This window comes from Lichenostomus cassidix, chromosome 1 (assembly GCF_008360975.1).
Source record: "Lichenostomus cassidix isolate B80296 chromosome 1, HeHo_3.0, whole genome shotgun sequence".
In the NCBI taxonomy this organism is placed as follows: domain Eukaryota; kingdom Metazoa; phylum Chordata; class Aves; order Passeriformes; family Meliphagidae; genus Lichenostomus; species Lichenostomus cassidix.
The window spans coordinates 64,849,349-64,910,296 of NC_139479.1; the positions used below are offsets into that span (position 1 = coordinate 64,849,349).

General features: G+C 38.7%; 2 long non-coding RNA genes across 2 annotated transcripts; one reads left to right on the plus strand and one right to left on the minus strand.

The window, feature by feature from the left end:
- Positions 1-27,180: 27,180 nt before the first annotated feature.
- LOC146444793 (uncharacterized) lies at positions 27,181-48,899 on the minus strand. The gene is made up of 3 exons (XR_014852402.1): positions 48,645-48,899; positions 30,063-30,092; positions 27,181-29,868 (listed from the first exon to the last, which is right to left on the minus strand). It is a non-coding gene; the product is annotated as an uncharacterized LOC146444793 (long non-coding RNA).
- Positions 31,558-56,925, plus strand: LOC146444794 (uncharacterized). The gene is made up of 3 exons (XR_014852404.1): positions 31,558-33,653; positions 53,107-53,286; positions 56,345-56,925. It is a non-coding gene; the product is annotated as an uncharacterized LOC146444794 (long non-coding RNA).
- The last annotated feature ends 4,023 nt before the right edge of the window (positions 56,926-60,948 follow it).

Below are 60,948 nucleotides of genomic sequence, written 5' to 3' on the forward strand. Positions count from 1 at the left end.
AAAAAATAATGCAATCAAAGGTGACCCAGACCAGTTGATATTTGACTTGCTTCAAGAAAGAGGACAGTTACCAGCTGGGTGCACATTCCAAAGTGGAGAAACTTGAGCAAACATGGCAGAAGTCCAGTCTGGGTGAATGGGCAATTCCTGATGGAGCTCATACACTAAAGGAAAAACCACAGAAGCTGGTCATACCTAGGAGAAATGTAGAAGCATTGCTCAAGTGAGCAAAGAAGGAATCAGGGAAGTCAAAATTCAGTTGGAGCTAAAACTAGACAGGGAGGTGAACTGCAAGGAAATGTTTCTGTAGGGACACTGGCAGTAGACGGAAGGTATGGGAATATCTGGTCATTGGGACACAGGACCCAGTGGCCAAAGGAACTGAAAAAGACTGTTTTCACTGATTGACTTGCCCTCTGGCATCCCAGTTCCCCATGGCTACTAGCAGAATCTGTTATAGAGAAGTAATACCCATGTGAGAGGAAGACATACTCAAGGATACTGCAGTAGCTGGCTAATGTCACTACAAAGATTCACTCATCATTTATGAAAAGTCATATTGATCATGGGAGTTTTAACATTACTGGAAAAAGGAAAACATTACACTTTTGTTGAAAAAGGGAAGAATCTTGGAAACTACAGGCTTCACTGTCTCAGGGTCCTGGGAAAATTATGGGGCAAATACTCTTCAGAGTAATTTTCAGATACATGACTAAGAAGGTGACTGGGAACAGGCAGCAAGTGATATTTGACCAATCTAATTGCTTTCTCTGATTCAATGGCTAGCTCCACAGACAATGGGGACAGTTGTGGATGCTGTATATCTTGATTTTAGCATGGTCTTCAATGAGGTCCATGGTAATTTTATAGACAAATTGGTGCGACACAAAATGAACAAATGGATAATAAGGACAGCTGTAGTTAAATCATACTATGGAATAAACTGGAAACTCATCTTTGGTAGGTAAGAGATTATTTTTTAATACAAATAAATGGTGTAATACAAAAATAATGAAAAGAGTCAATATACAATAGGAATTAAAGTACAAAGAAAGCTTTGTTTCCAGATGAATATACAGATACTCCCAAAGAAGATTAAGCATTCCTTTATGTTTAGATAAATCCTCTATAAATTAGTAGAGGCAGCCAAGCTTCCAAATGTAAAAATTTCAAGGAAGAGTTTGAAAGAAAAATATTCCCAAGAGAAGAGGGGAGGATCAGAAGAAGAGGGGAGAATCAGAAGAAATGTAGGCTGCCCAAGCAGAGAAAACTGTGTTCCAAATTACTTAGGTAAAACCAGTTTTCTATGTAACGTCTTCACATCCTGGACCCTTTTTTTCAGCCCTTATTCGAATTTTTTCAATTGGTTCAACATCATTAGCATCAGCAGAACATTTGTTGGGGCAGAGCTAAGGCCTTTGTACAACTGCATGTCACTCTTCTCATGAAGATAGTGTAGTTTTCCATCTCTCTGCAGCCATTTCTGAAGGCAGTTAAGTTTCTGTAAGTAATTGTATTACACCAGCACAACGGGCAGTTATGGCAGTGTTTGAATTCATTTATTTCAGCCTCTCTAAAACTTCATTACTCTGACTTCACACCTTCAGGGGTGAACACTTCTGGGGTTAACACTTGTTTTGCTTGAGTCACTGTAAGTCACTAAAGAAACTACAAATGGATGTATCAAATGAAGTATTTTATATTACATTGAATTGATGTTTCACGCTACTATTGATGCTTTTCATTAAATAAGTCCAATGCAAGTTAACAGCTCATTGGCTCTGGTTTCAGTGAACAGACATTTCAAGAAATATAAATCCAACCTCAAAAAATAAAAATCATAGTTTCAATTAGACTTCTACTTGGATGACTCTCTTGCTTCTCACTTCATTTCTTGTAGGGTTAACAGAAAAAGAGGTGAGGAAGGGAAAGAGGTCTATGCTGGAGGAGTTGAGCAAGTTAAAGGTGTCTACAATAAAGAGCAACATTTCCTTGAGCCACAGATCTGCTTCAGATGTGCTTTTTTCAGCCCACATCAGAAAGGCTACATTGAAAGGTGACAGAATGCAGAACAGCATTCATCTGATGGCATTAGCAAATACTGCTGAAGTAAATGGACACACAATACTTTTCAGTATATATTAATGAACACTTATCACTGCCAGCTACCACAGAAACAAGGTCCAAAATAGAATAGTCTAAAATTTCCAGAAGGATCAGCAGTCTGAATAGCTTGAAAACATCCAACTTTAGTTTATAGTCTAATATATAGGGCTATGGTCCTGGGTAACTTTTCAAAAAAGAATACCAGCAGGAAACCCTGAAAATCTATTCCAAATCCTAGAAATTATATTTGAGGGGGAAATTCCCCTTTGGCAAAGATAGGGACTAGGTTACCTAAAGGTGTTTTCCATTTCTGTTTAAGACTTTAAAAAGTACATATATGTTTAATAAATTCTTGAAGCTTTTACAAATGTCCCAAAGCATACCAGCATATCATTTACATTTAACCAAGAGAATCAGCTGTGTCTCACCTTGCAAAACCTTACTTCAGAAGTTGTTACCTATATTAAGAACCCTGAACTCAGTGAACTGTATTCACAACTCCTGAATAAGGTCCAGGGGAGACATTATGAGAGACCAGGCAGCTCTCCTGTTCCCTCTTATCCTCATGGCAGATGTGGAGCAGGCAGAAGAGAATGAATCCTCCTGGCACCTGAGGATCCTGGTACACAGAAAGAAATACTCCAGACAGTAATAAAACTTTCATCTGACAAATTCAGTTGACCCCAATTCTGTTCTACAGTCTGCACATTGGAGACCTAGAAGGCAATATTTTTTGACTAGTCACTTCACAGAATTGGGTGTATCCCACTCTGCTGAGTCATGCATCCTTTTATTTTATTTTTTCACTTGGTCTGTTTTCTGTAGACTGTCATATTTGTCTTGTGACTAAATCCCAGCAGCTCCAGTAGCCTAGTGAGGGATATAACCACAAATCCCAGTTGTGGTTACTTATGTCCTAGTTTCTTCCCAGCTGGCCTTTTAAATTGTTTATTCATTTGAGAAGGATTTGTGTATCTGCATTAGCATCATGTGTCAAGACTAATTAGAGTGCCAGTATCACATCTTACTGCTGCCTATTTCCAAAGAAATTAATCCTTGACCACATCTGGTTTTAGCAATCAGATGTTTAGTCAACAGATTCAAGCCATCAGTATCTACTTTAGGGCGAACCAGATCCTGCTCTCAGTCCCTTTTAATTCTCCACAGAGGCAGATTTTGTCAAAGATGGTACCAATGTCAGGGATGACATTTGCCTCTCACTACTTGACCAAGGGAATTCTTTCCAAATAGACTTCTGCAGCACACACCCTCCTTTATTCCCTAGCGATTATCTATGGCTAGTGAGGGCTGCAGTTGTAAAGACTGGTTTGCAGACAGTTTGCAGCCAGGGCAGTAAAACTCAGCATGTTCACTGGGGCATAGAAGGAAAACTGGGAATGACAACTTTATGGTGACATCTATCAATACTAAGTGAGGAGACACACACATGGTTAGTCAGCATGGACACACATACAGCGTGTAGCTTCTGTAGGCTTCTGTAAGTTTCTGTAACTGGGCATTTCAGTCACATAGCTTAACTCTCAGGACTCCCAGAGGGTTTCCAACTTCAACACAGAGTGTCCTTTGAAACAGCTTGTACTTCCTGACCTTAAAAGCTTAGGTGTGTTTCTAAAAATTGCAGTTGGCAACACCTCCAGTTGAACTATTGCTGAAAAGCGCTTCTAATTTGTGCAACAGGATGCCCATACACTCCTAAAGGATTTGCCTGGAAAGTGTTTTACCAACTCACAAAACTTTGTAAGCTTCAATAAATGTTCCTAGAAAACCTAACAACTTTTTAAGATTTTCACCAGCAGGAAAAAAACAAACAAGCAAACAGAAAAGAAGGCACGAAACTGTCAAGAGGTCAAACTCAGACGCTAGCAGTTGAGGCCATTGCAGACATATTTGTCCTGTTCCCAATCCCCATGTAAATTTATTTCCAAAAAGCAGGGTAATTCTAAGAACTGGAACTTGGAGAGAGAATAAGCAGCATTGACTGTGTTGTGGAAGACAGAAGTTAAGTTGCTGGTATAAGTCCAAGAGAGATAAAATCCAGAAGGATAAACTGGAAACAAGAGAAACAATTATTTAATAATTAAATAGCCATTTATAAAAGTCACATTTGAGATAATGAAAGACTTGCATATCTTCTGATTTCTAGAATAAATCGCACCCAAATTTCACAATTCAAGATAGGCTTGGCTGAACTCTGCCCTCATTAGTGCTTGAATGGACAATGACATACAATTCCTGCCCTCCAAGAGACCAAACTGTAGCTAGGTTTAATGGCAGGACAAAGGACCTAATCTAAAATCCTATTAATAATTGGTAAGCTGGTTCCAATATTTTAACTATAAGCTTTGAAATTTTTCTCAGATCTTATAGCCCAAAGCATATTGTATGCATTTCATTTTACTCTTAATGCAGAAGTTGGAAACAGACTAAAGCTATGGATGCCTGGAAATAAGCATAAATATTTGCTTCAGGCTTTTTCACTTATAATGGCACTTTTCACCTTTCCATGCTGCACAGGCTTTTACTTGCCTGCAGTGTTCTTCCTGACAATTTCATTTGGGTTTTTTGAGTCACAGAGAGTAACTTATTTATGGAAAAAGTTAGGAATACTGAAGGCATATATCTTTACATAGTTGTTTGAATATAAATAAAATTATATCTTCATATCTTTGACAGATATCAGCCCCTAATCATGTGAGTCATACAGAAGTCTTCATCCCTACACTTCAAAACAGTTTGTCTAAAATTATTTCCAGGTATAGTGTAACTGTATCACTGATGCACCTGCTTTTTAGATGTGCCAGAAACACCACAAGTATTTTGCAGCTATAAAATAAATTTAATATCATACATTTGCTAACATCCCATACTGTATCACACCATGTGTCATCAATAGGACTCACTCAGAAATTGAAGGCAAGAGCAAAAGCAAGGATAGAACAGGACAATACAGGATAAGAACCTATTTCCTATTTCTTATCTCTTTAAGTCTTGACACAGCAAAAAAAATTCAAAAGTCTTTGGTTTAATTTTAAAACCCAAGGAGATTGCTAAGTTCTGGTATAATTCCATTTCTCTAAAAATCTATATGTATTTGATCCATTAAATTTAAGGAGTGTCAAGGTTTCCAGAAAACACTCAGACTTCGTGGTTGAACAATCACCATGTAATCCTGCAAAGTCACCTGATTTTCCATCTGGTTGCATAGAAAAACTGGTTTCTTACTAAAGCAGATGATCTTAATAAGATCTTAAGGCATACTTAATATGAATCCCTGTGAGAGAGAACAAAACACCCTTCTTTTTGAATAGCAAATAAATTTGTAGTTTAAAGAACTGAGGAAAAGATCTGCTTGTGAAGCGACTCTGAGATATCATTACAAGGGAGGTTTTGATCTGCATGTTCAGTGTTGTTTGTGGACCGTTGGTGTCAGTTTTTCAGACAGTAGATGAAGATTTGTGAGGGCATGAACAAACAACCTCATAAAAAAAATTGAAAGATCAAATGGGCAGAAATACAAGGGTATACATAAAAGCCTGATAACAGCAGATTAAATAAAGTTCTTTAATAATGGCAGCCAATAATAATTATAGAAAAAGCACAGAGAGTGCAATTGAATTGTAAAAGAAGTAAACAAAACATGGTTCCATATTCACAGAAAATGTGAAATAAACCAGAAGAGGATGCTTAAATTAATGTGAACCTTTGACTTCATCCAAAGTTTAAGTATTCTCAAAGTTCAAATCAGGCTGGTAATAACATGAGGTTTTTTGGAAGCTACATCACACAAAGATAAACACTGAACAAAGCTATGGAAACTGTGAAGCCACTGCACTGCTAAACAATGACTAGAATTAATGAAGTAAGCAAATTCCATCCTAGGTTTAAAGATGTAGGTTCAGCAAGAAGAGCTACATGCTGACATTTTTTCAGAAGAAATGTTCTTCCACAGACACTGCAAAGCTGTTTATGACCATAAAAGACTTTTTCCTTGTCCTCAGTGGTCTTGTTCACCCAAGTGATCTACAAACAATCAGAAGTCTCAAAAGGGTTCCCTAGTGTAAGGGTGTAAAATGTGGATGTGTGCTGAAACCAAAATGAAACATTCAAAGCTGAGTAAATCATCCAGCCAAACAAAAACCATCTGGGTGCAGTCAATCCAACATTCTTTCTCATCAGGATCTCTTGTTTCTTTTCAATGTGTGCTTTTCTCTATGGATCCATCTCCTGTCATCACCATATTGCTTTCTGAACTCCCTCTTTACCAAAATATTTGTCAAGAGCTTCCCTACTCTGCACCAAAAATCTCCTTCCTTTGTTCTTGATTCACTAGGACCTTTCAGGATCCAAGACAGAACCCCCTCTCCCTGGATTTAATGTGACTTGTGGACTTAGTGAATTTTAGTCATATAAACATAGCCTCTAGCGCATATTTTGAACACATATCAATTCAGCATGTGTTCTGAGTTGTTGATCCTGTATTCATGGTACATGAAAGATCCAGGAGCAAGCACAAGAGAAATCAGTGTAGCCTGAAGTCTGTGAACTGTTCATGTGATGCTGGAAAAGAAAGTACTCATCTCAATATTCAAGTTCTACTGCTGTAGAAGGAATTTTTTCCCCCTTTTTAATGAAAGCAAAAAGACATAAAAGCATGCTTTTGATGTCGCAAGGATTTGTCTCTGTTCCCTCCATGTTGATCTTTTTCCTTAATTACTGAGCAATTGCCTTGCATGAGTATCCCATCAGGGACAGATGTTGTCTTTGTTTTGCTGAGCACACAAAACACTCACACATCGGGGGTTTGAGACTTTAGAAATTAGTTGTGTGGGTTTTTTACAGCTTATTAATTAATCACAATAAAAAACATTCCTTGTTTCCTCAGTGGAGTATATATATTTTTGATTCAGCTCAGCTGAAGAGGCAATACTTTCTGGGGATCTTTGCTCCAGAATATTACTGCTGCTTAAAACAATATTATTTGAAATTATTTGAAATTATTATTTGAAACAGGCAATTGCAAGTTAGCCCAGGTTAGGAACCTGACACTGTTTTTCCCATCTGCTTCACCTGTGTTTCATCAGGATCTGTTCCAACAAGCTTTTCAGGTACCTACCCATGTGCCACTCACAGTGCAGTCTGTCAGCTGCCTTTCAGCTCTTACAGTTTGTTTATTGCCAAATAATCAAGAAGGCTACCAAAATTGGTGAGTTTCAAATGTGTGGAAAATCAGTGCTGTAGTCTCAGGATTAATGAAAAATAATCCTCTGAAGACCAAGGAAGTAAACATACTCTGAAAACACTGTTTTCTTTTTTACAGATCTCCCAAATCAGAGGTAGAAAAAATATTCAAATATAGTAATACATTATTGCTTCATCAACTACCCAACTTCACCTCTTGAAAATGGAATAAATATCACTTCACATCCCTAAAAATACAAGAACTAATATTCATGCATTAAAGAGGTTAAATTGTGGCAATTTGATGAAAACTGCTGTTCCTTCTGTCTCCTCCATTATCTAATGACAAAAACGTCTTTCTGTCTAGAGAAACTCATTAAATAGATTTACACTTTTCTTACAGTTAAAGTTTTTTTATAGTTCTTAGATGATGTCCCAAAAGGGATGTCAGCAGGAATGGAAGTAGGATAGGGGTGAAGCGGAGGGAAGCACGCACTTTATCCCAGTGTTACACAGAACACACTCTGCACCGAGCACTGACCTGACAGGCACACACTGCAGCCACAGTAGCCCTTCCTCTCATTTTTCTCCTTTCCCTGTCATTTCTACTCTGTGAAGGAGGCAGGAGTGGAAGACCTGCGGCTGAATCACTTCCTGCTTCCTATGGACTACAATTCTCCACCAGCAGGCTGAAGATTAGTTTAGGCTGTTTGCCTAACCTGTCGAAGACATTTTTTGGTGATTTGCCCACTCATAAGAAGAAAGATTTCTTTTTGTTTCCATTTTCTTTAGTATAAAAATGATGGAGTGCTGAAGACTTCTTTTACAGAGGAAAGAAAGGCACAACCATAGCCCAAAGCTGAATGCTGAGGCCACACCACTGGCAATTCAACATAGATTTGCAGCGATGATGACAATCAATCATCTCAACAGGTTACCAAAGAAAATGAGAGATTCCCCATCTCTTGTGTCTTCAAATCAAGATTAGATGTGCTTTTGAAAGATAAGCTTCAGCCAAACATATTAAGAGAGTAGAAGAGAAATTAATGCATTTTGACCTATTTCACACAGAAAATTAAACTAAATTATCTAACATTTCCTTCTTGTTTCAATGCATGATTCAATTAATTTATTTATTTCTATTTATCTTTGTCAGAGAATCTTAGATAATATATTTTCCAAGACAAAGAAGCTGTTGGCTAGTTTAACCAGTTTAACCAGTGATTTCTATTGTTTGGGAATTGAGGATCTTATTTGATATGACAGTTCTCTGGGTGATTTAATCAAAGTCAGATGGTGGATGGAACATTCATTTTTGTTAAGTCTTTGAAGATATTGTTGAATTTTCTCCCTTAGTTGCTTTGCAAATTAAATTATAATTTCTTTAAGGAAAAACTGGTCCTTAAATTTAAAAAAAAGTAGATTGTTAACTTTGTGCTTTATTTGGTCATTCCAGGTATTGTAGTCTAAACATTTAATCAGAAGAGGGTTGGTTAAACAATTATCTTCTATTTGTGACAGATTCCTGGCTAGAGAGAGCCTGTCATTTGCCAAAACATTTGGTGAGGGGAGAACTGGCGTTAAAGTTACAAGGTTTTTACAGGAGAAATTTGGGAAGAAATAAGTCTGAGTGGCTATTACAGGGATCAGTTTTGCCTTTTCTGCCCCTTCTGCCCACTCTACCTTTCCACTTAAGCAAAAAGATATTTCTAGTATTTATCAATTCTTCCCTACCCATAGCAACCAGAACAGATAAAACTGACAAAGGAAGAACAGAGAAGCTGTTGAGGGGAGGTACCCCAAATGCCAAACTGGTCACCTGTGCTGCTGGAGTGTAATTTCTGGGGATTCAGATGCAACCTGCAGGCTGTGTGCTTGACAAGGCTTCACAGCAATCACACCTTTTAATTTATGATAGATACAATATTGTGACATGTTGAAAATGTTATGATTAATACAGAGACCACTGAAACTCCCAGAAGTGTATTTTCTAGGGAGTATCTGGGACCATGACCTTAGAGAAACTTTTGGGAAGCAGAAGTGTCACCACTGCTGAATTTGGATTCTTCTATTTAGGGAGCAAAGGAGAGTGAGTGTTAATACAGAACTTTCTGCATAAAATCAGAAGCAATGTTGCTGTTGGATGCTTTGATAAGATTAACCTTGCTTTGCTTCATCCACTCCATATTGCAGCTACATTCCAGATGGTATATTCATAGGAAATAATATAGTGGAATAGTGCTGGACATTGTGTCCCAAGTGAAAAATGAAACTGAAGTTTGTATATGTCCCAGGCTGTTTGGACCAAGCCTGGCCTTCAGGAAATGAAAAAGTTTCCATTTAATGACCAAGAGTGTTTTGCTTCCTGGCAGCATACATGTTTATCATGTGTACACACATCTGAGTGTTTGGCCGTTCATTTTCTTTTTTAATGTATGGATACATGCACACCACACTTATTCACACTTAGATACAATTTTTCTTTAAATACAAACCTGTAAGAACCCAGAAACACAAGCTAGCAAGTGACAGAAAGTCTATGGCCTGATGCCATTTTTGGTAGATGGGAGTCTGTCTGTTTTGAACTTTAGAAGACTTTCTATGTATATACTTCTGAAATCAGATCTTGGGCATCTTCCAGATGCTTGAAATGGTCTTAACCAAGAATGCCTCAAGATCTGCCCTCAAATAAATCAGCTGTGAAAGCATTATTTCCAGAAGTGAATGGCTTTCTCTTCTTCATGTGATCTAGTTCCAGGGCTTCTCATGTGATTCCCAAAACTCCACTTTTGCTTCCAGATGTGAACTAAAGGTAATAGGCACACATTTTTGTTGTTGCTTGCTCCTTTATTGAAGGTATTTTTCTGGTACTTTCCCTGGAGTTCCAGAATGCTGGAACAATGGTAGAATGTCACTTGAGGATGACAATTTCAGGTAAAAATAAGAGCTATCGACAAGAAACAGAATGAAGAAATCATATTGGAGACAGAAAAGGCTACTAGACATGATACACATTTCTATATATATAAGGGAGCATATCCCATAAAACCTTAGGGGACAAAATATTTGGGGGAAGTCCTTTTGGATCATATACTTTTATTACGTGTAGATATCTGAGAAGTTCACTTTTTCTCAGTACACATGAAAGTTAGATTCCTCTTCCTGCTATGGGTGGCCAAGGAGAGCTGCTCCAGGGACAGTGGTGCTGGGAACAGCAACTGCAGAGATGTGGTCACCATGTTCTCCCTTGGAACAAATAGTCACCAACACTGCAACCATTTTTTAGAAAAAGATAAAAATGACAGGCGAAGACAGATGTCAATTTACAATTTCTTTTATAAAGCAGCTTTTTTCCGTGCAGCACCAAGCAATCATGAAGCAATCAGATTCTGCTCTGATAGGAACTGGCCAGTCTTGCAGTAGAATTGGAGGATATTTAACATGAAGCCAAGAAGGCAAGGTCAGCCAAAATGTGCACAGATTTTAATAATCCAAACCCAAAAGGCTGTAATTTCATGTTTATCCACCAAGAGTATGACACTATCTGTGAGTTATAACTGGAGAATCCAGGCAGAACTGTGTATAAATCAATAGCTTTGCATGCAAAAGAATTACTTCAAAACCCATCAGTGCCAAAATAAGCAGTAAAAGAGATTTGTAAACATGAATGTGGTATTGTTAATCTTTTAAATACTTGCTGTTGCAGAACTGATATATGTAATTAACAAAATATCTGATACACAACTCTATGTAATTGTGCTTTTTCCCTCCCAGAAGTGTTCTTACAAACAGATGTTAAAAACTCTTATTGTCATAGTAGATTTGAGTGTAAAGACTGATTTTGGTTAATTCTTTGTTCACATCCTCGACTTGTAATACAAAATTAGAAGCACAGATGACTGGGCTGGTAGATTTGACTCAGCGTTCTGTTATCTGGAATAATTCCCAGTACGAAAGTTGATATTAAGTATTATTACAATATTTGTGATCATTGGTGTCTTTGGAAACACAAAAAATATGAAATGTATTTTGAAATTTTGTGACAAATATGACTATTTAAGGAGATTAGACTAACAGAAACAAGAACTATCTGGAGATTAAATATGTTGGTGACAGATGAGGACAACTTGAAGACAGGCTGAAAAAAGCTCTGTACAGTTTTTAAAAAGTGCTTTAGTCTACCCAGAAATTTGGGACAAAATTAGAAAGGAAAGTTGTTTTCTCTTTTATAAACCTGATCTACATTCCTATAGTTCAGTTTTGATTTTTGGCTTCAAATTAATCTCAAAACCTTCAGAGACATTAAAAACCAGGTTCTTGGGTCTCTTTGCTGCTGCTGAGCCCTGACTACTGTGGATTTCTTTCGATTTTTTTCCTTATAATTGAGTGAGTAAATAGCTGCTGCACTATTTTTTCAGTTTTAAAAACTTTATGTGTATGAGTCCTGTATATATTTTAGCCACTCAGAACAAACAGCTCATTTCATACAAACATCTGTGCCTACAGTAATAAAGATTTGGCTTTACTGTAATTACTCTTTAGTCTCTGACCAATTAGCAAAAATATTTTGAGGAAAAAAGTGGGGCTGGTGGGGACAGAATTACACAGCTTTATTTATACATTAGCCAAGTTTAACTGAATAAGGCACAAACACTTACAGGAATGTTATGTCATTCCAGCAACAAACTGCAACTAGACCCCACTGGAGAATTATGTCAAGTATATAGGACTCAAAGGCAAAGTACTTGGAAAAAATGTAGATAGTTTCCTGGCTACAGTGAAGACTTAGCAAAGTAATCCTATATATATACAGAAGGTATTAGATTTGTCCCCACTGATTTTTTTTTCTTAATAAAGGAAGGCCTAATGTAATTTTCAGTTGCTGGGATTGTGGTACCATAGTAAACATTTTGCACCTTGCTCCCAGAGACAGCCATGCAATATTTAAACCTACGGGGATCACAGCTGTCGTTAGTTTTGAAACAAGTTTTCATGGGAAAATGTTGTTTCCATATAAAACAGTTTTCTCCTGGTCTGTCAGTTTCACATATAATTAAAAATTTAAATCTGTCATGATAAGAGCAGCAATGTTATAACAGAATGCCTGAAACATTCATTTAAATATTTTTTCTCCCATGATTGTATGTTTTACATGCTGAAACACATTAAATTAGTTGATAAATTTCACATTTTTTATAATAATTAGAAGTTTCTTAGAATTTTATTTTTCAGGCAAAATCAAATTGATAATTTTCTTAGAACTCAAACGTACATTTTGAAATATTGGCTTTTCCCATGGAGTTTCCATTTTTACTCATGCATGCATCTGACAGATATCAATGAGTTAGTATATAACACTACATTCTCAGACATTAAAAAAACAAGACATTTTTTCATAAATTGGCTTTTTTTGCTCTGGTGCTGGAGTATGAAACCCTTTCCTGGTACCCTTCTCCTGCATGGAAAGGTGATAGCACAGCATGCAATGTAAATGCCATGCCCAGGGCACAATGGATACAGAGAGGAATGCTGAGCTGAATAAGTATGGGGAAGGAACACACCAACTGCACAGCTGCCATCACATATCTCAGATTCTTGTGCCACATCAGCTCATGAGGATGGTGAAAAACAAAATCCTCCTGCCTCTCCTTCTTTCCCAGCAAATTCACATCACACCATGTCCATTCCCACTGGTTTATTTGGATTGGTAGCTATGTATGATTTTACCACTGAGGGATGAAAGTCAGGGTGCACTAAGGTAGCAGCTGGGTCAGAGGACAGAGCAGCACAGCAGCTTGAATGTCTTTATTGGGCTCAACTATTGTAAAGAATTATACAGTATTAGGTAATAATCAAAAGAGTTCCTCAAAGCAGCAGGTAGAGTTGAGATCATGGGGCCCTTGGGACGGCAAATCTGTTACAAATCATTCTTATTTTCCCATTCCAGAGGCTGTAACACAGTCTGAAAGGACTGCAAGAGACATTTCAAGTGAAATCCAGTGTCTCTGCATTTCTCATTTTTTGGTTTTTTAATTGTATTCCACAGTTTCTTCTGGCTTTTCTGCAGGAAAGTTTGTTTCAGGAAAGTCTGAGTCAGGAAGGCAAATAGGTGAATCTGTCCTTCCAGACACACTGTACGGCAGAAGTGTCTAGAGGAATATTTTTAGAGCTACTCCTGAGGTAAAAATATGTGAAAACCAAAAAGGTGAAGCCAGCTGAAACACATTTCATAGGAAATTAGAAGCATTAAGCTAACCAAAGTGAATCAGAAAGATCAAATAAATTTTACTGTTACAAATCCCTCATCCATTGTAAAGTCATATATATACGAGTTAATACATGTTGAGTATATTTTTGAATGGTCCAAGAAGAAAAAAAAGCCCATATGCTCACTTAAAGCCTGAAATAAATTGTTTACCAGTTCCTAAACAATTTAACATCTTTGGTTTCATTGAAAAATGTATTTTTGCTAATGTATATAAGCCCTAATGAAATTTTAGGTGTTGAGGCCTCACCAGTGAAGACATCAGTGAAACAGTCCCTGTCTGTGTACTATGTTCCACTCTCTTTCCCTGGTCAAATGTGTGCTCATGTAATCCAACCTTTTGAAAACAGATTTTGCACGTCTCCCAGTTATTGGAATAAGTGCTGAGAACAAATTCAAAGCCTCTGTATGAAACCCCAGCTCCAGAATTCAGCAGCAGTGGACCCAGAACAAAGACTTTGATGATTCCTTGATTTGTCTAGAGAAAAAGAGAGACACGGGAGGGGACAGCTAGAGCCAAATGAAATCACAGTTCTTCTTTTCACTTGGCTCCTTACTGTCCAGCAGTGATTATTCCAGTTGTCTTTGTGGTTTTCCACGGTGTGCTTCATCGAGTGATATAACTTTATGGTACGATAAGCTTAGATTAAAAAAAAAAAAAGAATCTGTTTAAGCAGAGCTAATTTAAGCTCTAGCTCTTATTCCTGTAATGAGACTCATTTTATTTATCTCAGTTTAATAATCCTGATATAAAAACTGCTGTACAAGCAAACAAAGGCTTGTACTCATTCTGTTTGTCATTACCAGAAAATACTCATTCTTCTTGTCATTACCAGAAAATTATCTCAAATGACATCCATTAACATTTTTAATCAAATTGTTATCTGCAAGGAAATTTTCAACAACAAATTAATTAGTCTGTTTATACTGCAAGTTCCTCAGAAATCTTTTCTGTTTGGATTTGATATGCTAAAAGGAAAATATTTTCCAAAAGGATTAGGTACACACAGTGAAGCCACACTACCCTGGGACACGGTGCATTTTTCCTTTTAAAAGCCAAAAAGCTTTACAGAGATAGGAATCTGCTGTCTGTGTGAGCAGTGAGTTTGCATGTGCTGCTTCAGGCAGGGCAGCCTCCAGATAAACCCAAGGCTGTGTGTCACCGTGGGACTGCTGGCACATCCCAAGGCTCAAGGCAGCACCAAGTCCTCACAGCTGCCTCTCCTCCATGCCAGGGAGCCAACATCTGGGCAGACTAGACCTGTAGGTCCAACTTCACGGCACTCAATCTCCTACAACATCTTTCCAGTTCATCCAATCTGAATTCATCTTTCTTGAGCATGGATGGCTGCCATACTCAACACCACAATGAGGGTCATACCTCTGCCTTGACCCTTGTAGTTCTTTTCCCCTGTTGGAACACAAACATCCAGTTCCCAGGAATCACTGGTTTCTGTCTCACAATGACAAGGTTCATCTCATCCTCCCTTTTCATCATGTCACACCGTGTATCCATGCATTCTGACATCCAGGGCAAACTTTTCTTTGATAATTTAGGATTTCCACTCCTAGTATACTTGAGTTCTGCTATTGATATCCTTCTCTGTGGCTCATCATCATCCGATTAACTTAGTACATTTTTTCACAACTTCTTTTCATTTGCATGAATATAAAGTCAATAAACTCAATAAAACAGTTCTTGCTCCTATTTCTTAGAGAAACTTCAAGTTTTTCAGTCCCAGAGCTCAAAATATAACATCGTTAGCCTGCACCTTTATTTTATGAGTATTTTTCCACTGAAGTCATAAATATGAGTTATAAACACAAAGTATTTACATGTATTGTCCTGATTACTACTGTGAAGTTGTACTCTCTCCAAGTTATTTTGGTAAGAAAAGATTCTTTTATTTTTGCCTATAGTATTACTTATGCCTTTATAATCTGTAACCTATATAACTGACTTGCCTTCATTTGTACCTTAATCTCTGTATTAACTTTGCTAATCTATGTGTGTGACTAGTCAAATCAAGTTATATCTGAACACTTGAAGGGTTTAAGAACCCTTTGAAAACCATGTTTAGAGTGCCTAAATTTGACCAGAGCACATTTGCCAAGAATTCACTATTCACCCAGATATTTCAACAACATTCTTCATGCACCCATGAGCCATGAGAGCATTTCTAAAAGGTTCTGCACTGTGCTGTGTGGATCCATCACCTGACTTACGTGTTATGAAACAAAAACTGCTTATGAAAACTAGATATAAGCATAAATATTTTCTTAAAATATAAAAGGAAGGGGAGTTTATTTGCTTCAATGTGAATGCTCTCCTTGCTTTCATACTCTGACCAGTATTGTGAACTTAAAATACTTATGCAATTCAAGGCAATTTCTAAAAGAACTTGCTGGAAGATGCAGGGAAATTTAAAATCCCCAGATAGTTCCATTAACTGTGTTTTTCTCAGTGCAGAATAGCAAGCTCGAAGCATAAGATATTAAGAATTAGTTTCTGGTTAGTGTTACCATGAGATTTTATTTCAAATAGAAACATAGATCCATTTTTTTCAATCTAGCAGCAGATATTTTAAGAAACTTGAATTTGATATTGACTGCATACATTGATTTTAATGTTGATCATTTTTCCTCAATGAAAATACTGCATGCTTCCTTCTGATTATTAGAGCACTTCCAATGTGCTTCTTACTACATCATCTGCCTAAGGCAGTTTTTAAAACATCAGCTGTTTCAAGTATTTTGGCAGATCTTTAATTCTTTCCCTGTCATTACTTCATCTCCCAGTCTCTTCAAAATGTGGAAACTAAGCTGGAGCTGTCTGTGTCTACACAGCATCAGAGTGTGTAATTGTCAGCTGTGATTCCAGACATCAAGAATAGGTGACTGGATGTGGTTGCTCTTGTTTCATTTGGGGGGAAAAGAAAAAGCAGAAAACAGCTGCCCAAGAACAGTCGAAAGTACAAAATTTAAAAATCTGCAGCACCTTCAGAACTGACATCACATTACACTGTAAGAAGTTATAAGAAAGCTGTTGGAAATCCTTGAAAAACCTGTTACACTAGGGGAAATTATATTCTACAGTCTGCAAGCCCTGCTGTTGGTATTATCCGCCATCACTGAATCACCATGGGCAAATAGTCCTAGACATGAGGACTATTTGTCATGTTTAGGAATAGAGACACATTTCTGTGCCAATGGGGATAAAGCTGTTCTGTTATATATGTGCAGTTGCTTAATTTTTTTTTTATTTCTGTAATCTCTATAATTTGGTAATCTCTAGAATAAAAATAATCTCTATTTCATTAGTTTGAAATAAATTGCCTTTATAGATGGGTACAATTACTGACTGACACCTTCGCATGTAACTTATGGCCCTGGATGCAGAGCAACAGTTTTCAGGCAGTTTTCCATGCACACAAGGAGTGAATATGATTCTTCAGAAACCTTTCTATAGTAAGGTTTTATATAAATTACAAAACATAGTGGGATACAGCTTGTGTGCTAAAAAGAATCAGCAAAACGTACAATTCTGTTTTCCCCAATGCTTTTCTCTCTGACTGTGAAAAAATGAACGATACTGTGGATTCATAAACAGTTGTGCAGGACAGTAGAGACTTTTTCTACCCAAGACCAATTTCTTCAGTGGATTATTTTTATGTCAGCTAATAAAAATGGAAACAGACTACAACTCCCACTAGTTTATGATCCTATATTAATGACTGAAAGTTAAAAGTGCTACTGTGTATTCTTCTTCTAAAAGAGGAAAAGCAATAGCAAGGGCATATGTTAATGTTACTCTAAAAGTGTGTCAGCTGAAGTGTCAGAAATAAGACTAATCCTTTTTCAAACACATATTTTTCAGAAAAAATATACAAATTCAGCAGCCTGAAAACTTTTTGTGTATTTGTTTTGCTATTAAAAAGATTAACTTTTCTTAAGTTCATATTAACAATTCCAAAATAAAACACTTCAATTTTTTCCATTAAAGATTTCTTTTAATTTTTAAAAATCTTTTCAGTTTTGTTTTTAACTAAATCTTAGAATTTATTTCCAAAAATAAAATGAGTGTGGGAAAATTTCTTCTTTTAGCTGACCAAGATTTTAGGAAAGATATTGAGAAATTAACAGAAAATATGTTTTAAATTATATGATTTTGTTTGAGAAAAAATATTACTGCAGTGAACTGTCTATTCAGAAGACCACTTTTTTTAAACATTTTTCTCATTATTAAAATTGCCTTTATGTCTTCCTCATCTTCCTGTACTTATAGGGGTCTTATAAAATAAGGAGAGTGACTTCTTACACGGGCAGGTGTGTCTGGTGAGCTGCAGCACAAAAGAGCTGCAGCACGGGGAATTTTAAGAGCAGACCACCTGGATGTTACACAGCAGGAGTATCTTAGGGGGTTTTACCAATTACAGTAGGGAGGTATTCATCATTACATCTATTATTATGTGGAAATTGAGAGATTTGGAGTCATAATTTTTTTCAAGTAAGGCCAAGAATCACAGGTGTAGTCTGAGATACTGAAAAAAGCAGCTGGATTTTAAAAATAGTCATACACTTCTTACTGTCAAAAAAACATCAGGCACTTATAGATACTTTTTTCAGCTTTATAATTTATACAATGAGTCCAGAAGTTACTTCAAATACCATTTCTAAGCCTATATGTTAATAGAGAATTTTTTTCAAAAAAGCAAAATCATTTTAAAATAATTTACCAAAAAACTTCAGAAGTAGGTGAACAAGAGGCTATGTAAAAATCAGAAGAGAAAAGAACTCCCTTCCTAAATCTCTAAAACTTTTGCAGACAACATGTGTGAGACAATGTTTCGTCTTTGTTGTGCTCTCCTGCCATGACTCCAAGTCAACACAACAGCATCTTGTTCCTGGCAGAAATGAGCCAATAAAGAGAACAGCAGTTAAAACAATGTGTTTGGAAGTGTCCTTTTTCTCAGATCTCTTGCTAATTTCTGGAAAAAAAACCCAACTTTTCTGTTAAAAAATCTTTTATTAGTTTCCAAATGCTAGATGAAATAATACCTGCGGAATGTTATAAGCTATACTTGAAGCCAAATTCTGTCTGCATTCCTTTTGAAAAGCAAACTTTTAACCTCGTTGAATAAAAATTATGAAAATTTTCAAATTAATTTCAGGTTCCATAATAATTGAATTAAAATATACCTGAGGTGAAAAACAACCTCTTCCAAGAATTCTTTAATTTCTAAGAAGATCTGAGGCCCAGCATACCAAAATGTGTCTTCTTGTTACAGTAACAGAAATGTCTTTACTGAAGTACACACTGAAACCAGATTTCTTTACTCTGATTTTGCCAAACGTAAGTAAAGACCCTGGTGAAGTAGAGCTGGTGATTAATCACATATGCAATTAACACTTATGCAATTAACACTTGTGGTTTAAGGAATTTTTTCTGTCAGTGTGTAGACAGTTTTATTTCATTAAGGGCTGTTGATGGAAAGGCTCTTGACTCCCATTTCAATGTAATCAAAACTTTTTTGACTAACTCCCCTTTGTCTTTTGGGCTTCCCAAAAGCCTTCATTCAACCTCATGTCACTGTAGAGTGAATATAGGAGATATGCAGAAGGTATGCAAATGCACAGAGGGGAAAAATACAAAGGAAAATACCGAGGAAAATGCCATTTTAAGAACATGTTTTCGAGAGAAGTTTTTTGAGGGAAATTAAATTTTAATTGTTAAAGAGAAATTCTGTCCTCACAGAAGTCAACTGTGTTTCCTGCCAACTTCCAAGAGGCAAGGATTTAATTTGACTCTAACAGATTTTCCTAAGTCTTTTTCTCTGGATCTCTTCAACACCATGATTCTGTTATATGTTTTGGGATAAGTTATCAGATATCTTTTACTTGAATCCAGAACTTTTTTTTCGCAAGAAAGAAAGCCCACAGTGTATTTACTGGTTCATGGGGAATCAAAACTAAAGGCAAGTTGTACAGAGATGTGCAATTGCCTAAGTCCAGTATTTGCATTCCACCATCATAATGCAAGCATTCATCTTAAAACAATTACACAATTTGAATCCCAAAAAAAACCTTCAATGTAATTTGATATAATTTATTGTGTGTTAATTATTCTTTTATAATCTTCCCTTTCACAGTGAGAAGTTTGACAGTATGGTCTGCTTCTCTTTGTTTCCCTCTCAGGCTCACTGTTTTTGCTTATACAGTTTATCATTAAATTCCACTTTCTGGATTTCAGATGAGGGGATAAAATAATTTTAAGGCTATCAGTGCACAGGGAGACCCAAAGAACTGCAGCTGAAGCTGTTATATCATATGTAACATTAAGACCTTTAAACACATGGAGTAGAGAGAATACAAGAATGTGTCATCTCAATCCAGGGGCCAAGTTCTCATGCCATTCTGGCAGCATAAAGCAGCAGATCTGGGGGTGAATGCAGATAGACAGAACCTGCCCTCTGGCAGTCCCCCCTCTGGCAACAGAAAGCTTACTCAATTCTCACTGCCTAAGTACCACTCTTGTACTTAACACTGCAGTCAAGGTTTGCCTTCAATGTGTGACTTGTGACAGCACTGCTGTTCCCAGCTGGATCTGCTGACCCCCAGAATGGCATGAGCCCCCACCTTCAAAGATGGCTGTCCTCAGAGCCATCAAACATACTGCAAAGAATTCAGCTGAATCCAGCTTCCAGGTTTTATCAACTTTGTTTTGCTTCCACATCCCTTCAGTTACAACCTTTCATAAAAGCAGGCAAAGGCACACACGCCAAATTATGGTATATCTACAAGTGGTTATACAAGGTTCGAGGTCTCCAAAGTACTTTTCACTTAGAAAAACTGAAAATTGAGTCGAGGGTCTTTGTTGCAGAGCTATTTCTTTGCAAAAGAATTAAAGAAAAGTGAAGCCCAAATTACTCCCATCCTGCAGGGATCTAAAATAGTTATCTGCTCAAAAAGCAGATGACTCAAAATGACATCTCAAAAAGATGTTTGAAAGCTTCATACATCTTTCACCTGGCATTTGAACCCTGAAATGTCCTTACCAAGCTTTTCCAAGTATCACCCGTGTGGTTATTATCTGCTCTGTGTTTCTCATTTTCTTTGTCCCTTAGGCTCTGCCTCAGAAACTAAGCCAGCAAACACTTCTCCAATTATAAGCACATTGCACATGTACTTTGCTGCTACATAAAGCAGTTCCACAGTGTTTTTAGAGCTGACTAAAACAACAACCATCTCATAGAATCAACTGCTCCTGATGTCCATTTACCACCTTCATGTAACCTATACTTCAGAATCCATTGAGAAAAAAGCCCCACTCCAACAGAGAAAAAATAAAATAAACTGTGCAAGAAAAGGATGAAATGAGATAAAACAAAAGAATATACAGTATAAGAGTGTGCATTTAGAAAAATTTTAAATTATTATTAGTCACTAAAGACATGTAGAACTTTAATTAGCAGCACAGAAAGAGAAAGGCTACAGAATTGACAAGATAAGGGAGAGCCTACCTTACACCAGGAAATGCGCTTTTATCCAACCAGGACAAAGGCAGGAAGAATTATCTGTTATTATCTATGAAGTTTTACTGTGAAAGTTAACATGGTGCAGGAGGGGCATATTTAGGCTGGAAGATAATATTGACTAGGAGCAAATGAGTATGAGAAGACCAGTGGTAAATTCAGCTTGCAAAATAAAAGGCTTTTACAGATTATGGCAGGTTTTGAAATTCACTCATATGAGTAGCCTTGGAGAAAAAAGTGAATTGGTTTTACATTTGAGCTTATAATTTAATTGCATTATATAAAGTGGTAGAGCATTTTGCAGTAACTAGAACATGGACTTCATGACTCAGAAAGTCTTTGCCAGCTCTACAGTCTGGTGTGAATCTCAGATCATACATTCTTTGCTATTCTCATAATGTTTTTCCTTCTGAGTAAATTTGGATAAATCATAACTTTCTGTTACATGGTAGTGCCATTTAAACAATCTCAAGACTTTTTCTTTCCATGCCAAGTTTATATTCACTGGGGACCCCTGAGTAATACCGTGTGTTCCTGAGCAAATCTGCCCACTGATGCAGATCTTGTTTCTTTTGTTCTGCTGGAAATTTTCACTCTTCCACAATGTTTCCACAGATACTGCTCTCAGCTATGTGGGTGAAAAATAAATTAATAAAACCTTGGCCTTCAGTTTTTCCTCACTGCCTTTTATGACTAATTAGGTTTTCATCCAAGTGTACAAAAGTCCTCATCTCCTATTTCAAGCATTTAGATTACCCCAGAATGAGGCAAACCTAGGTTTATCTTCAGCAAAACTCCTTCCTTCTAAGGTGTGAAATCAGATTTAATGTTCTCCTGTTAAAATGTCTCTTTATGGACATACATCAAAAATCTCAAGGGTCCAAAGTCTAGGACTTTGGGGCCAAATAGCCAGCTCTGAAAATCAATACAAGAAATCTTTATGGATCACTGCCTGAGAGCCAGACACAAGCACAGCCCAGATGCACTTCACATTTCCACCATGCACTCCTTTTGGTGGTAAAACCAGTCGAAGGTGTTTGTAGTAGGCTGGCCTCTGATACACAACTGGTACAAACCAGGAAACTCAAGCCCTGGAAAGTACTGAAATCAAGGTTTCCACAAGAGACACAGAAGAGACATGGAAACCAGTCAAATGTCAGGTTCCTCAAGTTTTCACAGGTCTGCAGTTCTCTGTATTTATTATTTTATCCTAAAGCTTTGGATAACCTATTTTGATGAAATATAGTATAGAATCTATGTATTGGAGCTTCTGCTGTCACCTCAGCTATTTGATTTCTCAAAGTTAATATGTCAGATTCAAATAAGCTCCAAATTTACCAAAATTTCTTTGGACTTCTGAATTTCACAGGGCACCTTCTGCTCTTTTCAGTCAGGTTGCTGTTCTACCCATTAGTTTGGCTTTTGTGTCAGTAAGAATATTCTGGAGATGGGCTTCCCAACTTTCTTGTGCTCTTCATAGCAATCGTTTCAAGAAAAGCTTCACTTCCACACCAGTTCTCAGATTAACTCTCTTTTTAGAGGAACACTTAGATGTGAGGCAATTCTTTTTCATCCAATCCAGATTTTCATGCTCATGCGTAAATGCAAAATTCTGATTTCATGTAAATAGCTCTCCTGTAATTTATTATTTACATTTTTCTAATAATACATTTAAACTTATTTCTCTGTTTCTCTTTTTCTTATTCCTTTTTCTTTCCTTTCCTCTAGTTTTTATATGACACAACCAGATCCTAAAAGGACACTGCTTTTATTCTCTTGGGGTTTTAAGATCTGTATTGCTGGAAAAACAGTAAGAGCAGAGAGAGAATCTTCCCATCACCTGAACAAGTGAAACCTGGCAAGAGTGTGTCTAAGACAATGTAGTTTCTATGGGAAACTGCTGTGAAAGAAGCAGCATTTGTCATACAGCAAATTAAACCTAGATACCTAAAATCTTCTTTGGTGACTTTGCAGGTAACTTCTCTCGACATCAAAACATTAAAGGTATTCTGTATGTCTTTCTAAGAAGGGTCTCAGTAACTTCATTTCTGAGGCTGAATAAGTCTATTTTCTTTTTTCTTTTTTTTTACATTGCATTATATATCAAACCAGCTGGATTTCAGCCATATAGTTTTAGGCTTTATTTGGAATGCATACAATTTTTATGTATTCTAAACAGTCTTGGAATTTCCATTGACATGAGTCAATCAACCAGAAAGAGTGTTAAAATGTTTTAGGCTCCACAAGTATTAAAAATCTTACTAAATCAATTTTACATTCATCTTGGATTATGTGGATTCAATAGAAAATGCAAATCAAGCTGAAAAATTTCCTGTTTGATTTATAAGCTGTCAGAAAAACCTTGGTTACTGGAATTCATTACTTACCCATAAAGTACATGAGAATTGCTTTATCCATGTACAAACATACAAGGTGCTCCAACTGTGAAACTTTGAGCTGAGATGGAAAGAGGTCAGGGGGAAAAGAACATGATTAGAATTACATGAATATCTGGAAGGCATCAGTGATTACCTAAGGGTCCAAGCTGAATATAGAATTAATACGCATTAATATGTTAGTAAGGAGAAAAGTAACTTTAATGGGCATTAAAGCAGAAGAGTTTAACCCTCTTGGAATTTCAGACTGATGAAGAGAAGCTGCTTATAAGCTGGGGGCCTTTACCCTGTGTTGAGAGTGTTCCAGAATGTTCTCATGGCCAGCACAGTATGAAACACATCTGGAAACCCAGCTCATATCAAACCTCTCTGACAGCTTCCTGGCTTGCAAATCTAATTGCACAGGCATGATGGAGCAGTCTTCCAAGCATGAGCCTAAATACTTCACTTGGTGGAGATGCAGGTGCTGTTGAAGAGGTCCAGAGAAATCTAGTGTTGGCTTAAGCATATGGAGCAGGAAGTCCTGCCTGTGGAAGTTTCAAATATCATAACTTTGCTTCACTGCAAACATACAAACTAAAGCATTCGCTCTAAGTTCAATGCTTCAAATGTCACTTGCAAGTTCATACTGCTTTTGATTTCCTGAGTTACTGTCTCAGACTGCTTCACCAAAACCCTAACCAACCTGAGGCATTCATAACAAGGATATAAGCACTCTGTTGTGGTGGCTAAGGACATACAGCCACTGGCCAGGACCACTATGCAAAAGAGACAAAACACAATAAGTACCCCAGTTTGTACAGCAACAAGATATATCTCCTTTTCACACAGTTCCACAAAGCAAAACTATCCTTCTAGAGCTTTTCCAAATTCATGATTTCTCAGTGATTTATCTCCCTGGGAATAAAATGTGACCTCCACCCCAAAAAGGAGTGTTAATCATGTATTGCAGCTTAGAAAAGAAAGCCACCAGCATAACAGCAATGTCTAGAAATAAAACACACGTGTCCCTGGACAGCATGGGTAGAGGAAGGAATCACAACACAGGCAAGTGAGGAGAACCAAAGAAAAAGCTGTATGGGCTAGGGGGAAGATGGTCACAGATAGAATCAGCTAATACAGGAGTGTGTCAGGAGGACACAAAAAAAGACGCAATAGAATGCAAAATAATTGTTGAAGAGACTAAAATTAAAATTAACAGTATTTTTATCTTACAGTGAAACAACAAACAACATAATGTTGATTTACATCTGTGTCTAAAAATTGTGTGAGCTGTACTTGTCATCAGAGGCATAATTTCGGAAACAGTGAGTTTCTCCAAGAGACAATGTACCTGTCAAAATGCAGCATGCCTAATGAAAATGGATGAAACTCCCAGCCTAGAGATGAGACAGTGCCTCATAAATTCTTTCTGCAAATTCAATGCAAATTGGCATAGAAAGCAGGATAATCTGGAGAGACGTTAACACAAGGTAATCAAAAACATATAGAAAGCTTCCATTCAACAGTCTTAGATTATTTTTGTCATTTCTGGCCTGTGTAACTACAGAGACAAAATAACTTCATGTTTTGTTTCTCTTTAATTAAGTCTACTTCATGCTGTATCTGCCCAGTAGTTTTGTGCTACTTGTGAAGAAATACCTGAAAAAATAATCTGAACACACAGAGTGAAGGAAGTATCAATCTAAGTTTTCGAGTGCCATAAACAAATGAGTTCTTTTCCTCTTTCACCTTCTTTCCACTTCTTATCCTCAGTTTAGGGGGAAAAAAAAGGCTTATTTCATTTTTAACACCTGAGAGCTGAGTCACCTGGCACGGCTCACTTATCTGCAGAGATAAGAGCCTGCTGGAGAAGGCTGGTTCTGCAGAGCTCATGCCAGGCTGTAAACAGTGGAAGAGGCCATTTGATCTGAAGGCTTTTAATTCAGGCCAGCCTCACATCCTTATGTGGGCACTCACCAGACAGGCTTTGTTCATTTTCTGCAAACAACCCTTGAAAATGATTGTGGAATGAGATGACTAATTACTATATGACTTGTAGGATAAATATTTCCAAAATAAAACTAATGTTTCATAAATAAGTGGGGGGGGGGAAGTGTTGAAATTGTGGTTGTTTATTGCCAGAAGGAAAACCACCAAACATTAATTACTGTAAATTTTATGCTGACTACTAGAATAAACAAAAAAATGCTTATCCACAGGGGACTAAGTAAAGCAGTAGATGAGGGTGCTTATAAATAACTTGTGGTAATGAGGGAAAGCTGTGTGTATTTTTGCTCTCCATATGGAATATGCCAAAAGGGCAGCATGCCAAAAAGAATTATGTCCAGATTTTTTAAAACCACAAACAATTTTGGCTCCTATATCTACATATGTCCTATGGGAGCTGGATTTGCCGGTAAACAATGTGTAAATCTGGAAGATACTTACTGGTTTGCAAAAACTATTCAATATTCATTTCTGGAAAAGCAGATGCTGGACATAGCAAAATGTCCATACAAGCCCATGAAGGTGAGAACATACATACAAAGAAGTATTAAAGTCAATGTATCTCCACAGGCCTCTGATGCTAATCTTGTTTCACTTCTTTTAATAATGCGATGCCTTATACGCGAAGTAAATATTCTATAGGCAACCTTCCAGGACTTGTTAAAAAAATAAATTAAAATATTCAGTTGATAAATTTTGACAAATAATCTTGGTAACAGGGCTTCAAATGTTTCTGGTTTGTGAACATTTTAGATGTGCTTAGATACGTTTATAGTAAGGCATCCAACATGCCATCAGAAAGGAGTGGAAGCCTCGCACTGCAGAGAGCTATTTAATCTCCCAGATAGTGCTATAATGGGATATAGCCAAACTGAAAAAGGGGAAGAAAATGAGTTGTCTGTCTGAGGAGAAGGACCAGAAATTAATTCCTCCTTGCAACAGGACTAAACTGTGCACTCTAGGATAAGAAAGAAGCTGAGCTCAACCTTGACAGGATGTTTGGAAAGGGAGGAGAACAGCACAGGCTCTGACATGCCAGACTCTGCAGTTTCAAGAGCTCTCTACCCAAGGAAAAATGGTATTTGTTTTGACCAACGATTTGTGTGCTAAACACAACTGTCTGGAAATGGGTGCTGACATGTTCTATAAACTGAAAACTATCCTACACAGCAGAAAAGAAAGGTGTTGGTCAAGGATGTTAGGCCTGGAAAGATCCCTTGAGTCCCCTACAATGCCAAACAAGCAGGACATCTGATCAAAGAGGTACAGAGCCCATCTGCCCTAGACACCATGAAGGACTGAAAAAATTGTATCCAACACCATGTAAAGAGTTTAATGTATATTTTGAATGTCTTAAGAAGGCTGGGGAGGGGAAAAGGATGAGCAGACATCTGCATGACTCCCAGGATAACCATGAAACAGCAAGGCCAAGTTAGTGTCTGGGTGGTACTTTGTTGAGAGCTGGTTTAAATCACAAGAAGGCAAGCAGGTTACATGTTTCCACTTGAATGTATTTATTTCTTTATTATAAGTCATTCTAAAACACATTTTAGAGTCTTTTGAAGCCTTGTGCAAAGCCTGTCTATGGTGTGAGTTTATCACAAGTCAGAATTTTACACTGAATCCCCAGAGGACCCACATGGAGAAGTGGACACAGATGAACCATTAAGATTTCTGTGTTGGTCCAGGGGGCTGCAGAGACTCACAGGCGTTAAGAAACACGGAGTGTGTCCAGAAAATACATTGATGGAAGCAGGAAAGGAAAGAGCCTGCTGATCCAGAGAGAGCTGCAAACTGAGAAAGCTTGACTGAATGTGGAACACATGGTAAATCTTGCAATTTTATTCCCAAGGAAAATGTATTAATTTGAATTCTGCATGACATTTTACAATTTTCATTGCATTAAAAAATGAATAATTGGTTATTTCACAGAAATGTTACTAGCTATTTTAAAATGGTGTATGAATTACCTCTGTAATTGCCTCTGTTATTTACTGCACTTAAATGTTGCCTCAGGAAAGTTATGACCACATAAACAGTCCATTAACACCCCATCTTGTTCTTAAATAAACTAGACCTGAGAGCTAAGTAATTATGACATTCCTTCTCACTAAAGTGTACTCTTCCTTTCTTAGGTAGTATAACAATCTCTCGCCAGAGACCTTTATTGCATCCAGACCTTTTGTTCCATACATGAAATCATAGGATTTACAGTATTTTGTCCTAGAACTGATAGTGGGAATAAATATTCAGAAATAAGAGTAGCAGTTTCTTAACAAACTAAGTTTCCTTACACCTAAGATGGTAAAGAAATACAGAAAACAGCCTGGGTCTAACATGTTATGAAAACATAGTGTGAGATTTAACTTAAGTCTTGTATTACAATAGCATCAAAAATGTCCCAGGATACTGAGAGAAAGAATTAAAAACAGTTCTCTGGTGTCAGCAGAGAGATTATCTGGTTTGCAGTCAAGACATGTCACAGAGGCAGAGACTTTAGTGATGACAGAACTTTTTAGGTCCTGCCTTATTAGGCTCCATGCTGTGCAATTAGATGCAGTCCTCCCAAGGTCACCACATCTCTGCTTTTTGCCACCATTTATCGACTACAAAATGCCCAATGGCTGCATCTGCTCCTCTCTGGGAGGCTGCCATCTCTTTGAATTACCACAATTTAGTCAAAAGAGGGAAATGTAAGTGAAGCACAGGACAAAAAGATTATGTGGGAAAGAATGTATTTACCTTGGTTTATTAGGAGAACTTTATCTGATTGCATTTAAGGAATAAATGTTTTGTTCTTCCATGAGTAAGGGGCAGTAGAAGAGACCTAGGGGAAGAATTTGGAGGGCTGAGGACAAAAGTTACAGGCTGAAAGTACAGCCAAGCTAGTGAGGGGACTGAGGAGCAGGGAAACACCAGGGCAATTCCTGACTGAACCAAGCCTTAAAAATAGTGTTATAACGCTCTAAAAGGCTGCACTAGGAACACAGGGAGGGAAGGTGAACACTAGCAGCAGCTGGGATGCAGGCCTTGCACCACCTACTTTGTCGACAGTGTTATGCCCCCAAGACTAGGCATAATCATGAGGCAAGGGCACTTCTCCAATGTGCTGAGTGACATTCTCCTCCAGGCTGCCACAGCTGGTAGCTCTGTGCAGATGTGCTCTGAGAGACACCCCTCAACTCCCATCCCCACCCCACAGATGGCTGGGCAGGGCTCACTGCCAGAAGCTTCTGCTGGGCTGGGAAGGAGGTTCAAGCTTGATGCTGTTGGCAAGCTCACCCATGCACTGGCAAGAGCTGCTCAGAGCATCTGCAGCAACCTTCTGCATCCCATACCGCCTTACAGGACTGGAAGCTCTTCCAGTTAGTGACTGTGAGTAAAACACAAAGAGAAACATGTTAGGTGGTTCCCAGAAGTGCAGCTCTTGAGTAGCAATGCTGAAATAGTCACTCTGCAACACACACAAGTCTTACTCCAAAGGTGCTGTGGCACTGACCTGGGATGAGGTGTGCAGGGTGGGTGAGACACACTCCTGCATAGGGCACAGCAAGGAGGGAACAGCATGGCTGTCCACATAAACTTCTGTCCACCATGGCTCATTTCTTGTGTATTTCCCTCTAGACCAATCTCTTCTCAAGTCTTGTACAAAGATTGTGAGGTCTTCAGGGAAGTTTTCTTCACCCTCTGCTTATTGCTTTTTGCCAGATTTCTTCTGCTGGCTGGAGCCCAGTGGCTTGGTCAAGCAACGCATCCTAACCAGATTCTTCTAAGAAGAGCAAAGGCGAGTGACCAAACCCAGTAACTCTGTTTCATGACAGATGAACATGGGAATGACAGCACTCAGAGCAACCCACACTTCTGGTCTGGCATCACTTCCACAGGGCTGCTCCATCACTGCACCTTGTCCCCTCAGGCTACCTCTAAAGCACACAGATCCAGCTACCTAGCAACCAAACTCAGGGCTCAAAACACTTGTAACACATTCAGGCAGGAACTGCAAAAGGAGGGAGGCTATTGGCTTGAGTCCAAATAATTATTTTGCTTAAGGAAGCCAGTATAATCCTTATTACTAGGATAATGGAGAATTTAAAAATAGCTGTGGATAATCATAATTAAATAATAATAATAAAAATAACTATCATAAATATGGTCACCATGAATCACAATAATGTACTTTACATATACTTCTGATTCAGTATTTTTGATATATCAAAACTCAAGTGATTTTCTTTGTCATTTCAGGTCCCTAAGCTGAGAAATTCTCTAGGGGAGGAAAAAAAAATGAAAAACCTTGAGTTTGTTAGCTCAAAGTTCCAAGAAATCCAGTTTTTAAGTTTTGTGCTCCTATTTCTGTTTGCATGCTACTTGGAGGATGAACCTGCAGACAGAGAAAGAAAAATAGGGCACAATTATTAGAAACAGGCGGTGATGATCTTCATCACTTCAGCTTAGAGCAAAACCAGCACTTCCTCTACTACTCAAATCAAGAGATGTTCTTAAGAAAAAAAGATAAGTTACAAAATTGGTGCAGATGATGAATATCCATAGTGAGCTGAGAAGCAGCCAACTTACTCAGATTTTTCATGTCTTCTGAAAGTAGACCTACAAAATGCACAGAAAGAAGTGAGAGAAGAATTCTAGGTTAGATAAATGTTGCTTTTGTTTTTAAGGAAAAAATAAAGTCTTCTGCAATTTTCTTTCTTCCTTAAACAGACATTTTTAATTTTCTTTGTTTAAAAAAAAAAGCTCTACAATTTTAGTAACTCCGAAACTGCAGAACCAGGCAGCTCCTGCTTCCATGTCCTTTGGGAGTTCTGCATTTGGACACAATAACTTATTTTGCCTAAACCAATGTGAATCTGTCTGATTCTGGAATGGGAGCAAACACCTGTATCAATATGAAATCCAGGGCAAGACAAAAAGCCTCTGTTTGACCCAGCATGTCTAGAATCAGTGAAAATATTCCAGAGCTTAAAAGTGTTGCTGCATTGAGAGACCTTTTGAGCTATCCTCATAGAAATCATATGTTATGCAAAGCATAATGCAAATCACAGATTTCTCACAAGTGAGAATGCTCATTTCTCTTCCATATTTCTGACACGATTCTTATCACAGTTTTCTACCCATTGCAATAAATTTTTCTACATATTTTTTTTAAATGCTATTGTAAAAAAAAAGTTAGTATCATTTTTTTTCCTGTTTACAAAACACCTGACAGATTTTTCTGGGGCATCTGTTCCTGCAAGCTATCTGACTCATCTTGTGCAGGACCTTGCAAGAAGCTCAGGGAATGTCCTTCTACTAACACCAATATAGAGTACGGATGACAATGACTTGCTATGACTTGTTGTGGGATTGCAGCTTGCCTAGGGATCAGGCTGGATTAGGATGTGCTTACGGGTCTTCTTGGGTTGTCTGCCACTCAGCACTGCCACATCTGTCAGAGGCCACCAGGCGCAAAAGCCACCTGTCCTCAACTGAACCATAGTGAAACTCTCCCCAGAGTGGAACCAACATGCAAAAAAAGCTCTTTTGGGTCAATATTGTGCTGAGCAGGTCAGAGCAGATACAGCTGGGTCAAGTCAGTGAATTTATTATCTCAAGGGTCATGATACATTTATATATCTCATAGGATGGTATCATTAGACATATCTGCGTGAATTAGGGGCATTAGCATGGAAGGATGCCTGATTCCCTTTCCTCAGAAATATAAAGTACTCCACACAAAATCTATATACAGTTGTGCAATATGTCAAGACAACATGGTGGACTGGAGTGGCCTGGTGCTCACTAAGGCAAACCAAATTCCACAAGGTGCTGAATTGCTCCTCACAACTGCTTCTCCTTAGTCCTCTGCTATGGAAGTGACAAATAATTAACATTAGAGTTTGGTTTTTGTTTTGTTTTTCTCCTGGCTCTCAACCACGCCATTCATATTGCTACCCCTACATTTGCAAATAAGAATTATTTTCATAATCTCTTCCCTCACATTTAATTTTTTTTTAAAAAAGACACACTTTTAAGTTCATTATTTTCCATGTTCTCAGAAAGCACTGCTTTGGATTGTAGTAATTTTATTCTCTTTTTATTATTAAGCTAAAGAGAAGAAAGAAGCAAGAGGGATAGGGAGCTATGCGCCTCCACAATCCTGTTCTCTTGCATACAGAATGGAAACAAGGCCAGACACAGAAGGGCTGGAGAGGCTGCCTAGGATTGATGGTGTTCCCATTACTGAACATGTCCTGTTTCCATTAAGGTAGATTCAAAGTTCAAACTCACTGTCAAGATTTATCATGGGCTACTATTTCCATCATTGTGACAAACCAGGCTGTCACAGTGATTTACCAGTAAATCACTTACAGATACGAAGGCCACATCCTGAGACTTTGAGACCTTGGTTTCAAGATGCAAAAATGAAACTAACCAGGAGGTTTACCTTGTCTTTAATTCCCAAGGTGAGCTGTGTCCACTGAGATACCCCAGGGCATTTTGAACCCTGAATCCATCTCACTCCTTATTTTCTGTGAGGAACACAGTGAAATCAATGATCCCAACAGCTCTCTCCAGTTACCATGAGCGAACAGCAGGACATTGTGTTACCACATTCCTGCATGCAGTTTCATGTCCTAAGGACAGCTTTGCTTTGAAACTAGTTATGGTTTTTGACAAAATTTTAAGGGATTCCAGAAGTAGAAGACACAGAGTGCCAGATGGCCCCATGCATTTCAGATGGCTACTTCAGAGGCCATTCACTCCAACTTCATGAACCCTGATGGCCCAGGAAAACACAGTGGATGCCTGGAAGGAACTCAAACAGCAACATGAACATTAAATGAAACCCAGACAGACAAACTACAGATCCAAGAAGATATTTCACCCCCAGTCAGCAGCGGCAGGCAGAGAAATTCACAGCGTTCAGTTCACCGCATGAGGAGAGAGATGAAACAGAAGAGGGAAACTTCGACAAATTGATGAAAAGGTTTAAAGATAATATCTAGACAGTTTACTGTATTTTTTAATAAGTGCTTGGAGTAAAAGTAAAGGGGAAGGGATGGATTAAATAGAAGTTTTTCAGAGGTCTGCATCGACAAAATAAATTCTGTGAATATGAATCTTTGGATGACAGTTTGCGTGAACTAACATGTACAGGTAGCCAGGGCAACCACCAATCTGCAGCTGAAATGCAAAGAGTAGATTTATTCCACTACCTCAGTAATACCAGACAGCAGGGGGACAGGCTCTGTTAGGCTTAGCTCATCCTAGCAAAAAGGGGACCCTGTTGCCTGCCCCAATATATTAAAAGGCTTCATGCATGCACAGTTTATCACAAGGCTGTGCTTTTATTATCTCTCTTCCAGCAGACAGCTCAAGTATGTCTGAGAGGGTATTATCCCCACACATGTGTACTATTCAAAACAGGCAGAGGATGAACAGTAGGCATAATAAAAGGAGTTGTCCCAAACTGGTATTCTTAGCATTCCCAGCTGAAAGGTCAGTTTGAGTGAAATTATTCCCCCCTCACGAAACCTTCTTGTTTTAACCTTTCCCTCCCAACTCAGATTAACCTGGCTTTCAGTAAAATTATCCCTGTATGATTACTGAGGAAGGTCATTCAATACTGAAAAATGGCTAACTACAACAATATGCATAGAAGACTCAAAGCCACATCAGATAAAACATCTAGTCTGTCTATGTTGTTTTTTGGTTGAAGGCGTTGTGCACAAAGTGAAAAAAAGTTTCAGATCAAGCAATGTAGTAAGAAAACTCTAAAAAAGCCAACATAGCACTGCTGACTCTTGTCACTAGATCACTAAATGAAGTCTTTTGCAACACAAATATGCACAAATGCTTGACTACAAGAAACAGGACACACAATAAAGGATGTCTTAAAAGGTAGTATTACAAGAAAATGACCATAAATCCAAAATTTTACAGGAAAGAAATAAGGTGGATTTCATCACTTTACACCAAGAACTAACAGGGAATTTGGGGGATTGGCATTGGTCAGTCAAAACTTTCTTGAATTAAAAATTATACATTTGTTTATGCCTGGGAAACCCAGAAGAAGGTGGAATCCTAGGAAGAAATGTTGAACACCAGCTCAAGACATCTGGAAATTCAGCAGGCAGAAGCTGAAAATGATTCACAAGCTGTTCCTGCTTGGTGAGTAAGACCAAACTGTTTGTGAGCAGTCACATTTTTCCTAATGAAGTTTCTTACTATAGGACAATTGCTGAAGCACCAAAGATACAGATGAAGAGAGGGGCAGACACAAACTGTGTTTGAGCAGCATAAAGGGTTGTTCTATTGCATTTGTTGTAATTTCTCAGTTTATTCTTGCCACGCACCACTTCTTTCAAAAGCAAGGTCGTGTAGCTTTCTCTGTGTTTCCAGTGACACACTGGTGCTAAACAAAAACATGTGGAGCAATGTAACTATGTGCAGGCTGAACAGTAAGAAGTTCTTGTTACCTTATTTCAGCATATAATTTCATTTCTTCTGGATTGAGACCAATGTTAGCTAACAGCATTGTTCTCCTTCATGTCCTAAGAAGTGTGTAAAAACTGGGCTTGCTGTGCCACTGTCCTAAAGCTGAGGGAGCCCACTTCCACCACTGAAACCAGAGGCAGAGAATGCACCTCTATCACACAGAGCACATATGTGTGCATGCATCTCAGTGTGAAGCATACCCTAGTGAAATAAGAAACCAGATTTGGCACTGTTAATATTTCCTGGTGAGGCTGGGATAAACAATGGGAAAATGGCAATGGACATAATGGTCAGTTTCTAGCAGGAGCTGAAGGAGGGACAGACATGGAAAGAGATAGAAAATTCCCAAGATAGCATGGAGGATTGGGATGGGGCAGAGATGAAGAAGAAAAACCAAGATAATGCAGTGATGCTCACTAAGTGCGAAGGGAGGGGAAACACTACTGCATCTCCTACACAACACATAATTAATAAGAGATATGTGTAAATCTCTAGCAAGGGACTCATAATTTACAGACATCTTCATACCATGTATGAAGCCAAATGACCTCACATTTAGTAATTTCACTATGGCTAACACTTTTTTCTTAAAACCATGAAGAAAATGAACTCTGGCCACTCCCAGAACAAAAAAATAGGGTATCACACAGAATATCACACTGAAAAACTATTTGTAATAAATACTATAGTACCCCCACAGCCTTTGCATTATATCTTGTTTGATAGGCCAGTCCATCTCTGGAAAAAAACAGAGAATGAGATAGATGCTTCTTCCTTTATAAGAATCGCAATAATACGACCGTGCGACCTTTGGCCAACAGAATTCTTTAGGACCTGAATTTTGCATGTGTGAAGTTCACTAGCGTGCGATGAAAAGACAGATGAAGCATTTTGCAGGGACAGATCCAGGCACACACTACCAGTGCTTTGGGGTAGCAGCTATCTCTCAATGACACCTGCAAGGGCTCACCCCAGGCAGAATTTGGGCGGTTCCTGCTCCCTCTGCACCACCTGCGCTGCCTGCTCGCGTGCAGGACTGAGTGCTCAGCTCCCTCCCTCCCTCCAGGACCTGCTCACCAACCACATGCTGGGTCAGCCATGCTTGTGCAGCTCCTAGCACCATGACTCACGGCAGTGAGACAGCTCCAAATCATTCATCACAGAGGAGTCAGGACTCGTGCTGGCACCCTCTTACAGCTTAACTGCCAGCAGTGGTTGTGTTCTCAGATTATGATACTATGACCTTAACTGCTTGTAGCATTATATGTTTCCCTTTTGCTTTGCAAGGCTCAGTATAAGCTTCTAAAATTTTCCTTTCTTTTTTTGGTAAGGACTGTGATTATTAGAAAATTCTGAAGTACACCTGTATACCTTTCATTCTTGCAATGTCTTTTTAATATTGTAGTTGCTGCAAGATTTGAGGTCTTCGGACCTATTTACTATTAGGCTCTGATTATGGGAATTTTCTGACTTCTTGCAGATTTACAGATTTCTTCTCTAAGGTATTTCTTGCAGGTTCTAGCTCTCCACAACCCCCGGATTATTCAGAAATAAAGACTGGATGGAGGCTGTGAGACGTGTTATTTAACTAGTATAGGTGACTTTAAATTTAACTCAAATGCAAATGGATGATAAAAGTTAAGAGCTGATGTTGTCAGGAGAATCCAGAAGAGAGGAAAGTCATTCTGGCAGTGAGAAAGGAATAAGGAGCTCATTGAAAGAGTTTTAAACTAGATTTGAAGGGACAAAAGGGATAAAACAAGGCTTGCTAGAGATAAGCCTGTAGGCAACACACCAATACCTCTTGGATGATGTCCAGCCGGGTCCTTCAGTCTGAGAAGGTAGGGAATGGAGATCCTTGTGGCAGCAAAGACACAAGGGCTAACGATGTGATAGAAACCTGCCTGAAAGGAGGTTGTAGCGAGATGGATTCAGTCTCTTTTCCCAAGTAACAAGTGACAGAATCAGAGGAAATGGCTTCAAGTTGTGTTGGAGAGGTTTTAGATCGAAGAATTTCTTTACTAAAGGGTGGTCAGACATTGGAACAGGCTGCTCAGAGGACTGGTTGAGTTTAAAATCCACCATAGTGTGGATGAGGTACTTGGAGACATGGTTTAGTGGTAAATGTGTAACAGTGCTGGTTTAATGGTTGGAACTGACTATAATCTTAGAGGTCTTTTCCAACCTAAATGATCCTAAGATTCCACAATCTATCTAGACATTGCTGTTATGCTGGTGGTTACCTCTTTTTTTATTTTTCTATACCTGCCACCAGTACTGCAACAAGAAATATTTCTCTCTCAAGGAAGTACAGGCATTTCTCTAGCTTGCTCAATATCCAAAATATGGCACTGCAAAACTCCACTTTATCAAAGAGATGCTCTAAAGTTTGATCATGAGCAATGCTCAATTGACCTCAGAGCCTGTATCAGTGAATTCCCATGAAAGCCCTGACTGATTTAATCAGCAGCAAGCAGCTATATTCTTCAGGTAAAAGAGAGGATTTATAGATGAAAACATGCATCCATCGACATGTTGTGGCAAAAGAAAACATCTTATGAGAACTGGAGCCTTTAACAATCACACACTCTTGCTTTGCAAAGCATTTTCCATAGACTACATCTCGTAAATATCCTTTAACAACTTCATGTTTTCTGTGCTTCAGCAAACTGAACTTATTGCTGATGATTGAGTGGGGTCTGGATGCTTTTGATGTGGTGTCACTAATGGGTGTTTGCCCTTGGGAGGTTTCCAAAAGAACATTTTTTTAGCGGAGTCTGCTTGTTTATCACAATCTGATGGAAACAGTCCCACTTCAACAAGACCTGTCAGACATGTCTTGCTTGCTTTTCCCTGGCAGATGTCTTCACTCCTGCACAGGCAGTCCCTGGGCAGGCAGCAGCCAGATGTACCACTGTACATGAGTAATTTTCTCTGAGGGGATCTTGAAAATGGGAAACCCCATTATGGAATTCCTGGAATTCAAGGAAAAAAAAAATAAATTTGAAGGTACACTTGATAAAGCCCAGGGCAATTTCCACACTCTTAACCAGATAATGAAAACAGAATTATTTTTTTTTTAGTTAGATTCAAATGTAGCAAATCTCTTTGTTCATCCCTTCCAACAATAAAGCAGTAAAGACAGACAGATATACCTGTAAAGATAGCCCAAATACCATGCAGGCTTCTTAAAGCCCTTTACTTCCCCTTTAGTTCTGCCTCATTCTGCTTCTTCTCACTGACATCTTATCCACTAGGTAACACATTTCCTTACTCTGAACTTTCATTTCACTCCAGACTTCTACTCAGTGTAACTCTTCTTGATGATGTTTCATATTGCAATTTTCAAAGCCATGCAACAACATGGGAATTCAACATCAGCATTGCAGTTCCTGAAGGCCTCGCTGTCTCTGCTGTACCTTCCCCACATGCTGTCTGTGGGAATTAGAGGCTGCTCAGACAGGGAAGCCAGCAGGAGGCACTGAGATACCTGCCCTGCGAAAGAGAAGAAGCTGGGAAGCCAGCTCAGCCACTCCACACAGTCAGTCCACTCTGCTGTCATTTTAGCTTGCTCCATGGTTCAGTCTTGGTGTGCTCCACCTAGCTCTCTCCCAGACAACCTCTGAGTATGGCTCTGGGTATGCTTTACTCTAGTGACCACTCTGAAAGTCAAGGCAGACTGCATTACAGCGGATTTTGTGCCTGTGCTTCAATGTTCTCAGGTTTTGTACTCTGAAACATACCCCACACAATTCCCATCTCCCCCTCCCCAGAACTTTCAACACACAATCTAATTTTCAGGTTATGAAAACACAATTTTTCAGGCTGCAACACAGCCCCTGCACTGTTTCAGATACCATGAACAGAAGTCCAACACATGCTCTTTAAATCTTAGGCTCACCAGACAGGGCCTAGGGAGACCCAGGATAAATAATTATATATATAGTGTGGCTGTCATGTTGCCACTGTCTTTCCAGGAGTTATGGTCACAATGCAGGGACATTGCAGATGTCAGAGTCAAATTTCCACCCATATTTTTTCTAATCTTTACCTGATATGCCTTGATGTCCCTCTCCTCAGAGCCAGGGCACTTGTTCCCAGCCCATCATGAATGCACATGTCTGCATTCCCTCCACAAACGAACCAAGCTACTAAGAACTGTTCCAGCAGCCTGGTCACCCCTCCTAAGAGTTCATGTGCAAACCTCATCTCCAGCAGCATTAGAGCATGCCAGACATGAGGTGTCTCATTATTTCTTGTTCCCAGCTTCCAGGAGCAGTTGGCACATCCTACTCCAGTTTAAGCCACAGATGTCAGATGTCATTGTGCAAAGCTTCCAGACACAACCCTCTGCTCTCCTCCAGTGCCTCTGCTCCTTGTCAGACCTATAATCCACAATTTCCATTCTTCACTTGGCAAGCACTCTGAGGCACTGATTCCATTTCATTTTCCAGTGAAATCTCAGTTCACTAATACTTGATTGGCCTGGCTTCTTAAGTAGATATTTCTAAAGTATTTATAAAAATAAAGATTAAAAAAAAGTCCAACCTCTGGATATCTCTCTAAGGTACCTCTTCTCGGCTTGATTGATAGGAGGGTTTTTCTGCCACTTCACTGATCATTGCAGATGTCTGCTCGTTGATACATTCTCTGACTGAATGTCTGCTAGCAGACTCTCTTCATCTCGAGTTCACTGGGTTTTTTCCATATGTGGCTATGTTTCACCTGGGAGACATGGTTTATAATTCTCTTGCCTTCTTTAGTAAAGATTATGGAACCATGGAGCTTTTGCTGTGATGATGACTATACATTTTACCTTGAGCAGTGGTTCTTTGGCCAACTTTAATCCTTAGAGCAATTGACTATTGCTTACTTTGTGCCTCAGCAGGTAGATTGGTATCAACACCAGCTGTGTTATTTTCACTCATCAGAGAGAGATTGCAAAAATAACTTTGCATCTGGTGATCCAAAATATTAGCTCCTGCTCATGCTTTAAAAGTAATCAGATTTGTATCTTTATAAGACATTTGTATCATTGTAAGAGATTCATATCTTCATGTATCTTCATATATTTCTGTATATCTACTTTTTTCAGTATCATAAGAAAAAAAAATTAATGTGTGGTATCAGCATGCCTTGCAAGCTTTTAGGCTCAAGAATTATTTATGAGTCAATGAGCTTCAGTAACAGGCTAACCTAAAGAAATTTCTTTTTGATTACAACCATCAGTTTCCCTTATCCCTCATTCATTCCAGGCTGAAGCACAGTAGCAGCACCACCCAGGTTTAGTGATTGATATGAACAAGTATCATCAGCCCTTTAAAGTAACTAAAAAGTCAGTTGTGCCAGGCACAGGAAATGTTTGAGGCCAGGTTAGATTCAAATCTGAGCAACCTCATGTAGTTGAAGATGGCTGTGCTTATTTGAGGGGGTTGGACTAGATGACTTTTAAAGGTCCCTTCCAACTACTCTGTGATTCTATGGTCCAAAAGCCAAGCAAAGTTCCCATTCAGTAATTAAACTTTCAGCATATACAGAATGTATCTTGCATAGAAAGATAAGGAAGAAAAAAATTACTGGTATGCTGCCTCTTTGAGACAGGGAAGATATTCTTTCCTTGTCCTCTCAGTTGGAAACTGGACAGAAACCAGAATAACTTGAAAAGGGGTTGATAAGTCCTTGAGGTCTATTTAAATGATCAGTTGAGGATGAGTTGTAGGAAACCAGGATTAATCAATCTAAAGCATTTTAAAATTATTTCTCCATTCTTAACCTTAGTTTTCCTTTTAATCCCCTGATCCTCATTACTTTAGCTTGGCTTTTATGCACTGCTACTCAGAGTGAAAAAAATTAATGTGGTGATGATGAGATGGAAATATCAGTCCCTGCAACTGAACTCTGCCAATTGGACCCCTGACTTCAGCATGATGTAGCTGCAGAGCAGAGTGCTGCTGGACTGCTCAGAAACACAACAAATTTTTTTTTTTTTTAATTCATAGAGGTCAATTGAGTGAGTTCACTCCAGCCATAATGACTATGACCCCTGAAGAAAATTTCATGCAGTGTATAAAAGACACAAAAATGCATCTTTCCCACGCAGCTTTCAAAAACAAATTGGTGGGTTTGGACTGTGAAAAACAAGCATTTTTCATAAAAGCAAAAGATTTTGCCTTGCACTGAGCTGCTCCTCCCTTTGCTCCTGAAAAGACAATTTCTCAAAATATTTTTACTTCTGTCAATGGATTTTTTTTCTAACTGAGGGAATTCCTAAAATTCTTTTTCCAAAAAAACAGTTTCAAGAAATAAATCATAAAAGCCTGGAAGAAGTCACTGCTGCAGTAAAGCAGATGAAAACTCAGCATATATCTCTCCCTGAAGCTGACAAGTTGATACCCACTTTAACAGCAATTGAAGAGCAAATGTACTGCAAAATTTTCTTTCTTTCCTTGTTTTCTCTTCATTTCTCTTAGGGAGGTAGCAACTGCCTTTCCACTGTTACAAAATTTTCTAATGCTCCACAGAAACCACTGCTGAATGCATGACTGTAAAAATCTACCTTTATATTGAGTCGTTGAAAGTTATAACAAAGCAAAAATACCTCCCCTGAAAAAAAAAAAAAAGTAATAGTCTGATTTCTTTCTACTAAGTCTCATTGAAAAATTACTAAATAAAATGGATTCTTGTATCAAGGAGGACAAGAGCCATCAGTGAAATCAATTATTTCTGAGGTATATGATCAACCACATGACTTAAAATATTGTGCTCATAAATGCTACAAGACTTAAGCTGTTGAGAAAAAGGTCACTAAAGATCTCAACAGTTAGTGAGACCTGGGGTGGTTTCTGTTCTGATATAAGATACACACACACACACACAAAAGCTACATTTGCAAAATTTTAAGCATTATTACTGTGAATTAAGAGAATATTAATAACTAGGGTGCTGGGAGAAAAGCAATGATCAGTGATCACTGAGCCATGCCTCCTCACTGGATTGAATATGGTCTATGTACATAAAGTAACAAAAATGGATGAAAGTAGTTAAACGAGCACAGGTGTTGCTACACTCTCAATGAAAAGTCAGGGGAAAAATCACATAAAAAGCAGCGATTCTCAAGAGATACATACAAGTCACCAGTTAAGGATTTTCATGGGAGGGAGCAGGCAGCTCTTTCATTCTGCTATGAAGTCCCACATGGAAAAAGAGCAACCATCTTGCAGATCAGCTCTGCTGAAAGGAGCACCTGCATCCAACCGTGTTAACAGGTTTCTTGTCATAATTGAAAAATGCCTCTAAGAGCAGCTGTATACAAAGAATTTCAGTTAAAGTTCAAAAAATATTCGAGGTCCAAATCATCACACTTGTTTTATTCTATCTACTAGCACTCACCCCAGAGGTGACAAAGAGGCTGATCAGCTGCTCCTGGAGGTATTTTCACAGCATCACAACTTATACTGAATCAAAGGTGACAATGTCTGTCTGCTCTGCCACATGTTATCTGCCAAACCCAGGAGAGATTTATGCTAACCTCTGACCTCACTCAGACCTGCAGATCAACCCTTTCAAACATCTCCTGTCTCACTAGTGATATGATTCCCTGTGTACTTTACTCAGTGGTACTGCTGCCCTAAGGAACTATCACCCCTTATTCCCACCCCTCCATCACAGTCCACTGCATCTTTGTCCTTGATGGATAGCAAGGATCACTGAACTACTTGTACCTGTTGATCTTAGTAACCACAAGAAGTACAAATTATCTGTTTGAAAATCAAGCTCTGATTGACATGCCTAATGTCAGAGTCAGGAAAAAAAAAAAAGCCTTCCAAATGCACAGCTCTTTTTCCTTGGGCTAATAGGTCTTACACATAGAGAAGGATGTAAAACACTTTCCCTTTTCTATAAATAACAGAAATACCTTCACCAATGGAAATACAGACAGGGACTTTTTTTTTTTTTTGTTATGCAAAAATGTACATGTACACTGGAAACCACTGCTTGTTCATAAGAACAGGGAATGCCAGGAGAAAAGAAATAAAAATCCCACTCTCTTTCACTGCAGTCTGGGACAGCAGTACAAATGCCTGTAGCTCAGGAATATCTGACATTGCCTGAAGAAGTACAGATCTCAGAGCAGGTTCCTTTCCTGTTTTCCCAAGGGAATCTTTCATCCCATCTGGAGCTTCATGTTTTCTTGGCTACTCAGGCAGTCACATTACAGACAGTGAATTAAAAGCTGCTCAGTGGCTGTAACCACAATGGAAATCTACTCCAGAGCTCAGACTTTCAAATCAAATTAACAAAAACCAAACATATAACCTCATTGGTTTTAGACACACTAATGTAAAAGCAGCATAATTTCAGTAAATTCATAACTTCATTTACATCAAACTCTGTAGCCCCTCATGTCCAAGAAAGGCACACCCATTTGTCTCAGCCAGAAATCCAGCCCAAGAAACTTTCTGTCACTGAAAGTGCAAGGCTGGATCTATCACTGAAACCCAGAGAGTTATTCCAAGTTCACATCAGCAGACTAAAGATCAGAATCTGACCCAAATATTAACTGATTTTTGGAGTCTCTGTGTCTGGCCATCAAGAAACGCCTGCTGGATGAAAACTCTGCAGGAATCAGGCAGAACACAAGGAGACTAGGGAGGAAACAGACATGGATGGTGTTTTCTAACACAGAGCTGTTGAGAAAAGGGTGCCAATTGTTGTATATGTTAGGCACAGAAAAATGGAACATTGCAAAATTAAATCACTCACTTTACCAGGGACTACATCTCAACATAGGAATGGTTTGCAATAATTAGCTTGCTGTTATATCTCAATCTAGATGCTCTTTTCCCTTAAATGGATCAGGCTATGGTATTACCCAGGCACATAGCAGTGGGGAGTCACCTCTGCTGTCTTGCTGCCCAACTCCTCTAGACAGACCTGTGATATTTGTACTTTCTTTGGAGCATCTCTTGTCTCAGTAGGTGTCCTCATATTGCACAAGACAGCATGCTGATGCTGAAACTAGCACTGAAAGAGTAGAAATACCCATGGAACACTACTAGGACATAATAATCTTCCATACCCAGAGCAGCACAGCAGCACTGACACAGTTTTGCACATGAGCTAATAAGGACTTTCACAAACACTTTTCATCTTAGCTGCAACATGGTGCTGGCCCAGTGAACCTGACACTAGATAGGGAGAAAGGCCCAGAACTGTGAACTAAGGCATCTCTGTGCGTTTCTCTACTGGGTGGTGTAGCATGTCTGAAATATCACAGGGAATTCCTCACCGTGAGGAATTCTGCTACAGATTAATGTTGGCAAGTGAAATGTTGTTAGTGAACCCAGGAAAAGCTTTTTCCTATAAGAAGCCAGCAAGGCAATTTAGTCCCATTATTTAAGTTATTCCCTCTGCCACAAAGTGGCTAGGAGCTAAATTTTGTCTAGTTATCCATAACATTTTCCAGTACTCCTAAATAATTATATTGCTTATTTTTATGTACAAATTGGGTAAACAATGCCAGAAATATAATATATAATTTCTTTTGAAACTCATTTGGAGTTACACTGACAGGTGATCTGGGCAATTTTACAGAGAAAATACATTCTTTTTTGTAAAGTTAGAGGAATAAAAAATTATTATGAAGTCTATCAGTTTGTCAGACATGGCCCTGCCAGACACAAGCATGTCAGACATATCAGACAATGCCATGAACATAATATCTTGCTCAGACCAAGGCATGTGCAGGCCATGTCTAATGGGTTGGGTTTGTCATTGGCCCTCAGCAGAGAAAGGCCTGAGGCAGGGCTGGGCTTGAATTAGAAGCCAAGCTGAAGAGACAGGCAAAAAGCAAATAGTGGCAATAAGGATGTACAGTAAGATGGTAGGATAGGTACTGAATCAATCCACCCAGTCATGTGGCTAGTGGTAGTGTTGGGCCATAGGACCACATGACTTTCTTACAGCGTAAAAATGAACGTGACAAGAAAGCTGATGTGATTCAGCCTTTGGCCTCAGGGTCTAGTAGTTCTTGGAAAAAACACCATGTACTTTTTTTGATATCTCTGGAATAGCCACGATCCATCCTCCAGAGATTTGTAAAACAAGGTCATGCTGAGAACAGCCCATTCCCTTCTCCATACCTTATAGAAAGTGGTTAGAGACGCTACTCCCAGCACTCATGGATTATCACTTATGCCTCATATATTCTACTCCAAACTGTATTAGACAGCTTAAAAACATCTGTGTCCAAGCTCCTCCTTGGTCTACACTGCTTCATCATGAAACTATGCCTTCAGCATCACCTCAGTACAGAGAGAGGGACCCAGAGGTGTCTGCGATGCAAACTGAGGGAAAGGCCAGAAGGTGTGGCAGAAGGAAGCCACTCACACATCCAACCTCCCCAGCTCCAGGAACACAATGAACTAATACCTCTGGGAAAAGGAAACCCTCGCAGGAATAAGAGTAACCTCACCATTAGAACAAAAAACTGGTGCCTCTTATTGTTACATGAATGGTATACACCCCAAATTTTAAGATCCCACTCCCACGAGAAAAAGCTTTTTCAAGGGTGGTATTTCTTGCATGCCAGTCATTAGACAGCTACAGTAGAGGGCCACACCTGAGGTATCCAAGTGCTTTTTAAAATTTAAGGTTTCCAGTAATAGGCAGTTTATGTTTGGTTGGGAAAGATCTGACCTACTCCATACCACAACCATGAATCAGCCTTCGTTAAGCATCTGTCTGGTGAGCCAAAAGATACTACTACTTATGTTTTCTCATTATTTATGGCCTTGGACCCTTGTAGGCACAAAAAACACTGAAAACAACAAAATTAATACAGTTCAAGCCAGAAGCAAAACCATGAAAATACCAAGCAACACACTTGAGATGGGTTTTTTCCATATTTTCTTATTTTGTTTCTTGGTAGAGATGTGGGGGAATAAATTTACATTCTACTCACAACCTCCACTATATGACCACTAGGAAGTGGAAAAATATTAATCCTGTAAAGAAATGGAAATCTTTCCCAAAGGAAAAAATCACTTGTTTGTTTTACACTGGCCCTGACATCACTTGACAACAGAGAGTTATCAAAATACTCAGTAAGAGAGAACCCTTGCCACGCTCAGAAATATAACCAAGAGACAATCCCCATCAAATAATTTCAAATTATGAGAAATTGCCTCCCTCAATGAAGCAATGATTTTATATTACTATTATTATATTATAGATAATATAATTGTATCTTATAAATACTAACATATAGTGTATTGTTATTAATACCCATTTCCACTGGGATCTTCACAGAGGACAGGAATAGGGATGCCAGTGCCCTGGTCATACACATTCTGTGTCTTCATAGGTTCTTCTTACTGTCTCTGTTTACAGCTTCAAAATTTTAACATAGACATTTGGAACAAAAGTTGAATTTAATATTTTCTCCTTGTGGTTTTTTTGCCTTTTCTCTTTTTTTCCCTTTTAAATTATTTGATTCTTTAACTCAAAAGTTCAACAGACCTTTTATCATAGAGATACCTTCCCATACCCCAGAGCAGCATGTTTGTCTCAAGCATGTTTTCACTACTAATTGTAAACTGTTTAAGGCATATGCTGTTCAGAAGTGGTTCAAATTAGTTACATGCAAAAAAAAAGTAAGGTTTTATATAACACAATTACTAGTTATCGATATTTTCTCAAAATACTCAAAAATGCTCTACTTATTGATGCAGATATGATTCAATAGAGCCATACACTGGAGGTGTAGTTCCTCACCAGTGTTCCTGAGCACTGGTACCCAGAAGCTTGCCTTGTCTCTGCCATGACCCAGCAGCTAGCAGTACCTCATCTTATCTTGCCTCCTCATCCCAGAACAGAGTCCAGGAACAGAAAGCATTCTGCTCAGACTGGTCTTTCCTGGCTGACCCCTGGCACTGCGGACCTTCTGTTCAGCACCCCGTGGTTGCACAACTTGACCTTGAAATATCTGCAGGGCTTAGTCAGGAGGATAACCCTGCCCCATGCACCTCCAGCCTGCTTTCCCACAGCATGCTGAGAAATCATCTGCTTTCTGCATTTCATAGCTGAAAACAAGAAGGCATGACAGCATTCTCAGCAGGCTCTACTTGTAATCGCCAGCCCCATTGTGAGATGTTATGGGGCAAAATGCAGAGCAGGTTATGAAAAACTGGGTTCACATGCCTCAAGATAGGTAAGAGATATCTCACAATTGATCCTCTCCACTACTGTTGACATTCCTAAATATTAAAATACATTCTGTCACAACTGCTGCCTTTACTCATCGCGCATGGCCAAGGGCATTCTCTTTACTTGTGGGTTTATCCCACAAGTTTATCACTAGAACTAAACAAGGAGCAGCAAGCAGTTGTCTGCTGTTGACTGCTCCCTGTCATAAAACTTTCCAAGTTAACAGACACAAAATGTTGTTTCCACAGAGCTAATTACAACAGGCCAAAAGAAAACATCCTCTGGGAAACTGTAATTTCCAAGGAAATCTTTCTTACTCTGTGAAAGTGGAGATTACTCACAGCATGACTAACCTGGAAGAACTATTAAAGGTTTCACTCCCACTTGCCACCAATACTTTAAAACTGACTTCCAGCTTCCAAAAATATTAATAATTTACCTAACTTCTCCTTGGAAATATGTTTCCAAAAATGAGAAACTTATTTCCATCCTTTAGGGGATGGTAGATATTAAGAATTCAGCACAATTTTTCATTAGTGCTCATTTGCCCTAATATCAAAGAAATTGTACTATTGCTACAAGGACCTAATAAAGCACATACACACACACACTGCTTTGATGGGAATAGTCATGTGCTTAAGACAAACATATCCCTAAGTACTATCTACAGATAAGAGCACATTTTTTTCAGGCCCATTTCCCTAGCTTGTTGAAATACAGCACAACTCAGCCATATAGAGCAGCAAAATACCAGTTGCAGATGCTTTAAAAGAGAAAAAATCCCCACCTATTCCATAGGATCAGATTTATAAAGAAAAATATCCAGTAGCTGCCCACAGAGGAATAGTCCTGACAAAGAGGAAATACAAGAAATAAAATGAGCAGAATATAACTGAGACTTTCAAAAGAGTTATACAGCTTGTGTAACACAAGAAAAAAAAATCTCACACCACTGGAAAAATTCAACAAGTGTTTCCCTCCATAGGTGTACAAATGGGAGAGGGATACAGCTGACCTCTGACTGAAAAAACAATAAAACTAATGAGGTGATAGAAAGCAGACAGGATATGAACAGAGTGTTGGTCTGTGGCAGCTTCTTTCATTGGGTATGAATGTCTTTGAGGTTTTGAATCACAGCTGTGGAAACAAGCTGCTGAATTTCCTCCCTTAACTGCCCCAGTAATTTTGTTATTTAAGTATAAATGCTCTGGAAGTCAGCATTAACAGCAAACTGCTGTGTGCCCTTTGTGAGCAGAGGATGCTATTGGGAGAGCAACTGCAGCTTACAGCTATGTTGTCATGAAACTAAGGAGGCACAGAAATGAGACAGGCAAAAAACACTGGGTTTTTTTCCCTGATAAGGATCTGATCCACTTTATCTGAATCTTATAGCAAAAGTGAGTCCATTGTTCAAACATTTTTAACATTGATGATTACAATAGATTAAAGACTCTGTGTTGCGGTGCTCTATGTGAATCAGAACAAATTTTTTTTCCATGAAAGGGAAGATGAAATTTGGATAAATCTTTATTCTTCAAACACAGTCCATTGTTTTAAGCACCTGTCATTTTTTGTTCCTAAGGAGCATCCTTCTTGCACCAGGAGGTGCCAGTCCACTGTTATCCTCGTAAGAAAGTCACTCAGATGCTGTAAAGTTTCATTTTAAATAGTTGGGGTTTTTTTATTAGAGCTGGCTATAAAGAAAGGAAGTACAGTATAGATAATCTCATGTCCCTTTAGACACTTGGAGCCCAGAACTGTGCAGCATCAAGCAGGTTCCAACCTGCATGCAGCATGCCATGCAGACCCTGTCTGCGGAGAATTTACTCATTTGGGTCACACAACTAGAGTTTCCTTATAAGAATACAACTATACTCATAATTTCTGCTGTCAGACAGAGACATCTGAGGAAAAGTTGTTGATGCACTTTTAGATAAAGGCAATGACATGCTGGTGCTGAGTGGGAGCTGCCTTGCAGGTTCTTCCATCACCAGGCTGAGTTTACCCAGTGCCAAGGGGGATACACAGCATAAGCCTGGAGAGACAGCACAGCACAGGCAGCACAGCACAGTCCTGCACCTGCACAGGTACCCACTGCAGTGCTCTTCCCATTAGCATCACTAGAGACACACAATATTCACATATTTGTAGAAGCCAAATAGGGCAAAGCACTACAGAGTCCTTAGGATACACAGAGATATAGATGATAGATAGATAGATAGATAGATAGATAGATAGATAGATAGATAGATAGATAGATACATGTTCTTACAGGCTTTCAGGGACACACCATTTTAGGCAGCTAACAGAGGGAGATCTTCTGGAGGTTTTCAACATTATCTGCCTCTCTACATCAACAAATACTCAGTGTAGGCACTTCTGACTGCTTTGCTATGTGCTAAAATGTGAGCACAAGCTTGTAACTCAAATTAGGCAGAATGTATCATATTTTCTTACCACCCACAAATTCACATTCTCTTGGACTGCCTTGACTTTTCCCACGGCCACATGTTGAAAGACTCTTATCTGCAATACTTCAGGAAGAAGATGTTTTTCCTAGTCCATTTCCCCTCACCCATGTATGGAAAACTCTCACATCATTTCTGCATCACTTCTGGCTCTATCCTATTGTCCTGTGGGAAAAGAGGGGCAGGGAGAAGTAGGGCTGAAGTTCTGATGTAACTACCTCATGAACTATGAATACAGAGAAGAGAGGAGGAGCCTAAGGGCTCAAGCAGCTCAGCTGAAGAGGTTTAGGTTATGGCAGCTCAAGAAAATGCTGCCTCTTTCTGCCCACCTGAGCATCATGCCAGAAGCTGTAGCAGGTTCAGGCAGAAATAATTGCTGAATTCTGGTTTTCATTAAAAAATCTGGATTTTAGCTGAAACTGTAAGACTTTACTGGCTCTAACATACTTTCAAGTGCTACTGGAGGTTGTACAGAGCACTCCAAAACATCAGAAAGTCCTCCTGGAAATAAGGTAGGACAATATTTTTAAAATTTTTTTCACTAATTTCTTCCTGGTTTTATAGCCACCCATCCCACCAGATGTTAAGTGCCTCTAGTTGAAGGGTCAGGAAGATGATTACAAAACCTGCAACGCTTTTTTTGGAGTCCCTGTCTCCTTCCCCTTTTGATGGTGAGCTCATGACCCAAAGAAACACTTTTTTTCTCTCTCTGTTTTTGGTAGCACTTTATTTCCATCAGCTGAGGGAAAGCTCTGAGGACTATTTAGTCACACTTTGTAGCCAACAGGATATAATGACAATTTCATTTCTGGGTAGAAATATTTTAGAACATTAATCTCCTGAAACCCTTTAAGAGGTGTGTAACAGAGGGGTTACACACATCAGGACACAGTAGCACAGGGCAGATTTATTCCAGCTTTCTTAGAAAGAGGCTTATTTCTCCATAATTTATCATAATCTGTTGCCTGAATGCTGGCAAGCAAAGATGCAAGGTCTGACACATGGCATTCTTTTATGCTGTAATATTTGAACATAAATAAAGAAATGAAAAGGAGGACAAGAAGGAAACTCCTAAAGTATGGTGTCTTTGGTTCTCCTTTTGAAAACATCCTCTGGCAGCAATGCAAGAAAAGGCTGTGCCTGGATCACCATCTTCAGACATTGACTTATTCATCATAGCTGAAAAAGTCAAAAGGAGTTCAGGAGGAAGGGTCAAGTGTCCATTCCAGAAGTCCATTCTTCTGGAGTCCATTCCAGAGTCCATTTCAGAAGAGTCCATTCCAGAAAAGACTTCACATACCCTGTTGCTAGCAAATACCTGAAACAGTAAAAAAAGCCTAAATTGGACTGTGGAAGGAATCTGTAAACAGTACAACAACCAGAAACGTTGTGTTTGCTTTTTTCCTGGTGTATCTAGGGAAACTGTACCTATAAGGTGGTCCTGCTAAAGTCAGCCAACCTGCACTGCTGTGGCACTTGGATATTGCTGTGTCATGGGGTCAGAGAGGTAGTCAAAAGGCAGACCCAACTTTATCCAGCCTCTGCCAGGCTCCCTGGGACTTGGAAATGGCTATGGCTCTAGAGGTAAAACTAAAAAAATTAATTCTCTCAATAAAAATGAACACTGAACATGTCTCACTGCCCAGTCTGGACACTTGCCAGTTATGCAAATAATAACTGGAAAAGGAAAGCTTCTACCTGACAGCTAGGCAGCAAATTAGAGATGCTAACCTAAGGGAGACACAGAATCACAGAATGGATAAGGTTGGAAGGGACCACAGTGTCATCCTAGAGCACGTGGCACAGGATTGTGTCCAGATAGTGCTTGAATATTCTCCAGGGAGTGAGACTCCACAATCTCTGGGCAGTTTGTTCCAGTGCATGGTCACCTACACAATAAAGTCCTTCCTCATGTTCACAAGGGGACTTCCTGTGCATCAGTCTCTGCCCATTGCCTCTTGTCCCATTGCTGGGCACCACTGAGCAGAGCCTGGCTCCATCCTCTGACACCTCCCTTCAGATACTTATAAACATTGATGAAGTCTCCTCTCAGTCTCCTCCATTGCTAATGAAAGGTGTTTTATGATGGACTGTTTTATGGGTACATGACAAATAATCCAGCATGCTAAAAGAAAAGAGACTTGAGACAGAAAAATACACACGGCTCAAAATTAGAGTCCAGAGAAACACAACAGAGTTAAAAAAAATCTGCATGTTCTGACAAATAGCAGAAACCAGCCTCTGTGAAAGCAGAAGGAATAATAACAACTGATTACACTGCTTGGAAGAACTTGACGATGTCATCATGACGAAAGTAACACAGACAAAGATGACAGCAGAAAACAAGATTGAAAAATCTTTATTTCTCAGTTCAAAAAAAAAAAAAAAAAAGCCACAGCTGAAGGATGCATAGATATAGCTGCCAGGACAAAAGTAGGAGAAGGCAGAGAAGTAAAACTTGGGACTTAAATATCCCTCTTGCCTTGCTAAATAAATATGGGAGCTATATGAGGGAGCAAATAGAAAGCTAGAATAAATAAAATGTCTAACGTTATCACTAAACTGCTAAAAATACGTTTGGCTTTTGTTGTTCTCTAAAGGCAGTACTACGGCTGGAGCCAACGTATTTAAGCAAGAAGTTTGACCCCTTTTCAGAATTTGGAAGCTTACAACAGCATATAACATAGAATAGTCCAGTAGCCCCAGGTAATGACAAGAGGAAAAGAAAGGACTGAAAGAAGAGTTAAATAAGATCATTTCTCCAGAAATCACGACCAAGCAAATGACACCACAGGGTTTGTATTCGTTCATGATCACTGTAAGAAATAAATTTATAAAATCTATCAGATAATATAGACCATAAACCTTAATATATGTATACACATGTACATATATATATATATATAAAGACATACATATTTTTTTCAAAGTGTTTTAAACGGAAGCAATATATTTTTTTAATATTTTTTAATATTTTTTATGTTTTAAATTTTTTTTTATTCATACTGATATTAAATTTTTTCATGCTTGATGAATCAAAGAGGTGATAGGAGGTACCCATAAAAATACAGTGATCCTTTTGGGCAGAATACCCTTTAAGGTATAGTCTTTCTTTAGACTATATCTGAGCAGTTAAAAATTTCCATGGAAAATATGATCAATATTCCAGAGTAGATAGGAAAGTATATGTAAACCAGGAGAGGTATATAAAAGTATGACTAAGTGCCTCTGTGCTGCTTTCAGAGGACACGTGCCCCTCTGATCTCATGTCATGTTAAAGAAATAAAAATCTATAGGAATAGATGTACCATGAGTAATGTTGGGCTCTTTGCCCACATTCTGTGGATTGGAAACCATTGCTTGAGAGCAGCATCGCTCAGATGAGGATCTGAAGTGGTGTGTAAGATATGAGAGTGATGTGACTGGTCTGTGAAATAAATGCATCAAAAGCATACATATTCTCACTGTACAAAAATGTAAAGTGGAAACTGATATATCTAATAAATTATCATTAAAAATGCATTCTGTTTTTCAGCTGACCGTGAATTAAAGCCAGTATATTGTACAAGACAGTTGGCAGAATTCTTTTAAGAAAAGTTAGGCTGTTTCTCATTAGAAAAAATGTCAATTAACATATCTCTACAGTACTTCCAATGCAGCAAAGTACAGAAAAATAGGTCTGTATGAGGAGCACTTAAAATTTAAAATAAAATTTTTATTGTCTTGAGATGCTTATAAAGAAACAGGAACAGTGTCATTCTGCCTGAGTCCTTGACTGAAAAGGGAACAGCTCCAGAGGACCTTAAAACTTGTAAAGAAAACAAATTTGAATGCAAAAGCTGTTGAAAGCTCACATTAAGGAGCCAAGGCAGGACATGCCCCATGCCATGGAGCTGCACACTTTACTGGCTTAGGAGTGGTTAAAACAGCTCTCCTCAGTGTCTATGATTATAAAATTGTTATAAAATCGGAGGCTAAATTAACCACTATGCATGATGCTATTTGCACTTTCCACCTTCTGGAATTCAAGGAAACAGCAGAGATAGAGCTATTACTTCCCCAGGTGAGGAGGCCTATGCTAACAGACTCTTGGATGTGATCAGTAAATGACAGCGTGACCTGGGGAAGTAATAAATTTTCATCCCAAACATTGCTAGGGCAATATTAAAGCTAGGAGTCAGTCTAATGACTCACTTATTGGGATAACAAGTTGGCTCTTTTCTCTAGGTGTTTCTTTCCCCTCTTCCCATTCCCCAGATTATAACAGAGCTGTCTTCTTCCATACACAGCAAAGAATGGGACATGCATGGGCCATTATCTGTAAGACTTTGAAATTAAACATTTGGAAGTGCTATTAAGCTCTTAAGCTCCCTAGCTGTGTCTAACCCTAGAGCCAGTGCCCTAACAGATGCTAACAGAAACAGATGCTTTTCTTCCTGTTCTCCCTCCAGCTCTCCATGTGGTGATAAGAAAGTTGGATACATTCCTCCAGAAAGAGCTGCAAGGTCGTCCAAGAGATGAGTGTGGGTGTGAACTATGCTCTGTTTGCCTCTGCTCTGTGTCCAGCAATGATGTGTGCTGTTTGTGCTCTGACTGGAAGGATGCTACAGAGAAGTTGTATCTAGCAAAAGGTTTTATTTTAGCCAAAGAGAGCACACTTTAGTTACAGGTCTGACGTGGTTCAATGGACAGCAGGAATATTCTTTAACATAACAGATGGGAGGATACATGACAAAGAAACTAAACCAAACAAACCAAACCCAAAAAAACCCCTTGAAGTGAAGACTGGATAGACCTTTCACTACAATTTTTTTTTTTTATCTGTGCATTGATTGAGCCTTCATTTAATAAAATCTGCAATGTAAAAAGGAAAAGTCAATTAAAAGCAAAGTCACCTCAAAAATGACCAAAATTCAGCTATGGCTATATCTTCATCTATTCTCAGTAAATTTCAGAGCAACTAATGAAAAATGGCTACTCATGCTAGGAAGTCTGACTACTGTATGTATCTCACACAGTCTGGCAGGTCCTCAGCAGTCTGGAGACATGATGTACCTAGTTAATGCAAAGTACTGTACATTGAAAACAGTGAACACACTGCAAAAATTGGAACCAGCTGTCATAACCAAGAAGCAGGATAGATCCTGTACTGCTCTAAAAGTATGTAAGCACCTACGAGCCCAGACTGTGCTCATAGCTGAACTTTCAGTGACAGCAGCACTTGCAGTACAAGTGTCCATATTGCATCCTTAATCATAGACAGTCAACAACAAGGGAGAATTATCTTTTAACTAGTCTGCAATAGGGCATGAAAAGAAACTCTGATTATTTGTAACCCATTCTTTAAATAGGAGTAAGATTATATACTAACACCTCCCCTTTTCGCCTTCCTACACTGTAATTCATCCAGACTAAAACAGAACTGAGCACCAAACCTCAAAGGGCATTGAAATTATGTCCTTTAGAATACAATGTATCCCAGAGATAATTTCAAAACACCGCTCTTTGAACTTTTAAAAAAGGTTTCTTAAGCCAGTTCTTGGAAACTGATAAACCAGAAAACCCCAGAGCCTACATCTGCTGTCTGTACAAATCAGGAATTACTCAATCACTGAAACTGAGATCATCAGAGCAGCAGAGGTGAAAGAGGGCCTGTGTTACCCATTCTCCCTCTCTTCTTTCCCTATATCAAACCTATACTGAGCACAGGGCATGCACATAAAACCAAACATACTTTTACATAATGATTTTTCAAGGAAAAATTATGAGTTTTCAATGAAATACATTTTCACTTGTTTCTTTGTTCACTCTATGAGCATAATTATTTTGCTCATTTTTTTGTATGGCTTACTCATAATTCTGTATTTGCCCAATAGTATACAAGTTTGATAAACAGCATGCTAAAACACAGACAGATGTTTTCAGAGGCAGCCTGTTTTTAAATAATTTCAGGGGATCAAGGTGGTGGAACTGCACTTCTTCCTGTGGTGGGAGAAGAGAGATGGTAGTAGTTTTGGCAAGAGCCGAAGTCTAAAAGAGGGAGGGACATTCTGGGAAATAACAGGAAAAGATTATGAGAGCCCTTTATAATCGATTGATTTTGAAATACCAAAAATGATGTGAGGCTAGGGAAAAATGTAGGAGGCCTTTCCCTGGCATTTTCATGGCTGAGAGCCCTTTATAATCGATTGATTTTGAAATACCAAAAATGATGTGAAGCTAGGGAAACTATAGGAGGCCTTTCCCTGGCATTTTCATGGCTGATCAGATGATCTATGCCAGGAAGAGTCACACAATCAGTTCCAACTTACAAACTCTTCATGTACACATAATCACACAGCACATAATCACAGTTGTGTGTGTGGCTGGACTGACAGAACTCCCCTTCCTGCTGTTGGTCAGGCCAATCTGCACATTAATTTTGCATTAGGTTTATCAAGCTATTATGGTGGCTATTTCAGCCTTTCTCTTCAGCTACTTTCCTTTTTCTCCAAAATCTCCAGGATTTACAATAACTCCTGCATTTCTGTTTTGTTACATTAACTAATGTTCCATGGCCTCATGCCAGTATCCACTGCCTTCAGCTCTACAGAATTTAGGCAAAGCTGTCTATAGAAGGCAGCCAGAAAAATAAATCATAAACCACGTTATAGTTCATATAGTGGAGTTAAATTATTTAAAGAATCCTTTCACTGCTACCAGGAGTATTACTATTATTTTAAACAAAAAAAGAAACAAGGATTTAAAATTAAAGCCATTTCATTTCTCTTAAAAGTTTTGATATTTACATAAAACACATTATTGGGCAACTCATTCATTCACACCTTAAGTTCAATTGTCTATAAATACTTTCAGTTTTAAATGCCTTTGACTGTTTTGTCCTTGAGACCCATACAAGCCATTTTTATGACTTCTTGGTTTTTATATTGCAGTCTCAAGTTTGTCATGGCACACTAAAAACTGGGGGGTTTGTGTGATGCACAGAAAGGATGTTCCTTGGCCCTGTCTGAGTCTACAGATTATTGCAGTCCTATATTCAGCTTATAGCACAAACCTATGCCTTTCCTAGCAACTACTTCTTCTATTCACCTCATATGGCAGGTTGCTGAATAGCTGAGATGCAGTAGTGGCATTCAGCAGTGAAGACCAAGCTATGAAGGGAAAGAATTTGGAAGGATATTGTGATGGGAATGAATTTGGGAGGACATTGTAGTAGGAATCAATGCTCACTGGAAGAGATGAAAAGGGAAATTGCAAAGGTAGTGTTCCTGAGGCATGGAAAAAAGAAGGCTGTTGGAGGATAGAAAAGAAATAGCCCACTACATACCGGGACTCATCTCTATTTTCATAGTATTTGAGCAAATATTATTATTCCTATGTAGTGTAATACTGAGAGAAGAAATAATAGATTATATACTTCACAAAGACAAAATTCAAGTATTAGAGTGATTTGAAATCATATGGTTTTCATTATGGTTCCTTATGAATTCATAATGGTTTCCATTAGTAAAGCATGAGGTGGAATTGTACCACAACGCCAATCTGCCCTTCAAACCCTGTTAGCAGAAAACCCACAAAGCCTTTAGTTTAAAATCAGTGAACTAAATTCACATTCATTCAACTGCTATGGAAAACTTCTGAATTTTGACAGTATTGGTGTGCTTTTTTTTTTTTTATCTCATTTCACAGTGTTCCAGCATATCCTTCAGTCAATTACACTTGTACTGACAGAAAACAGTTCAAAATTATTCAAAAGCATTGTAAGCAGAAAAACCTGCAGGTCGCTTTCAAGTTCAACAGGAATTCTTCATATTGTTTTTGGGTTTGTATGTGGTGAATGTTATGCATTAAATACATAGTTATGAACTACACATTAAATACATATGTGCCATAGATTAAGGTAACTTGTTTACTTTCTTCAGGCACAGACATTCGCTCATGTTTGCAAAAAGAATAACTTGAAAACTTTTGCCAGATTCCCTCAAATGCATTTCTGCTTTTTCCTAATGGCATATGGTGTACCCCATCTCCAGCTGGTCTAAATCAAATGAGTTTCCCTGAGGTATATTAATTCTATAATAAATTAACCACAGAAGTTCAAAATAGCACACAAAATCTTGGAAGCGCTTTCCCAGTTTTCCACAGTATCTAATCTGCTGGAAACCATCTCTGTCAAAATCCCCTGTTACTCCAATCTGCTCTGTTAGACTTGTGAGCCCTTTTGTGACCTTTCCTCAGGGACATTTTCACTTTGTGATACACCCTGCCACCAACTAAATATAACTTAATATAACATTCCAAAAAACTCTTGAGAAACTTATTAATGGACTTTTCTTCCATCCTGAAAAGTCGATCAGACTAGGCAAATCACGTCCAGAATCTACTGTTGTCAATTAAGAAACTTTTTGTTGCATTCAGGAAACTTGACTAGGCTTCTGTGTGTGTACCAACCTCTTTTCCAACCCACTGCTGAAGCTCCTGTGAAGATGACTGCTACCAGGCACAAGCCGGGTAATTTCAAGGGATTCTTGAGGAATTTGAAGAATACAATCTTCCTCAAAGAATGAGAGAAATATTTTGTATGAAAAAAATACAAAGAAAAGCCACTCCTCTGAGGAAAAATAGAAACCACTTGTTAAACTGTTCTTGTGAGTTTTCCTGGTTAACACACTTTTCTTGTGGCAGTTCTTGAGAGTTTTCTTGGTTAATATACTCACACACACCACCATGGAGCCCAAGAGGACAGAGGCAGGACCAACAGCATGGAATACCTGAGCACATGAGCAATGCCCAATAGTTAGTAAAAAGGAGTGTCAGCTTCCCAACTACTTTCAAAAACTCTGGTAGGCTCAAAGCCTGTAACAGCTTTCTCTCTATTAAAAATTTTTAAAAAACCACTCTCTTAGCCTAAATTGTTCTGGTAAAAACCAAGCTCAATTAAAATGAAAAAGAAGAAAAAAAAAAAAAAAGCAAAGATCTTCCCAAATCAACAGAATATGCATAAGTTAAAGGGACTTGTTTCAATTCCCTGTATTTTTTTCTTCTTCTTCCTGTAGCTGTAACATACATCCATAATGCAAGTTTTTGTAGACAGTGTGTCATTTCTCATGTAATGTTAGTGCTTCTAAAGTGCATGGTTGTAGAGTGAGAATCTGGACCTCTGTGTGAAACTGGTCTCTTTCTGAGAGATAAGTTTTGAAAGAAGTCTCATGCAAACAAGTCTTCCATAAATATAGGAAAAGCCACAAGTAGTGAAACTGAAAAGAAATATATTTTACAGAGGCGCCTTTTACATGACATAGCATTACGCCATGTGAGTCATTGCTATGTGATGCATTCAAGCATTGGCCAGCAATAAAAGTAGAATTAGACATTCATACAGATAATAAGAACATCCAAATCTCTTTTTGAAAAGGTTAAAGATATATATTATTCTTACCTTAGCTCACAAACTAATGAAACAGCCAGGAGGAGGAAGAACCTTCTGAAAGGCAGGTTAGTTATCTGTGTGACCTTGCATATATCTTTCTCAGATGTTGGATCTGCTAGGACTGGATACTGAACTGAATGAGCAATTCTTTCCAGCTCAGAGATAAATACAGAGTTCCTGCTGTTATCTCTGGTGCTCTCAGGTATTTTCCAGAGGCCCCTTGCACATGCATTACATACCGTTGCTCATTGCACCACACCCGTCCACGTGGCCCCTGAAGATCTCATGCTTCCAAGGGTTTCTCTTGCTGTCTGGAGACTCCACTGAGGGGTCCACAACACAGAGCTGCACCAGTTGTTAGGAGCTCAGTCTGCAAGAGCTCAGCCCATTTCTCCCCTGAGCTCTCGGAGGGGAGCACTCAGCAGAGCAGTGTCTGCAGCCCTACTCACACAGCGCTGAGCTGTGCAGCCACCCAGAAGAGCTTCCTGAGATCCCATGGACACCAAAGCACACTGCAGAGCAGCAGTGTGCCAGAATATACAACTGTATGCAAAGGGCCATGTCCATCTGGAAGAAATGGGCCCAAACCAAAGCCCATTTGCAAGCCATACATGCAAATGACCCATTCCTTTACCCTAGACTCAGCTGTAAGCACCTCTAAGAGTGCAAGTTATTCAAATTGGGATCTGAATCAAAGATTATGGCCAGGATTTATGTTTAATATTTGGTCATATTTTGCTTACTGTAACACAGCAGGAAGGCCAATGCTACTCTTCTTTCTAATTGCTTGGCGTCATGCTGCTGGATGGAAAACAATGTTCCTATATAGTCAAAATCTCTGGTTTCCAAAATATATATTTTCTTTTCCATTTTTTGGGTGTTTTTTTAATATCAGAACAACTGAGCTATAGGTAAGAGAATGCTTTCATTAAACAAACAATCAAAATGTCAAGATCTTATATCCTAGTGGAATAAGAGGCTGGAAGCCTGAAAGATGCAGTCACTTGTAACTTAAGCTACTAACACTCCAGAGAGTACTGACAGTTTTCCAGCAAGGGAAGCACTAGGCCTCTCTGTACATGAATAGGCTGTATCCTCCAGAGGAGCTCAAGCTGCAAATGCCAACATGATTTTCCCAGAAACAAACTGTGTTTCATAGCAGCATTCAATCCAAACTGCAGGAGGGACAACACCAGAAGGCCAAAGGAAAATCAGCATAATGACCAAGTGATTTATAGCACTCATTGAAGGCAGTGTTATTACAAAATGAGCAAAATGTCTCCTCTTTCAGCACTTTAATCACTTGGGGCAATGTAGATGCCAAAGCCTCACACCTTTGTATGCAGATATATAATTACAAGACATAAAGCAGAGGAAAGAGGCAAACAACTCAGCTTTGCTGAATGCAAATAGTTACAACATCAAGCAAAATCTCTCACTAGTCATTCTGAAAAACCAGGTAAGGGAACAAAGTTCCAAATTTATACAGAGCACTTCTGAAGCTTTTCACCCTGCTGTGGTGTTCAGCAATACACGTTTCTCTCTCCCACTGGCACAAACAAGTAGCAGTGCAATAGTATAGATAGGAGCAATGAGATCAGCAAATACTTCCATTTCTACTTCACCATCTGCTTTTTCTCTGTTGAGCCACTCCTGATAGATGGAGAATCATTATCTATAAAGCTATTAGTTTTCTGGGGTTTTTATTTGTTTTGTCTTTTCAGTTGCTTTCAGTGACAAGTCAGTAACTGCAAAACTGCCTAATGAAACAGCTCCTAGAAATATGCCCTCTAACCAAGGAACTGGGCTGGTCCCTCATGTGTTCCCTCTTGCCTTCCTAAATGGAAATGTATCTGCTTTCTAAATCATATTAATTATTTGGTGCTGAATGGACTCAGAGGACATCTTCTTGCCTACCTGAGACTTAGATGAATAAGAAAGCAATTTACTGCTAATGGTCAAAATGGGTGATAAATCAACTGAGATTGGGGATGAAGCACAAATAAAAAGTCATCAGTCCAGGATTTGAAAAGTTGCAAAATCTACAGACTCACATCTGAAAAACTAGACAGATCATAAGAAAAAGGAAGATTATTAGTACATGAAGTCATGCTCTTCACAAAACAAACAAACAAACAAAATAAAATTTAAAAAAACCCAAACAACCCAACCAAGAAAACCCCAAAATCCACCTTCTTTTCTAATAACTTCCTTTGATAATGAAAAAGTCACTCTTGGCTGCCATGTGTGCTGCCATTCAGACTCCTCACTGAAACTCAAAACACAGATGAGGAGTATCAGAGCTCACCCTTGGAAATGCCACTTTGTGCTTCCAGGTCTGTTCTGCCCTTGATGCTTAAAACATACAAAGAAAGCAATTGCCATATCAGAGCAGACTTCTGATCCATCTGTCCAGTAAAAACTTGTGGGATAACCTATCTGGAGAAGGAATGTCTTGCTCACTCCAGACAGTAATTGAACTATATTCTGAAGTCCAGGTACTTATCCAAAACTAATGCAATGTTCCCACTATATAAACATGTCTAATCTCTTGATGCCTGCCAAATTTTGTTCCAACAGCTCATACCACATCACCTAAAGAACTTCACCATAAATTTGGATGTTTCAGATCCTGGTGAGTTGTCCAGACTCATCTTCTGATGAAAATGCCTATGAATAGTTACAAAACATCATTTAGAAAACTAACATACAACAGCATCGGGAAGCCTGGTAGATAGATAAAGCATTAACTCTTGATCAGATGAATATCTCTTAATGAAATTGAGTGTCAGTGGCATGCAGGAAGAACAAGTCTTGATTTGCACTTCACTTCCTAAAGAAAATGTGTTACTACAATTACAAA